This window comes from Pollicipes pollicipes, unplaced genomic scaffold (genome assembly GCF_011947565.3).
Source record: "Pollicipes pollicipes isolate AB1234 unplaced genomic scaffold, Ppol_2.1 Scaffold_4740;HRSCAF=5597_pilon_pilon_pilon, whole genome shotgun sequence".
NCBI classification, from domain to species: Eukaryota; Metazoa; Arthropoda; class Thecostraca; order Pollicipedomorpha; family Pollicipedidae; genus Pollicipes; species Pollicipes pollicipes.
In genome coordinates, this window is record NW_023596545.1 from 5,219,712 (window position 1) to 5,277,422 (window position 57,711).

Sequence of the window (57,711 nt, forward strand, 5' to 3'; positions counted from 1 at the left end):
GACGACGTGGTGTCCCCGCTGGTGGCAGCTACGGCGTCGCTGACGGCGGCCGCCGGCCGGTGAGGAGGCCGGCGACTCGCTCGAGCCGCTCGCCGAGGCAGGACCGCGGTGAGTCCGTGGGCGAGCCGGCGGCAGCAGGTGGCCGCTGCGGCAACGCCCCCGGTGGGGACCCGGCTGGCGGCAGCCCGAGGTCGACGGTCGAAGGTCGCCGACGATTTGCGCCCATGGAGCGGTCGCCGGTGACCCGGCGCACGTGGCCAGGCGCGTGCACGTCGGCCTTCAAGAGCGACAGCGGCCGGCACTACACAAATGCGCCTGTTTCAGTTGCATCTGCATCGCTTCTCGGCATTTTGTCTCAGATCAAAGTGTAGTACTGCCGCCCCTCCCCTTGTCCTAGTGTTTTATTTGATCCGTGTATTAGTGTAATCACCGCATCACGAGATGTCCCTCCCCCTTAGGGTTGTATGCCCACTGTGTGGGTGCAATTGATCCTTATTTGTTCCGTATATTGGTGCAATCGAATGACAATCACAACGAGACAATGCCCCATTGCCTGAATTATGTTCTACTTATTCTCATCGAATCGGTGTGTTGGTGTATTTACGTGACAATGATCAAGACATCTCCCCCTTCTTTTTCTGCTAGCGGCGCGTGTGCACGTGCTGTACTGATTGTTATTTGATCTGTGCATTAGTGTAATCATATGGAATCAACACGAGATGCCTCCCGTGACCCCGGACTGTGTAGCGTTCCGGTGTGTAGCCCCCGCCCGTTACCTGGGCTGGCCGGCCGGCTGTGGGTTTGCCACTTCCCTGCAATGTCCGTAGGCGTTGGGCAACTGCGGCCTTATCGTATGGTCGCAGTTTTGCCACCGGCGTTCCTCGCCTGGCGTCACGCCTCGGGCCGGCGCAGTCTTGTGTCGTCGCCGCGCACGTGCCGTCTGGCCGCGGTGACGTCGCCGACGTCCTAAGGCCTGCAATCCATGCAGCATTGACGGGGTGGGATGCGGCTTCCGCCGACGGCCCGCCCCCCCCCCCCCCCCCTGCCTCACCATGGGGAGGAGGGTGAGGCAGTGCCTCACCCCATTGGCGGCACGCTGCACCGTGCCATGGGATCATGGAAGTATGACTTTTTCGTAAAACACTGTAGCGTGTAAATGCGTTGCAGAGACTGAGCGCATCCGTTGGTCTTTTTACCATTTCCTATAATGAAACATGGCCTTTTATTAATACAAATCTGTTCTGATCAGCATCATATCTAATACGTCCCCTACATGGGGACCAGAATATTGAGCTCATTTTTGAACATTGGCGGGGTTACTGGAGCTTGCTCTCGCCCTGCCGCGGGTTAGCCTGAATGGCCGGCCGATGCCATGTCACCAACAGCGCGTGCCGTAAGGCCGGCAACATGCAACGCAGACGCATCACATGGTTGTACAAGCGAACGCCATACAGACCAAACGCCTTACAATGGCCATGGCCGCCGGCTGTGCATATCAGTGTTGCACGCCCTGCGGCCAGATGTCTCTGCCGGCAGGGTGGCATTCACACATCGCCTGCGGGCCGTCCAATGGTCGGCTGTGTTGCCTGCTCCAGCGCACGGGCACCGCAGCCTGAGGCCGTGCGGCCTTGCCGACCTGGCGCCTTTCCTCAGCTGCATGGGCGTCTTCGCTTGCGATGCGCGGCCGCGCTCTGCCACGTGACGCGGCGCGACGCCGCACTCAACTTGAAAGAAGTCGGCAACACAACTCTCCAGCTGCGTTAGTACGTACACGTCCACCGCGGTGGGTGGACAGCAGACTCCGTCTCCGTCCAACGCCCCCGGTTCCGACCCTCGCTCGTCTTTGAACACTCCGGTGCCTGCTCGCCCTGATGGTGACCCTCTCTCGACAATGACCAGTGTTCGCCAGCCCTCTGAGTCAATTCTGGACCCTCTCGGGTCGTACGTTGTAGTCCAACCTTGTGATGAAAATGTGTCGTTTCGAAAGATCAACGTTTTTCGGCCATCAAAGCAAATCAAGGCTATCTGCGGTCCGTGCGAACTCAAAATTGAAGCACCAGCAAACGGATCACTCATCATTAAAACAACCACCCGCGCATAAACCCAGGCCCCTCTGAAAACAGCTGAATTTTGCGGCAAACAAGTAAAAGTCTCCCTGCACCATGCCAGAAACACCAGTAAGGGCACCATCTTTGCGCCTGAACTCCGCTTCATGACGGAGGACGAGATCCTGGCGGGGCTCAGAGATGAGCAAGTTTGCCATGTCCGTCGGCTGACGACTTTCAGAGATGGTCAGCGTCGCGACACCAGCCTGCTCGTTATCACCTTTGGTACCACCCGACTTCCAGATTCGCCCACCGCTGGTTACCTTCGTTATAAAGTAAGAGTATTCATTCCAAATCAGCTCAGGTGTTTTAAATGTCAACGGTTCGGACACGGCAGCAAGTACTGCAAACAGAGTGCCAGGTGCTTGAAGTGCGGCCAGACTCCTCACGAGGGATCTGCCTGCACATCATCCCAGAAATGCCCGAACTGTGGAAGTGCTGATCACGCCGCCATCTCTTCTCAGTGTCCCACGTGGAAAAAAGAAAAATAAATTTGCTCTGAAAAGGCAAATACAGGTGTGTCGTACCCCGAAGCAAGGCGCAGCGTTGAATCCAAAATGTCGTCGCAGCCCAGCAAAACATATGCACAAGTAGCAAAAGCCACGATGGCCACATGTGCAACACATACCGACCCTATTACCCACCTGCCTCCCCTGAAACTTCTCAACCCTCGCCCCTCGGTTTCAGCTGAGTCAACTACACAGACCCAGACGAAAAATGCCGTTGAGTCGCCCCTGGCTGGACGCTCGGATGCCCAGGCGCCCGTCACCCCCGTACCCAGGTTGGCCGGCGTCCCAGCCCGCCGGCTGTGCGTGATTCACGTGCGGGTCAGGCCGTCCGGCGTTCTAGCCCCCAGGCTATGAACAGTCGGCGGACCGGACCCTCTGGCCACCATACGAACATTACCTCCCCTCCCCCCACCACAAAACCTGTCGAAACACGCCCGAACGAAGTCCGCCGGTCCCGTCCATCGGTGAGGGTGGCGGTGGGACGGCCTCGGTCTGTTTCGTTCGGGCGATTCCCATCAACCGGTGGGAATGGATCCTTTCATCACTAAATGTCTTTCATCTTACAGTGGAATTGTCGCGGCCTCATTTCAAAATGGTTCGAAATGAAAGCACTTTTTGCCGTATTAGCTCCAATCATCATTGCCGTACAGGAAACATGGTTTCGTCCCACCGACACGTATAACTTTAAAATGCCAAATTACTCTTTATATCGCTGTGACACCACGGACGGTGAGCGTCGCCAAGGTGGGGTGGCGCTGTACATCAGTCGAGAATTAAGACACACGCCACTCACTCTTAACACACCTCTTCAGGCTGTTGCATGTTCAGTTCGACTGCATGGCCGTACCATCGATATATACTCAATATACATTACACCAAATTATAATAATACGGAGCTCTTACGGCAACTTGACCAACTCGTTGCTCAATTTCAAAACCATTTTCTCATCCTCGGCGATATCAACGCTCACAGTCCAGCTTAGAGTAACGGCACCCAAGCCGTTGATCGCCGAGGACATTTGGTTGAAGATTTTATTGATGCACACAACTTAGTCCTGCTAAACAAAGGCAACAATACTCATCACCACTTACCCACTGGTACAGAAACAGCCATCGACCTGTCGCTGTGCTCTCCCTCAATAGCGACATATTTTGATTGGACTGTTGAGGGAGATATACACGACAGCGACCATTTTCCACTTAAATTTTACACCACTTTTGACGCAACCGCTGAAGAAGTTTTGCGATCCATACCCCGCTGGAATTTACGAAAAGCAGACTGGGCCAAATTTCAAGAACTGTGTTATGTGAACCGAAACTGTTATGAATCACCAGAGCAGGGTGTTGGCCTTATTACACATATTATTCATGCTGTAGCAACCGCGACAATTCCACTGACTAAAACCCCATCACGCCGCATCCCAGTACCATGGTGGACGACCGAAGTTAAGAACGCTATTGCGCGTCGGAAACGTGCTTTCCGCTGCTTTCGTCGCCACCATGATGTACCTCGTCTTCTTGCCCGAAATTATGAGCGTGCTCGAACCAGACGAATTATAAGGTGCCAAACGTCATTCTTGGCAAGTATATATCCAGCAGTTCACTGTTGCTACTCCTCTAAGCCAGCTATGGGGACTGGTTCGAGCACTGTCCGGAAAACGCACCTCTATTTCAATGCCTACTTTACGCATTAATAACCAAATCATTTCGGCAACACCTCTTATCACCAATGCTCTTGCTGACAGTCTTTCTCAGTGTAGCTCATCCGGAAATTACCAACCAGGATTTGTGGAAGGTTAGCTTAGGTTAGGTTAGGTTAGGTCAGGTTAGGTTAGGTTAGGTTAGGTTAGGTTAGGTTAGGTTAGGTTAGGTTAGGTTAGGTTAGGTTAGGTTAGGATAGGTTAGGTTGGGTTGGGTTGGGTTGGGTTGGGTTGGGTTGGGTTGGGTTGGGTTGGGTTGGGTTGGGTTGGGTTGGGTTGGGTTGGGTTGGGTTAGGCTAGGTTAGGTTAGGCTAGTTTAGGTTAGGTTCTGGTATATTCTGGCTCGTCTGTTTCATAAACTTACCTACACGCGATAAGAAAGATATTTCATTGCATTATTGTTGTTTCCTTGACCCCGTACATTTTTTGTGGTTCTTGGTGTGCAGCAATGTTGTGACCATGCACCGATAGCGTAGCAATGACGATGGGGAGTCGAGAGTGTCGCGTGTGTGCTGCACTCGGGAGATCGTTTTTGTAATTACTGAAATTCGAAGATAGGAACATAAATCTATGATATGTTCTTCCTTAAACACGACGAATGATGTCCAACGTTCCTTTTTAACATAAGGTACCAATGTATACGTACACTGCACTACCCGGAAGACGATATGCCCTAAGGCCTTTAGGATATATCAATGTCATACCCATCCGGCAGAAAATTCTGTTCTGTAAATAAGTATCAAGTGTTTTTCCGGGCACGTTTCCTAACCGCCTGCCCACGCTCCTTGCCGATCACCAACCGACTGCCCGCGTCCTAGAAGCAGCTCGCAACCAACTAAGAATTGGAATGCCAGAATGGCTAAGGTTTTTCACTCCAACACGTCCTCGAACAACAGATCCTCGAGAAGATTTAGTACGAATTCTTGCTAAGAGGGGGACGGTGTTTAGTACCCATTTGTGCTAAAAGTGGCGGAGTTTAATACATATAGATACTAAACGGAGCAGCCCGGTAATCCAAGACTGACCAGAGGAAATGAGGCTGTGTAGAGATGAGCGTCATGAACTTCTTTTCTTTCGATGGGAGTAGAAAACCTTAACCATTTTGGGATATCAATTCCCAGTTGAATGCGAGTTGCTCCTAGTGCGCGGCGAGATCGGTCGGTTGGTGGTCAGTGGGGAACCTGGTGGAAGTGGTTGGGAAACGTGTCTAGGGAAGCTCTGGCGCGTAATGTACTGAAGAATGTTATCTACCGGCTGAGTGTGATAATGACATATCCTGGACTACAGGGCATTGGGAAAGATATTGCCATCCGGGTAGTGCAAGGGATGGGATGCTAACCTCGAGATGTGGCTAGCATCAGACTTGGGTATGACTGAAATGTCTGGAACCAGGTCCGGACTGGCTCACAGAGTGTGGAATCTGACTCAGGTCGTGACTCACCTGTTTCATTTTTCATTTGACTGAGTTCAGACTATTTACATTGGAGCACTGAGAGACTCGTGCCTCATGCAGATTGCAAAATCAAATATTAAGCTCTGGCTCATGTTGATGTCTATGTATGCATAAAAATGTATATATATATATATATATATATACATACTCTCATTTCTGGCTGAGATTTGGCAACCTTCATTATGAAGAACATGGGCTTTTCTGTTTAGAAGATGTGATAACAATTCTGTGCTGATGCCGTAAAAAGTTTATACCTTATGTCGCACGGTGTTAATTTTGACACCGAGATGAGACGTGAATTTGCCTAGAGCGCACCATATTTTCTTGTGCTGCCAATTTGGCCTCAGCCATATGGTTCACTCACACAGCCTTTTGGGAAATAATTGGCTCATGACTCAGCTCATGGAATGTTTGATAAATGGATTCATGTCATGACCCAAGCTAGATGACCAGATGCAGCCTATAACTCACCTCAACATGATTGACTCATGAAAAGATTCTCAATGCAGCCTGAGTTGAGCATAGTTCTGGCTAGCATGTTTATACATGTGGGGGATTTTGCATTTTAGTGGATGGTTACCGGTCACGGTGATCATGTCAGGCACCTGGCATTATTTTGGCATGTTAGTTGTGTTGTTGAATTTTTTGGTATATCATATTTGACATTACCACTACAAGCCTACATCCTCAGTTTCTGGCTGAAATTTTGCAAATGCATGTTGTGTTTCCAGATATCGCCATGTCAATTTCAGCCATCAATATATTTCCGGATATTGCCGCTTCAGTTTCAGCCCCTAACGCAACATTGGTAGAAGTGATTAGTGCATGATTAAGCACACAACATTTGTCAAGAATGTCGATTATCCTGTAACACAAAGTAGCATTTTTCCAATGGCCTGACTCAGGTTACAACTCACCCTAAGATCTTTGACTCTTGAGTGCCTTGGTTGAGTACAACTCATGGTTCAGTTTGAATCAAATACAAGTCTGGTTACCGTACCATGTGTCCTGGTTTTATAACTTGCTTGCAACTTGCTTTGAGTTGAGTCACAAGTATGAGTCCTAGATGTGAACTCAACCCTTAGGTGTGCACTTAAGCTGAAGATACCTGATGAAGCAAAAGCTAATATGCAATATATATGTTATTGCATGGATTAAGTTCTTGAACTTTAAGCATGCAAAGATAATTGGGGATTTAGCTGAATACAGCAGTCCTCAGTTTGGAAGACCTGCCTGCCATCAATATTAAGTGATGATGACTGTGTGTGTGTGTGTGTGTGTGTGTGTGTGTGTGTGTGTGTGTGTGTGTGTGTGTGTGTGTGTGTGTGTGTGTGTGTGTGTGTGTGTGTGTGTGTGTGTGTGTGTGTGTGTGTGTGTGTGTGTGTCTGTGTGTGTCTGTGTGTGTGTATGTGTGTGTGTTTGTAAACCCTCCTAAGTGGGGACCGAAGTCCGCTACACTCACGCAGGGTGAGGACCGTTTTCAAGGTGGGGGCCGAAAATCGGTCCTCATTTTGCAAACCATTGGAAAACACTAATTTCGTCCAGATATTGGTCTGTTATCAATCCCTTAGAGGTCCCGACATGGTAGGTTTTGTCCGCCAAGTGTATGTTTCATAGTCACGTGACTTAGGTTGACTTACACAAATCCGCCGGAGAAGTTTCTCGCCTTTCGACTGAAATGTGTGACGTCGTCTTTGAATAGAGATGTGCTAATCTTGTTGTCACCTTGAATGCACCATGTAGTGTTGATTTCACAAGACAGAATTGACTGAAGTAACTAAATGATAAACAATAGTTATTTTTATATGCCTTAAGACGTTTAATAATGACCAAACATTAACAATCATATAGTTTGGCGGGGCACATGCGTAGTACCCATCACTACTGATTGTTATGGCAGACCTTGGCCGCGAGTTGGAATGCCGTGGTGTCGCGTCGCTCGGTTGGCGTCTTGTCACGCGATCAAGGGACGTGAGATATTACTGCGTGGTACTTAGTGGTGTTCCTGTGGGCTGTCAAGATATGGTAAGTACTGATAACTGCATGATGTTCTGTACTGGAAGCTCTGTTTTTTAAGTGCATGAAGTTTCTCGTACTCGGGTGCACCGCAGTATCAGGGACAAGGGAAATTCTTCCAACTTGATGGCGGTGCGGCAGTTTTCTGTTGAAACCTCTGTAGATATGAAGGAGGAAGGGGGCAAGCATTAGGTGCGCAGCGTTATGTGGGGCAATGCAAATTCTTCCAACTTGGTGGTTGTGTGGCCGTCTTAGCGTTGCATCCCATGTAATTGTCGACGGGAAGAGGGGGGGGGGGGGGGGCATCAGCGTGCTTTTCACGGTATTCTTCAAGTACTTCACCTTTTTTAGAAGAAGAAAAATCTCCACCGCGAGCGTTTTACGCGCAGTGCGGCACGGGCTCAACCAGCTCGCGTTAGCAGGATTGCCCAACTTTGAAATCACACAATCCAAACGACATCTTTAGCACCAAAAATAAAGAGCAGGCAATTAACATTATACACTACGTCGTTTCGACCACTGCTACTCACAATGCTCGCATGATTGCCTATCATCTTCAAGAAATAACCATCTGATAATATAATAATTTCGGTCACAAACAGGTGATATGATTTTTAACACGCAGCCGACGACTTATAGCATGTACTAAAAGGGCAACATAAGCACCAAATTATGTACATTCAAGCAATCAAGAAAAGTATCCCAGTTCTTCACATTCGTGTCTCGAATTGATGTTTCCAAACAGACAGCACAGAAAAAAACCAACAATGTCGGCGGAACTGAAGCATTTCCAGCAGTCTTAAAAAACGGACCAAGCCACGGGAACCAAACACCGAAGCCAAGCCAACGTTTTCGGTGCGGTACATTGACGTATATTAGCGCAGTGCATCTCATACACGAGTCCGGATAATGTGATTCACACTTATTAGGACCAAACACATCGTGACGACATTGTCGCTTAAACTACAACACTTGGATTCAATTAATATGACTATTCCGTTTGCCGTGACATGCTGCCATCATGCCGTGCAGAGGGACTATCGTAGTACCCTCTTAAAGTAGTGCACCTCTTGTACAGTTCCAACGAGCAATGCTTGAAATCGCTCTGACATCCAGAGACATACTCTGCCGAGATAATATGCCAACAGCCACCCTAAGGAAACGGATCAAGCCTCGGGAAACGAAGACTGAAGCAAGGCCAGCGTTTTCGGTACGGTACATATACGTCTGTTAGCGTAGTGCACCTCACACACGAGTCCGGATAATGCAATTCACACCCTTAGAACTGAACACGTCGTGCTGACAATGTCGATGGAACTGCAAGACTTCGGTCCGATGAATAAGACTCATGCATTGCCGTGAGATGCTGCAATCATGTCGTGTAGCACCCCCTTAAAGTAGTGCACCTCTTGTACAATTCCAACGAGCAAGGCTTGAAATCGCTCTGACATCCAGAGACGTACTCTGCCGAGATATTATGCCAACAGCCACCCTAAGGAAACGGATCAAGCCCCAGGAAACGAAGACTGAAGCAATGCCAGCGTTTCGGTACGGTACATATACGTCTATTAGCGTAGTGCGCCTTACACACGAGTCCGGATCATGCGATTCACACTTATTAGGACCAAACACATCTTGCTGACGATGTCGGTGGATATGCCAGACCACGGTCCGATGAACAAGACTCATGCATTGCCGTCAGATGTTGCCATCATTGGCGAACGGACTGCAGTAGCACCCTCTTCAAGTAGTACACCTCTGGTATAATTCCAATTGGCGGGACCTAAAAACCGCTCTGACATCCAAAGACATACTCTACCGAGATAATATGCCAATAAAAATCCTAAGGATACGGACCAAGCCTTGGAACCGAAGACTGAAGCTAGGCCAGCGTTTTCGGTACGGCACATATGCGTCTATTAGCGCAGTGCACCTCATGCACGAGTCCGGATCAGGCGATTCACACTTATGGAAATTAAACACATCGTGCTGACAATGACGGTGGAACTGCGAAACTTCGGTCCGATGAATAAGACTGATGCATTGCCGTGAGATGCTGCCGTCATGTGCGGACAGGCTGTAGTAGCACCCTCTTAAAGTAGTACACCTCTTGTATAATTCCGATTGGCGAGACCTAAAAACCACTCTGAAAGGCAAAGACACACCCCGCCGAGATAACATCCCGACACGAACCCTGAGGAACAAAGCCAAGCCCCGGGAACCGAGGACCGAAACAAAGGCAACGGTTTAGGTACGGTATATATATATATACGTTTAGTCGTGCGGTGCACCTGAAACAAGAGCCCTTACAACGCGATTCACACTAAGTAGAAATAAACACATTGTGCCGACAATGTCGGTTGAGCTGCAATGGTTTGATTCAATGAATAAGACTCATGCACTGTCGTGGGATGTCACCATCATGTGCGGACAGACTGTAGTAGCATCTTCTTAAAGTAGTGCGCGTCTTGCATAATTCGTTGGCGAGACCTAAAAACGGCTTTGTCATCCAAGGACACACTGTACCGAAATAACGTGTCAACAGCAATTCTAAGGGAACGGACCAAGCCCCGGAAACCGAAGACCGAAGCGAGGCCAACGTTTTCGGTACGGCACGTATATATTTGTAAGCGCAGCGTACCTTATACCATCGTCAGCAAGATGTGTTTAGTCCTAATACGTGTGAATCGCATGATCCGGACTCGTGTGTGGGGTGCACTACGCCAACAGACGTATATGTACCGTACCGAAAACGCTGGCCTTGCTTCAGTCTTCGTTTCCCGGGGCTTGGTCCGTTTGCTTAGCGTGGCTGTTGGCATATTATCTCGGCAGAGTACGTCGTTGGATGTCAGAGCGGTTTCTAGGTCTCGCCAATTGGAATTATACAAGAGGTGTACTACTTGAAGAATGTGCTACTGCGGTCCGTCCGCCAATGACGGCAACATCTGACGACAATGCATGAGTCTTATTCATCGGACCGAAGTCTTGCATATCCACCGACATCGTCAGCAAGATGTGTTTAGTCCTAATAAGTGTGAATCGCATGATCCGGACTCGCGTGTGAGGTGCACTGCGCTAACAGACGTATATGTACCGTACCGAAAACGCTGGCCTTGCTTCAGTCTTCGTTTCCCGGGGCTTGGTCCGTTTGCTTAGCGTGGCTGTTGGCATATTATCTCGGCAGAGAACGTCTTTGGATGTCAGAGTGGTTTCTAGGTCTCGCCAATTGGAATTATACAAGAGGTGTACTACTTGAAGAGGGTGCTACTGCAGTCCGTCCGCCAATGATGGCAACATCTGACGGCAATGCATGAGTCTTGTTCATCGGACCGTGGTCTGGCATATCCACCGACATCGTCAGCAAGATGTGTTTGGTCCTAATAAGTGTGAATCGCATGATCCGGACTCGCGTGTGAGGTGCACTACGCTAACAGACGTATATGTACCGTACCGAAAACGCTGGCCTTGCTTCAGTCCTCGTTTCCCGGGGCGTGATCCGTTTCCTTAGGGTGGCTGTTGGCATAATATCTCGGCAGAGTATGTCTCTTGATGTCAGAGCGATTTCAAGCCTTGCTCGTTGGAATTGTGCAAGAGGTGCACTACTTTAAGACGGTGCTACGACAGTCCCTCTGCACGACATGATTGCAGCATCTCACGGCAATGCATGAGTCTTATTCATCGGACCGAAGTCTTGCAGTCCCATCGACATTGTCAGCACGACGTGTTCAGTTCTAAAGGTGTGAATTGCATTATCCGGACTCGTGTGTGAGGTGCACTACGCTAACAGACGTATATGTACCGTACCGAAAACGCTGGCCTTGCTTCAGTCTTCGTTTCCCGAGGCTTGATCCGTTTCCTTAGGGTGGCTGTTGGCATATTATCTCGGCAGAGTATGTCTCTAGATGTCAGAGCGATTTCAAGCCTTGCTCGTTGGAATTGTACAGGAGGTGCACTACTTTAAGAGGGTACTACGACAGTCCCTCTGCACATGATTGCAGCATGTCACGGCAAACGGAGTAGTCATATTAATTGAACCCAAGTGTTGTAGTTTAAGCGACAATGCCGGCACGATGTGTTTGGTCCTAATAAGTGTGAATCACATTATACGGACTCGTGTATGAGAAGCACTGCGCTAATAGACGTCAATGTACCGCACCGAAAACGTTGGCTTGGCTTCGGTGTTTGGTTCCCGTGGCTTGGTCCGTTTTTTAAGACTGCTGGAAATGCTTCAGTTCTGCCGACATTGTTGGGTTTTTTTTCTGTGCTGTCTGTTTGGAAACATCAATTCGAGGCACGAATGTGAAGAACTGGGATACTTTTCTTGATTGCTCGAATGTACATAATTTGGTGCTTATGTTGCCCTTTTAGTACATGCTATAAGTCGTCGGCTGTCCGCGTGTTAAAAATCATATGACCTGTTTGTGGCCGAAATTATTATATTATCAGATGGTTATTTCTTGAAGATGATAGGCAATCATGCGAGCATTGTGAGTAGCAGTGGTCGAAACGACGTAGTGAATGAGGTTAATTGCCTGCTCATTACTTTTGGTGCTAAAGATGTCATTTGGATTGTATGATTTCAAAGTCGGGCAATCCTGCTAACGCGAGCTGGTTGAGCCCGTGCCGCACTGCGCGTAAAACGCTCGCGGTGGAGATTTTTCTTCTTCTAAAAAAGGTGAAGTACTTGAAGAAAACCCTTTTCACCTCATGTTCCCATTTACCCCTCAATGGGGTGCACCATTCTCACCTTACCCGCATGCACTGAGTGGGGGCGTAGGTACATAAAGTGAGTAGGGGGGGGGGGCATTGGGGGGGGGGGGGGGGTGGGGGTTGCCAGACTTGTGAAATGATGAAGCCTAACCCAAAGATCATCAACAAACCAATTTCTCTCTGAATTTGGCGCCATTTCATTTCTTAGTTGACAGCTGTAGCTTGATTTCGGAGGGGGGGGGGCCTAGAACCCCCCTTCCCTAACGGAATAGGAAACGTGAACCCTGATATCGAGTAGTGATGGCAGGAAACCTTAAAGCCTTTCAACCAGCAGATCAACACACGAGATGTGAACAGCCATGCTTTTTGGAAACTGCAATTAATGCGTGCTTGATCACTTCAGAATGAATGCAACTTTGACCAGCATGGCCCTAAAAGCATAGTGATCTGCAGACTAATCTGCTTGTGGCCTTCCACGTCATGGGGAGCAAATAGCTTTTCCTGCCTGCTCACACCACGTCATGTCAGAATGATATGCCAGTTAATAAAACATCAAAACTCAACTTTTCGACCAATGCAGTCCTTGGACCCTTCCACAGCTGCTTGATGTAGCAGTCTTTTGTAACCTGGAGGTGCAATTCTTTTGTTTTTATTTCAGTTTCCATGAGATAACACAGAATACACTAGGTACCTGGCCCAACTCATTAATCTATTGAAAATGTGCATATTGCATATGCTTTCCACCCTCTATGTTCTCAATTTCAGGCAAAACATAGTTTGACCTACCATAATGTGTGGACTGTAGTGATTTATGGTAGTGCTGGAAAGCAGCTAATTCAAGGGCGTAGCCTGCAAAGGAAGTAGCAAAATCAGACGAAAATATGTCCACTCTGTTAGATAAATCACAAACTAAAAGCTTAACGTGTACCTTTTGACCAATAGAGAGCAGCAGGGGGCGCAGCCAGAGGTTTCGTAAGGGGAGGGGGGGGGCACAGGATTGACAGAGGACACCCTGATAGTAAAATCCCCCCCCCAAATCACCTCATATGACCCATTTGTTATCGAAGATATGTTTTTTCGTATTAAGCTCAGACCAACACGGAACTGACAGTTCGTTGTTTGCGATCTCTGACCGAAATAGAGGAGTTTTCTGTCTCAGGGGTCTCCATCGGTGCCAAAGATCATTTTACTGACATTTGAGATCACGGCCCTACGAGCGGGGGTCCTTAATGTGACCTACAGCCAGCCCTTCGGACTCTTCTAATCTTATATTAGTATTTGGTCTGTTATATTAGTCTTTGGTCCATATTTGGTGTCGAGAGACCCTTCGGCCCCTCTTTGGGCCCCCTCAAAATCGCTCTGACTCGGGGCCACTTGCCGCCACAGTTCGAGACGGTGGCCCCTAACCGGCACAGAAGCCCTTCATTGTACCAGGGACCCCGAACATTACAAATCGCGAGCCCCGGCCTTGTTTCTGCTTGGGAAATGGGTCTCAAGGGCTCAGGCGGACATGGAGCCGACTGTTCGGTGTTCGTGGTCTCGGACCGATTGTCTCAGGGGGGGGGGGGGGGGGGGGTGATCCTAAAACGATGCAAGGGGACCTCTGAGTAGTATTTTAAGTCACGACCCTCCGGGCCGCGATTCTTTACGTGACCTACAGTCAGTTCTTTAGACCTTTACACCCCCCCAAACAGGCCTTTGATCGTCGGTTCCGGTGTGCTGTTCAAAAGTGCTGTTCAAAAGTTGAAGAATGATGTACATTTAATCTTGGGTGTTTTTGGTTCATCTTTAGCACGCATTAGCAGTTATGAAATGTCGACAGCCAGATGCAAGTATTTCACCACCTTGCCAATATTTATTGATGCTTTGAATGGTCATTCTTTCCGCATGTCAATTTACAAAATTGTAAGATAAACGGCCTAGACTGCTTAGCAAGCGCGCGGGCTGAACGAGTAAAACGTTTTAAAACGCCTTCTGTTTCATACGCAAGCGCGCGGGTTTATCGAGTGAAACATTTTAAAACGCCTTCTGTTTCATACTTTGTAAGCCTTTGGCTTTCGTTCGGGCTGGTCAGGTGTTGCCGATATGACATAACCGGTGTACTGGCTCTAAACACTAGGGTCAGTGGGTCTGATTGGCATGAAAACAAACATGACGCTATTTTGGTGGTGGGTTCAGGGTATACGCGACACACAATACTTAGCAAGTACAAGCAATGTGGGATTCGTCTCATCATTTTATTACCGCCTCCTACCCATCTTTAAGAAAGCCATTCATTTGCCATTCCTCTTAAATCTGTATTATTTGCCCTTGCGATTTGGAGACCTGCGATGAATAAAGTGTTCGCTTCTAACAACGTCCCTTGACCAAGTGATGTAATGCTGGCTTGTGATGGAAAGTGACATTCACTTCATGGAAGAAAGCATGGCGGCCAAAAAGGTGGCACTCCAGGAACTGATAGATTTTTGGTACATAGACTTGATGACATCGTATGCATGCATTTTATGTGTGAACAGACATGTGAACAGGTTTGACGGGTTTTGCGTGATTGATCTTTGGTAATCTTGACGCGCGTCTCGCATATGTCTGGATTACGTGTTTTTGCAGGGGGTTGGTTTCCTTTACCGGTGGACGACTTTAACTCCCCACCGACTTGTGATGCAGGCAATCCCAATTCAGTGGTCAGCCCTCTCTTCCCAGTTTATGGCGTCTGCCCTGGCAGGAAGGCTGGACCAGGCAGCAAATCGAACCCCGTACGTCTGGTTTCCTATACGCGCGGCTTAACGTATGTTTCTCTACTTGTTTGGTACAGTCAAAAGGCAACGAACATGTGTTGTGTTTTAAAAATGCTCGTGCTCACTGTTACAGGCACCAATCACACCGTTTGAAGTTATTCAGCATGCCACTAGCAAAGATGGCATGTTTATACTGGTGAAGTTTAGTGGCTTCAGGTAAGAGCATACAGTGTCCCGATCTCATCGAGCTAACAAGTGATCCTTGTTGGTAGGACCCCAGTGAATGACACTCGTGCATTGCGTTTCGTTTGAACAGCCGTGAGCCGATTTTCAAGACATTCGATGAAAGACTGAATGACTTGAGGGCTTCGTCTGTGCGTTTCTTGGCATAGCTGTTCAGGGCATGAATAAACCGATATATACATTGTTATACTTACCTGAAAATGAGCATGGGCGGTGCCGAGATGGGAGGCAAACGGGCTGTCCGATCCCCTTTTCTCCAAAGACCTCGACAAAACCCATGACCAACGTGCGTGCCGTGGAAAACCCTACGACCCATGCGCCCAGCGGCCCATTACCCAACCAAGCAAAAGATGGTAGTCAATGGACTATTTTTGCAGTGAACGCGCAAAGGACCAATGCTAAATTTTCAGAAACATGCAGGTTTTAGCCCCTGCCCCTATTCATCCCCGGGTCCCTTACCCATGTCTTGCAGTGGTGCAACCAAAGACACGTGGGCTGTCTATACCTATGAGCGTGCCCTGGGAAAGCGTGGCTTTTCGGCGATGCTAGCAACCAGCCCTGACGTCTTCCATGCTGATGTGTTATGATCGTTAGGCGAGGGTATGATTGTACGATAAAAGTAGCGTCATGAAATGTAATGAAACGGGTCTCCAGGGTGACTCCAGGGTCTCCTAAATGCTTTCTTTCCTCGCGCATGAGAAAATGGTCGTATAGAATAACAGCCAACGTTTCTTTGCTTGATTTTACAAATACAGAATTATCTGACCATTCTTAAGGCCCGTTCTGGCCACTCCAGGGCCCCTCAAGTTTTTCCGTGTGCCACTCCTGGTCACTAGTTGTCTTCTGCTTGCCTAATTGGCGTGCATTCTCACGTTTTTCTACTTATTTCAGAGTTCCTACATGGGTTTCGAGAGAAAGAGTGCCTCTGAGCGTAATCCGGTCATATTTTGAGAAAGGTTGGTGCATGGTTAAAAAAATGTTTCTTAAAGCATTGAGTGAAGCGTGAGCAGCAGCATAAGCTGAGAGCATCAGATCGCACAGTGCCCTTTGAAAGTAGGTGTGGCAACCAAGGGTGATTGTGCTCTGTTTTGGGTTTAAAACTGATCAGTGGTAGATACCACCTAACAAAATAATGTGTCATGGCGTAGACTGTCTGTCATTGCTGCAAATCCCAACTGCTCTGCGCGGGAAATTTGCTCATTGCTTTGTTTCGTAACGTTTTGCAGCTTGTGTGTCTTCATTGTTTTTTGCTTGCTTTTAGTTGGATATAAAGTGGTTCTTTTGTACTTGCCAAGATACCAGTCATCACGAACATTTTTGTTCCGTCCATGAAGGAAACTGTTCATAGAATTTGAACATACGCATGGACACACGCACCAACGTGATCCCATGTAGTAGGCATCACAGAGTAACTGTGGCCAACCATGCACTTGCCCGTACCCTGGCACCGAGCGGGGTCAGTAGACCGACGCCCCATAAATCGATGTCCCCTTGGTTAAACAGCCGCTTGGCCATGTGGCTTAGTTGGCTAAGGCGTTGGCTTCGGAGCCCAAAGTACCCTAGTTCGCCTCTGACCACCGGCGCATTGTGTCTCGGTCCCCTCGGCATAAGAATCGCAACTCCGGTAGGTCTGGCACTGTAGCGCATCGTTGAGTAACTCGAACGATCCTGCTTCCGACGTTCTGGTTTTTTGTTTTCGTTTTTGCTTAATACTCGTCATTAGGTAACCAATGGCGATCGGTCTGTCCGCAGATCATGATAATTATGCTTCTGGCCTCATTCCTGATGACGATGAAGATGAAGATCGTACGTACCTCCCCGACCCACGGCCAGCAGCGGACACGGACGAGGACGAGGACCAGGACATGGACGAGGACATGGACGAGGACGAGGACAAGGGCAAGTCCAAGGATATGGACGAGAACCAGGATATGGAGGAAGTCAAAGACGAGAACGAGGGCGAGGACCAGGATGAGGCCCAGGTAGTGGCCAAGAACAGCAGTAGGGCTTCCGGCGAACACAGTGTCTCTGTTGAAAAATCTCCTAAAGCAAGAAAGCCATCCCTAAAGCGGAACGTTTGCCCCTATTGTGATACCCTGCACAAAAAATTTGCACGCCATCTTTTCCGGAAGCATAAACGAGAACCCGACGTACTTGACGCGCTCGCCTTTCCAAAAGGATCAAGGGAGAGGAGAATCACTCTGGAAGGTATCATTCATAAAGGCAACTTCAAACATAACTGCTGTTTTCCGAGATGGGCGAGGAACGATCGTCCCCAGGAGGCGTCCACCCCAAGATATGAATGTCAACGTGAAAGATATGCTGCCATGTGGGAAATTTCACGGTGTCTTTTCCAGACGCGGCCTCTTTCGGCATCGGTGCCACGCCCATGGGAAAACTGCCTCTGGGGGCCGAGTCCAGTCCCAGGGAAGATCCTTGCTGTCGTGCCACAGAGATGCCGCGGCTGGTTTAGAAAACCTGATGGCGAAGATGCGAGACGATAGTATTTCGTCCACTTGCAGGCATGATGCCTTTATCATGGAGTTCGGGGCCCGTCTATACACAAGATTGGGCCACGAGCGCCACTAACATGCACACATCAGAGCAAAAATGCGGCAGCTAGGACGACTGCTGCTGGAGCTGAATGCATCAAGCCCAGGATCAGGTCTAGATATGTTTATTCACCCCGCGAAGTTCATGGAAGTGGTAGGCGCGGTCAAGAACATGGCCGGTGTGAAGGAGGGCAAATATCATAGCCTATCGCTTGCTCTCAAGCTTGGTTATGGCCTCAGCGAATGCGCGCGCATACTGAAAACGCGCGGGATCACCAACGAAGACGCCACCCCGAGGACGGCTGCGGACGATTTCCTCCTGCTCTACCAACGAGATTGGAAGCTACACGTGTCTTCTCGTGCGCTTACCACTCTCTAGGAAAGGAAGTGGAATAAGCCCGTCGGCCTTCCCCTCAATGCGGATGTTCAGAGTGTAACGAAGGAGGTGCGGGATGAGTTGGTGCAGGCTCAGCGGCTGTTGGAAGAGGAACGCTCTATCAAGAACTATGTTAAATTGTCGGAGACTGCGTTGGCATCCATCATTTTGTTTAACCGGCGAAGGCCGGGAGAAGCGTCAAGGCCTACGGTCAGATCATACACTGAAAGGGACCAAACTCTCAATGAAGATGTCCTGCAGCACCTGTCTCCCTTAGAGCGAGAGCTATGCCATTCGCTGGGAGATGTAGTGGTTCGGAGTAAAAAAGGAGGCGATGTGCCCATCATGCTGACAGCCACAATGCGAGGGGCGCTTGATCAGCTGATCGCAGCGAGGAAAGACGTTGGGATCCCTCTCGACTGTCCACACATTTTCTTCAACAGCGCAGCCCCAGTTGCGAGCATGCTCAGAGGCAGCGACTGCGCGCGGACATTCGCGCGGAGGTCAACAACATCACAGTCACGAAGTACAGAAAGCATGTGGCTACTATGCTGCAGCTGCTGCAACTGAGCGAGATTGAAATGGATATCGTGGCCCGCTTTATGGGCCATGACATACGGGTCCACAGGCAGTTCTATAGACTTCCCGAAAAGACGGTGCATGCTGCCAAAGTGAGTAAAATACTACTCGCGATGGCCAAAGGGATCGGCGGATTCGCAGGGAAGACCCTGGATGACCTGACCCCAGCAGTTACGATGTCGTCGAAGGTGGTTCCGCTCCCAGTGTCGACATAAACGACAGCGCTAGCATTATTGCCCCTGACGACATGGGAGTGGAGATGGGGGTGAAGAACGCTAAAGGGATGGCTTCCGATCCCCAAGCTGAAGCAGAAAATGGACCACCCAGGGGGCCAAGGATTAATGAAAGAAGGCCCAAAGCCAAAAGGAGGGGCGTGCTGTGGACTGAAAGAGAAAAGGAGGCTATACAGAGGCGCATGGAGCCATTTATCGGTTCTCTGAAGTGCCCAGGAATGGCAGACTGCCTAGCGGCACTGAAGGAGAAGTCTGCACTGTGCCGGCGTTCCTGGAAGGATGTTAAGTTCTGTGCATACAATGTGATCCAGAAGCACAAGTGTACCATGGAAATGTAGTTTCAGCTGAAAGCTTGGAATGCTCCATATCTAGATCCCCTGCTGCGTTGTGTGCAATCGCTGCCTTGCGGTGGCAATGCTCTTTTACCTGCAAGCTCGAGAGGCTCCGGACGTTAGATCCTCTGTTGTGTTATGTTGCGACCCCTGCTTTGCGGTGTGGTTGTTTGACCCGTTTGCAAACAAAAGAAACCTTTTGCACAAGAGTGTGTTTGTGGTGGACTGTGATCGGAACTGATGGATTTGCTGTCTCATGCTGCCCTCCCCACATGGAAATAACACAAAAACTTAAAACGAATAGCAGAAAGCCCACGTCGGGAGACCTCAACATTGCCTCACAGATTGCAGTAGTGACCTATGTCAAGAAGTTTGAAACCGATTTTGTGACCTGCATAGCTGACTGACCTGACCTGCCCCAGATCGTCGTCGATCTGGACTCGTCGATCATCGTCGATCAGGACTATCGATTGATCGTGGTTGTCGTCGTCATCATTGGGGCTTTACGACGCACTCACCTGCTGAGGGCATATGGCGTCGCCTGACTAACCAAGGCAGTGATTTGTTATTGTGATTGTTCTTCATCTATGCCGTGGGCTGGTCAGACAGGTACCGGCCAGGTACCCAAGACAGGGATAATGAAAAGACAGCGGAAGAACTCGGAATGTTGAAAAATTCATGGAGGTTCAGATTTTTGTACTGTTCTCATTTTACGCATTATTCACGCTTTGAAATCAACCGCCTTAATGTGATGTAATACCACATAGTTTGGCAACTTTTAATTCGCACACAATGTTGCGCGTCCTGTCTTGACAAAGTTTTGGCGTCCACTTGTTGGAAAAAGTTTCGAACGCAGACGAAGAGACATAATTTTGGACTGTAATGAACAAGGCGTAACATGTAGCATAAAAGTAGGCATAAGAAGTGAAAATCATCTGTTGCAAACCAAAAAATTGCGTGTAGCTCTTGCCATGCGTCAAATATAACATAATATAATACAATATAATCAAATATAACAATATAATGCAACATAATGGGAACATCACATAACATTACAATAAGCTACAAATATAGCAGTGTATACTGCAATATAATGCAGATATAACAATATAATACAATATAATACAAATATGACATGATATAGCACAGATCAACAAATATCACGGCTCCTTCCAAAACAAAGGATGTGCAGGCAAGGCATCAGCAACCAAGTTCCATTTCCCTGTCAGTTGGTTCGCCAACGTGACCGAAGCGACGTTATCACCCAAATTCCCTTTCTTTCCATGCCATAAATGAGGGCAATTCAGATACACATTACAATGCGGAGACCGGTCCCTAGCTTGATAAGTGTAAGGCGTATGACGCACCTTTGACGTCATATTAGCTGGTCCCCGCTTCGCAGCATCCTACGGATATTGATCCCTTATCGCTAGACCTACGAAATGCTTACCATCGCACTCTTCGGGTTTTCAGCAGCACTAAGATGTTAATTTCGTAACGCTAGCTCATGTTTAAAGAGGTGTGTAAGTGGTCCCCACTCTGAAGTAGTCTAGCGCGGTCCCCACTTGGGAGGGATTACAAACAGGGGTGTGTGTGTGTGTGTGTGTGTGGGAGCGCGCGCGCGCAGTGCCATAGACTTGCCGCCTTCGGGTGTAAAGCAAAACGCTATGAGGAGGAATTTTTCCCTCTTTTTCCCATATTTTATGCGAATTTTTCACTTCTGTCTGAAATCGTCTAATCGCACGTGCCACACCCCTATTTCCCTTTCTGAGGTTTTACAGATGTCATCAAAAACCAAGCTCACTTGAAACCACCAAGCACAAATGAGGCTCCGCAGAACCTGGACGCCTATGGCCATGAACTGCCTCATCTACATCTGAATCATGTCTATGTATGCACAGAGCAATGGCGCCAGGTACCTCCAAGCCCCAGAACCCCAGCGACCCCAGCCGCCACACCACGAAAGCAGAGCCTGGTGCAAACACCAGCAAGGCCGGGTAGATAATTTTACTCCACGCGCTTCATTTTTCCCGAGCAAACTTGAACACTAAACTGCATCACTCCCGAAATGCATGAGTGAAAAGTTCAGGAAATGTCTTTTAAATCAAACTTGCAAGATGAAAATCACCATTTCAGCACTTATATTAACAGATTTTAAGCCAAATAGGCTGATTGCAAAATTTTGCGAGAAAAGTACCCGTCTTTATATTTAGTTAGCTACTTCTGTTTTTCTTGGTATCATATCAGTGTGATAACACTTAATTCTTCCTTTCTTTTCGATTGCCTTTAGAGGTACCATCTGTTGCTTAAGATGTTGACCAATTTCTCTGCAAGATGCTCCAACTGCAGACTTGTACGCATTTCATACTTAAATCGGATTAATTCGCCAGCCGCCCAAACATGTTTGACATGCACCCAAGCGTGAAGAATTCAGAGGGAATGAAGGAGACAATTTGAAGCACGGAACTTATTTTTAACACCATTTTTGCCCTCTTAAACCTTCGGTTAACTGTTTTCTTGGTTCATGGCGGCGCTCAATAAGGGTAAATCCAAGCCTTTCGAGTGTCTGACTTACCAGGCTACCTGGCAAAGCTATTATAATGCTGGCATACAGAGCCTTGGGATAGACCTGACGCAGCTAATACAGAAGTGCTTGATGACGAAATTCTGCCTTCTGGAGATGTTTATCATGCGGACCTCTTACTTGTTTCGCATTTTAATCTCGAAGGTTGGTGGGCATGATTGATATTTATGTTTGGGGGGGGGGGTCGGATGACTGCCAGCAGACCATGCAGAAGGTACTGATTTTTTTGTGTTTGGGTGAGGAGGAAGAAGCCGGTAAGTCTCCTGTGGACCAAGTAATTGCTTACCTTAGCTGCTTTCAACACATGATTGGTAACCAGAGTTAGCCATTTTCTTTTTTAATACATCGAGTTTTGCCTTAAGACAAATCATGATGCCGCAAGGCACGCAATGGGCTTATTTTGTTACATGTTCTTGGTTTTTTCCCCACATTTCTTAAAGTGGTCCCTCATGGCTGCTCCGCCAGATGTTTTCTATAGTTGCCATGGTTTGCTGACCGACAAATGACTGTATTGTATATATGCACTGTATTTTTAACACAGGAATACTCTAAGCTGCATAGCAATTATAATATGGGTTAAATATTGGTATATAACAAATAGTGAGACCGCCCTACTTAAAATGTGAAGCCAACATCTCAAACTTTGTCGTTAGATATGAATATTCTATGAATATGAAATACATTTGCTGCATCTGAAAAGGCAAGCAGCAGTACTGGCATGGTCATCTAAAAGTTATGCTATTTTTTGAGAAGAGAGATTGTTTTGTGGAGCATACCCATTATTGCCCTTGATATAGGCTAACCACGACAATCAAAATAAGTTGTTCAAAAGTGATTTTAAGTGTTTTGATTTGCGTGTTGTCAACTTTGTCTGACGTCAACAAGCAAGCACAAATGAACTGAATGAAAATGCATGTTGAAACCAGCCAAAAACTAGCTTTAAATATCATGTTCTTATCACAAGTGCTGCTGTCATCAGATAGGTGAGTTGAGATGATGTTCATCCTATGGGCTACTCTGAGTTGGGTTAAGTTGGTCAAGTGCATGGCAAGTGGCAATGGGATTTGTGCCAGAATCAGTAACTGACAACTGCTGCTCTGATACAAACAGGTTATACAGGATGAGATAATGTAAGGCCTCTTTCGGTTAGGCATAGGTCACTTTCATGGAAATAAGCGTTGGTATTTTGTAAGAAACAGTGACAAAATATTCGTTTTCCCTGACCCCACCTTAACAGAAGCCAGAAGTATGTCTATTGTGCTTGACTTGGTGATGGGCTGATGTGTAGGGGCCTAATGATGTTTTGTTCGAGTGTTTTATGCTTGTTGAATTTTATGTCGTTATATTTTTACTGAATTCCTTTGCTTTGTTTGTTTTAAAAGTGATGTGGAAGGGAACTGAAAAGAACAGCATCAAGTTATTGGTGTTAATAATTCGTTATGCTCATAATACTGTCATGAAATTAATATGCTTTAAAACGCTTCCGGTTGGCCGGCTAGACACCCTTCGCTCGGTTGTGGGGGTTCAATTCGAACCCCCCCCCCCCTCCCTTTCAGATCTCGGGAACTAAGAAATCTAGGGACACCAAATTTGCATGGTGTCTTGACCTATACGTGAACTCACTTAGGTTAAGGTTTCAGGTTCCTAGGTCATGACCTTCAGGTCAAATAAGGTCAAACAAGGTAAAATTGCAGGTTGGTCTCCAAAGCGCCCCCAGAACCTAGGCAACTGTCTTTAACAAAAGGTCACAAGCCCATTTGACGTTATTGACCTTGTTTGACCCTTTGAAAGTCATGGTTGCCAAAATGATACAAGACTGCCCTGCGTTTTCATTTGACTAAGCGACAAAGATTACGCTAGGCAGTATGTTCCTGAAACAAAACGTTCGACCCGGGGTCGTCTTAGGTCAATGGCCTGTTCTGGTCTCTAAGGAGTCGATTGGAAATGTATAATGCAGTTCCTGCTATCAATACATTTGAAATGAGCACCAGAAGCTATCCCATACAGCAAGCCCTAGAGTAATAAATCAGGCTGGTTTTGACCTTGGTCTGACCATCACACCTGACCTAAGGTCAACGTAATTTGCTCATTCAATATTTGTGGTGCCTAAGAAAGCATCTCAGATGTATATATCTTCGTCAAACGCATTCCTTAGAAATTGCTGTCGCTGAAACCGTGGGCTGACTTTGACCTGTCAAAGGTCAGCGACCTTACAAGGCACATCTAAAATTTGCATGTCAAACGATCCGCTATGCAATTTTCTACAGCTATGGAAAATGTGGCGCCGCTACGCCGCGCCGTTCAAAAACCATTCGGGAAAAGCCCTCGGGGGGGGGGGTCAATTTGCCCCCCACCCGAGAGCGTGTTAATGTATTCTGTTTCACTTAAATGACCTAAGATGTTAAAAAACGAAATAGTTTTGTCGGGTTTCTGATATTACGTCCATACCAACTTGAAATAGATGTCTTTGTTCGCTGAAGCATCCGTCACGAGCTCATAACTTCCGTCTTTTGTGAATTGATTTTTTCACTCCCGCACGGTCTTTTTGCGATGAAATTGGTCACTCCCACCCTAGTTCAAAAGTGATTCTAGCTCCCTGTGTGTGTGTGTGTGTGTGTGTGTGTGTGTGTGTGTGTGTGTGTGTGTGTGGTGTGTGTGTGTGTGGTGTGTGTGTGTGTGGTGTGCGTGTGCGTGTGCGTGTGCGTGTGGGTGTGTGCTGTGTGTGTGTTGTGTGTGGTGTGTGTGTGGTGTGGTGTGTGTGTGTGTGTGTGTGTGGTGTGGTGCTGTGTGTGTGTGTGTGTGTGTGTGCTGTGTGGTGTGTAGTGTGGTGTGCGTGTGTGTGTGTAGTGTGGTGTGTGTGTGGTGTGTGTGTGTGTGTGGTGTGTCGTGTGGTGTGTGTGTGTGGTGTGTGTGTGTGTGTGTGTGTGTGTGTGTGTGTGTGTGTGTGTGCGCGCGCGCGCGCGCGCGCGCTTGTAAACCCTCCTAAATGGGGACCGAAGTCCGCTACACTCTCGCAATGTGAGGACCGTTTCAAGGTGGGGACCAAAAATAGGTCCCCATTTTGCAAACCAATTGGAAAACGCTAATTTCGTCCAGATATTGGTCTGGTATCAATCCCTTACACGTTCAAACATGGTAGGCTTTGTCCGTCAAGTGTATGTTTCGTGATCACCTGACTTAGGTCGATTTAGACAAAACCGCCGGAGAAGTTTCTCGCCTTTCGACTCAGATGTGTGACGTCATCTTTGAATAGATGTGTCCTGATCATGTTGTCACCTTAAATGGAACGTGCAGTGTTGATTTCACACGACAGAATCAGTTCAATTAACTAAATGATTACACGTGTTTATTTTTATTTGCCTTAAAGCGTTTCATAATGATAAAACGTTAAAAATCATGTAGTTTGGCAGGGCACATGTGTAGTAGCCATCACCACTGACTGTTATGGCAGACCTTGGCCGCGAGTTAGAACGCCGTTGGAGTGTCGCGTCGCGCGGTTACTGGATGTGGGGACGTCGGATATTACTGTGTGTTGTTCCTGTTGGCTGTCACGATATCGTAAGTACTGATTACTGCATATTGTTTTGTACTGGACGCACTGTTTTTTAAGTGCACGAAGTTATTCGTACTCAGGTGTGCAGCAGTATGAGAGACAATGCAACTGATTTCAACTTGATGGCGGTGCGGCAATTTTAGCGTTAAAACTTCTGTAGATATGAAGGATATTGTTACTGTATCTGTTCTCACGCACCCCTGAGTGGGAGTACAACTTTTTTATTTTATCTGCTCTGTTTTTAGGTGCATAAGGCTGCTTGTATTTAGGTGCGCAGCGTTATCAGGGGCAAAGCAAATTCTTCCAACTGGGTGGGTGCGTGACAGTCTTAGCGTTGTAACCTCTGTAATTGACGAAGGGAAGGGGGGGGGGGGGGCAACGCGCTTTTCACCTCATGTTCCCATTTACTCCTCAATTGGGGTACACCATTCTCACCTTACCTGCATGCACTGAGTAGTAGGTACGCAAAATGAGTAAGGGGAGGCTGTGGGAGGGGCTGCTAAAACTTGTGAAATGATGAAACCTGACCCAAAGTTCATCAACAAACAGGTTTCTCTCCTAATTTGGCACACTTTTCTTAGTTGAGAGCTGTAGCCACATTTCGGGGTGGCCAGAACCCCCTCCCTTCCCTAGCGGAACAGGAAACGTGAACCTTGATATCGAGTGGTGATGGCAGCAAACCTTAAAGCATTTAAACCAGCAGATCAACACCAGGGAGGTGAACAGCCATGCTTTCTGGAAACTGCAATTACTGCGCTCCTGATCACTTCAGAATGAATGCAATTTTGAGCATCATGACCATGAAGGCATAGTGATCTGCAGGCTGATCTGTTTGTGGCCCTTCACGTCATGGAAAGCAAATGGCTTTTCCTGCCTGCTCACACCACCTTATGTCAGAATGATTCGTCAGTTAATAAAACATCAAAACTCAACTTTTCAACCAATGCATTCCTTGGACCCTTCCACAGCTGCGTCAGGTAGTATTAGCGTCAGGTAGCGTCAGGTAGTAGTCTTTTGTGCCCTGGAGGTGCTATTTTTTATTTATGTTTCCATGGGATAACACAGTGTATGCTAGCTACCTGGCCCACCTCATTAATCTTTTAAAAATGTGTATATTGCATATGCTTTCCTCCCTCTATCATCTCGTTTTCAGCCAAAAAGTTATCTAGCTTATCATGATTTGTGCGCTGTAGTGATTTGTGGTAGTGCTGAGGAAAAGCTAGATCAAAGGCACAGCCTGCGAAAGAAGTTGCAAAATAAGATGAAAATTTGTACACGGTGTTCAATGAATACCGTTGTCCGTCCCGGTGGCTCAGTTGGTTAGAGCGGCTGCGTTCCGATCCACCCACCCGTGGCGGGGTGGGTTCGGGTCGCTTTAGGGCGCTCGCTATTTGCCCTTGACAGGTATGGCCTGCGGCCGGTGGCAGCGGTCGCGTTAAAGGTCAGTTGACGTCAGAGGGCAGGACGGACCGTGCCGGGCATTGCGGCACGTTAAGCTTTCGCCACCAAATTCTGCCGTTGACATGGGATTGCGCGATCGGATGGTAGTGGTCAGGGCTCACACAACAAGCACTGCTTAGCGTGAGCTCTGATCCCGGAAATCCATCCATTCAAAAGGTTCGGATCAAATCTTTAAAAAAAAATAACTACCGAACTAAAAGCTTGAAGTGCACCTTTTGAACAATAGAGATGAGCAGAGGCGCAGCCAGAGGTTTCGTAAGGGGGGGGGGGCACAGGGTTGACATAGGACACCCTGGTAGTAAAATCCCGCCCCCAAAAAACATCACATACGACCCATTTGCTATTGAGAACATGTCTTTCTTTAAGAGCTCAGACCAACACGGAGCTGACTGTTCGTTGTTCGCGATATCTGACCGAAATAGAGGAGCGTTGTGTCTCAGAGGTCCCTATCGGTGCAAAAGATTATCTTAATGTCGCTTGAGATCATGACCCTACGGGCGGGGGTCCTTAACGTGACCTACAGCCAGCCCTTCGGACTCTTCAACCATCCCGTCGGGCCCTTGATATTTGGTCTCGAGAGACCCTTCGGCCCCTCTTTAGGCGCCCTCAAACATCGCTCTGACTCGGGACCGCTTGCCGCCACAGGAACCCTGTTCGACACTGTGGCCCCTAACCGACACAGAAGCCCCTCATTGTGCCAGGGACCCCGAACATTACAAATCGCGAGCCCCGGCCTTGTTCCTGCTTGGGAAATGGGTCTCAAGGGCCCAGACGGACATGGAGCCGACTGTTCGGTGTTCATGGTCTCGGATCGGCTTAAGCACCCGCATTGTCCCAGGGGGAGGGGGTCCTAAAACGGTGCAAGAGGATCTCTGAATAGTATTTCAGGTCACGACTCTGTGGGGCGCGAGCGACCTACAGTTACGCGACCTACACTCAGTCCTTCGGACCCTAATGCCCTCCAAACGGGCCTTTGATTGTCAGTTCCGGTGTGTCGCTCTGGATCCTCTTCGGGCCTTATCGAACACTTCCCTTGGTTGGCTCAGAGCCAGTGCGAGCACAGGACCTCCTGCTAGACGCTGTGGGCCCCTGACAGATACAAGGCCCTTGGCCAGTGTAAGCCACTGGCCCCGACTTTGTAGCTAATTGGAAAGTGGGACTCAGGCCCATACAGGCACGGATCCGACTGTGCGGTACGAGTGGTACCTGACCGACACGTAGGCCTATATCGACTCAGGGGTCCCCGATTCACGCAAAGGGCCTTCTGACCATTATTTGAAGATCCGCCTTCGCGGTTCTGGACCACTGAATAAGGCTCCGACCACTCCTTTATGCCCTTAGACCCTCCATTCGAGCCCTGGATCGTCCGACCCGGTGGGCCCTCTAGGCTCTTCGGGCCTTTTCAAACACTGTCTCTGGCTGGCGCAAGGTCCCTTGGCAATACAGGGCCCCTGGTAGGCGCTGTGGAAAGTGGGACTTTGGGCCCCTGGTAGGCGCTGTGGAGCCCCGATAAATGTAAATAGTTGGTCCTGGGTTTGTCCCTGCCTGGAAACTGGGCCTTCAGGTTCACGCCGCCACGCAGTGAACTGTACGTTACTGGTGGTGTCTGACCGAAATATAGGCCCTCATCGACCCAGTGGGCCCCTGATCAGTGCGCAGAGCCCTCTGGCTGGCATTTGAGTGCCTGGTCCTGCAGGCCGGGGCCCCTGGATGAAACCTCTGGGTGGCTTTTCGGGCCCTTAATCGTAGGTTCCGAGGGGCCCAAAGGGCCTCTCGGAACCTAAGGGGGCATGTGCCCCTGTGCCCCCCTTGCCTGCGCTACTGTAGATGAGTCAGTATTGGCACTCACTGTCAAGAAGAAGAAAAACTTATCAAATTAATGTTAAGCTCACATTGAACTGCAATTCAATCTCCAAAGTGTGCGAAGTTACAACATACAGATAATAGTACTGCCTACAGTGGGAAGCGTTCTACCATATCCAGTAAGGAAACAACCTACTCTTGTCAACCAGGGGCATTCCACGCATTCATTTCATTCGCCCCTTCGGCTCTATATGCTATAGCCGGGGGCCCCACTTGTTACCCCGCCGGGATATTCTTGGTTGCTTAGGGGCCATTCACGATGGCTTTGGTTATCCTTCTGACACACTCGCGAAATGTATACGCTCATGGGCCCTCTAAAATGGTCTAGCGCCCATCCAATTCTCTATCACTTGCTTAGGGCCCCGCGCTCTTGTCGGGACCCCATTTGTTGACCTGCTTTCGCACACTTGGTCGTTCGGAGCCCTCCAAATTGGGTCCTGGGTATTTTCTATTTGACCGGAGGGCCCCATGCACTTCTCGGGGGCCCGGTCTGTTGCCCTGCCCAGGCACACTGGATTGTTCGGGAGCCTCCGCGTTGAGTGTTGAATTTGCGACACATATTATGCCTGTGCATCACGTTCTTGATACATTTCAAATGCTGGGACATCTTATACTCCTTCACAATACGTAACACAAAAAGCCTTCAGCCATCAGCAAATCACATCGACCAGCCGGCTAGCCGTAAATAAGCAAAGAATCAAGTTCGTGCTTGCTTTTAATGAAAACATTACCTGTATCATCTCGTCTGTCGCATAATTTCCTGGCGGCATATGACATATGACCACAGAGTTATCCTAACTGTGGGTAACCTCTGGGTTGAATGTCTATTCGCTCCGCACCACAACTATGTCCCTATCTGTAATTTCGTTTGAGAAAACAGAGATCAGATGCTGGGGGTTTTGACAGGGTGTGTGATGTGTTATGCGCTGTTTCAGGTGGGCTGTGGGCTGCTCTTCGAGGTACCGTCCGGACAAAGCTACCAGGCGCTCTAGTGCAGACCCTCTACATCCTACGAACTGCTGGACAAAACAGAAAACTGCTGCAGAAACAAACACGCGACGCAGAGCCTTAAGTCCTTGGTACATGTGGAAACTGAGGATGACATTCAAAGCGAAGGGACTGGCACCTCTGCCAGACAGCAGAATGGGAAGCCAAGGGCGTCGTCACCTGTCGTACTGCAGGAACTTAGCCCGTTCTGACGTGCGACGAGCCATCTGTGCAAGTCCACACGGCCGCTAGCGAGGCGGCGCAGATCATGGCCTCTCTGGGCACGCACTAAGAAGCAGGTCCAGCTGACACTGTGAATACGACTTTGGGCAAACAACAGACTTGTCCCCGCATGTGGCGCCGGTCCGGCGTGACGGGGCGGAGGCAGGCGAAGAGAAATGCCCTTATGGTGGTGTGATGTGCGAAGACCAGGATATGACTGCGGTATTGGGCGATGGCTATGGTACGTGACCATTGGTCATACTTTGATAATTGCCGTGGTACGAGCTTGATTGCAGTTGTAGCAGTTAAGAGCAGCGCTTCTACTCTTGCTGTGCCGGCGGTAGCGGCGTTTATTGATGAAAACATTTTGATAAATTGTCCACTATACAAGTGCGACATACCAGCTAATGCCGTTGGTCTGTCTAGATGCCGTGCTCCAGGTTACGCGCTCAGCAGACTGCTTACGTAGCACGATTGGTATATTTATTGGCCCTGCTCTGCCCGCCAGGGCGGTGTTGATTACCGAGAGGTGATATCACAAGTTTGTACATGCATCCTCGCAACTTTTTCGTGTTTCGCGAACGGTAAATGCGGAGAAAATTGAAATAAATTATCCGCATATATGCGTTCAACCGTATTTGTTAAAGCTTGGCAAGGCTAGGTAGTCTTATGGACCCTTACTGTTACTGACATGACTGATATCACCTGCATGTTAAAATAAGTGTTGCCACAGAAACGATTGCTTAGACTATCGTTCTCGTCCAGGGTGTCAGTAAGCGCAGAACGTTTCACAACATTGTGCTCGCTTGAGTCAATGGTGGATTGCTGGTCTCGTAATATCAAGATCCCGGTTCGGGTCCCAGCAATGCGATGGGGAAAGTCGAGATGTCACCTGTAGCCGTTGAGAGGCCGGCGCGGAACGCATTTTGCAACATATTCTCCGAAATGCTCGGAGGTTTTCATGGCCAGCTACCGCATGCCCAAACGAGAGCCCTGCTTCACATCGTCTTTCACCAATGAAACCATATGTGATGAAATTAGCCGGTTCATGCGTTGCGCTCGACAACACGGGGCAACTGAGCGTGCTGACCATATGCTGCCCAGACTGCTGCAGAATAACATTGTGTGCACACATCCTCTTGTGCCTTTGTCGCATCGCTGTTTTGTCCGGCATCGTCATGGTCCAGGCTGCCGAATGGCTACATGCATGTCTAAATGTTTTCCGTGTTGGAGTGTGACATGTGCATTAGGCAATTCAACTGTGCGCACGGAAAGAGATGTAAGCCCTGGTGGAAGTGTTTGCTCTTGTCTCCGCACAATCGTTTTTGCGCTGGTCGACTGGTCCCGCGCCTGCCAAATGCCCATTGATGTGGCTGAATATCTTCTGCGCGGAGGACCGCCGGCAGGAGCTCGTGACTTCCAGGCTAGTACGTACTCCACGGTATGCCGGCTGATGCCGGCAAATGAACGAGGCGAGTTTGCGCCGGTGACGATGGCTGATTGTGTGTGGGGGGGATATTAAGAGTGATTGCGACCAAACTGTGGTACAATGCGGAAATGTTTTGGGTGAATAGAGGTCACCTGTAACCGGGGTTTGCGCCAGTGGCATTTTCGCGGCTTCAGGTCACTGGGTTTAGGCACCAGCGCCTTTCATTCGAGATTAATTTCGAAAAACGCGGCATGGGCCGCTTCCCGGTCGAGTGGTTGCGTCGCCATGGGTCTGACAGTGTTGGACTGACTGGGTGATCGATTGACGGTACACGTGGCTCCTTCACGCGAAAACAGATAATGTGCACCACATACGTGCATAACCAACCAGGCTCCATTTGCCGCCTATTGCTAAAACCAACGACACCGAACCAATATCATCGCTCATCCTCCGTATCAACCTCAATATTTTCATATCAGCTCGCCAAAAATGCAGGTAAATGCGACGGCGCAAGGACCGGTCCCTAGTTCGATGAGTGCAAATCATAATCGGGTGTTGCTGTAGGGGGAAGGCCGGGCCTGAGACTCATTGGTCAGACCCCTACAATAATGCCCCCCCCCCCCCCCCTGTATCGGTCCGAGATCCGCAGTGCCTAGCAGGGTGTCCTGTGTCGACAAGAGAGCCTGGGGCGGTCAGGGAAACCTGTGTAAACCTGTGTGGAAACCTATGTCGTTAATTGTCTTGTGTCAGTCACCGTCCCGTCACTAACGACGGGCCCTCCAGCCCAGTTCTAACCATGGGTCCGTTAAGCTGACCTCGAGTCTTTGTACCAATTTTTAGACCAGCTGAGGGGATCAAGGATCTTGTTGCGATATTGAGGGTTATGGCATCGCTCCAGGGCTGATTACGCGGGTCAGAAGACCTCCACGTCAGAGAGTGGGGCCTGTGCGATATAATGTAAACCTCTAAGGGCCTCCGGATCGACTAGGGGACCTCAGCCCCGTCGTGAAATGATACCTCCAAAAGTTATTTTTGCATTAATTCACACCATTCAAGACTGGACCTGACGCTGCTTTTTCTGTAATCTTGAGGTGGCGTTCTGGACGTATTAACAGTCGCAGCAACACCAAATATGCTTTACACTGATCAAACTAGGGACCGGTCATTGTGTCGTCGCGTTGACCTGCATTTTTGCGAGCTGATGGGAAAAGATGGAGGTGATATGGTATGTATTAAGTATTAGGGTGATGAGCGATGATATTTGTTCGGTCTCGTTGGCTTTTGCAACTGGTAGACAAATGGAGTGTGGCTGTTTTTTCACATTTAGGGTGCGCACTTTCTGTTATGGCATGAAGGAGCCACGTGAACCGCCAACCACTCACCCAGTAAACCAACACCGTCAGGCCCATGGCGACGTTGGCCATCGACCGGGAAGTGGCCCATGCCGCGTTCTTTTAAAACCATCTCGAATACATCACGTTAGCGCCAAACCCGGCGAGCTGGGTCCGCGAAAATGTCACTGGCGCAAATCCCGACTCACGGTCACCAGCATCCGCCAAAAGCTGTTCCACATTTTACGGTGGTTTGGTCGCAATGCTCAAAATGTCCGTCACTGCACAGGTCCCCTTTGGCGTCTATGTAACTTGCCGTGCTAGGTTATCGTCATCTTAACGGCAACGCATTGACCTGTAGGTCACGAGTTTCTGCTGGCAATCCTCCGCTCAGAAGATGTTAAGGCGCATCCACCGACATTCGGCAGACACGAGACGAGCTGAACAGGGCAAAAACAGTCCGGCTGGGAAACAGCGAACATTTTCACCAGGCTTACATCTGTTCTTGTGTGCAGCTGCCGTAATATATTTAAAAGGGTAGTTGGATTGGCTAATGCGCATATCACCTATGTCACACTCGAGCGCGGCGATCATTTTGACATGCGAGTGGCCATTCGGCAGCCTGGAGCATGGCGATGCGGGACAAAACAGCAATGCGACTTTAACATAAGGGTACATGTGTACACACGCTATTCTGCAGCAGTCTCAACAGCGCATGGTGAGCACGTTCAGTTGGCCCGTGCTGTCGAACGCAATGCATGGACCGGCTAATCTCATCACATGTGGTACCATTGGTGAAAGACGGTGTGAGGCAGAGCTCTCAAGTTGTGCATGCGGCAGCTGGTAATGGACGTCTCCGTAAAGCCTTGGGCCAAAAATGCATGTACAGTTTTTTTAAAAGTATTAGGCAATGGAGAGACACAGAACTTTGGTTGGCATTAACCACCACATCTGGCACCGGCCACCTGATATTTCAGCCGAGCCCCTCTCCCATTCAGAGATGTTAGACTCGTAACTCAGCGACACTGGGTGCCAAAGCCAAGGCGGGTGCATTTTTTGACCGAAATGGAATGGAAAGTTCCGATAACAACTGGCCAATAATGGTCAGTCTAAGCCCGGGACGGCCGTGCCGCCCCCGCAGGGGCACCGGCTTCGGTCGGTGTAGGGGACTAGCGCCCCCTCGGGTCCCAGCTCCGGTAACGGGTGGACAGCGCAAGCTGTTCCTCTCAGGGCGTAGCGACCCTGCCGGTACGTGAGCCCCTTCTCCTTGTCCCGCTCGCTCCCTCCCCATTACCCATTTTCCCGCATCCGGCCCACTCATCACTCCTGATCCTCGTTTTATCGGGGTCGCCGTGCCCCCTCGCCCTCGTCCTCTGGTTGATCGGATCCTGGTGGCTGAGGGGCGCGTCGTGCGGGTCAGTCACGGCGCGTCCCAACACTCCACTTTGGCCAGGATATCCGGGGGCGCGGGGGCCCGTGGGGCCCCACACGGGTCTAGCGGCTTGTCGCTCGCGTCGCGGTTGGGTGCTCCTTGCGGGTTCCGCTTGGGGCGCCTGGCCGAGCGCAGCGGCTTAAGGGGTCAAGGGGCGGCGGCGCTGAACCACGGTCAGGACGGGGAGGGGTCTCCCCGGTTACACCCGGCCGTGTGGGAGGCGTCGTCCGCCCCGTATAGCACCGAGGTAGCCCTGGCGGCACCACCACCAACTGGTGAGTGGGCCGTCCCCCAGTTGGGCTCCGAGGTGGGTGGGGAGCCCCGGTGCCGAAATAAAGAACAACCTTGCATGGCATCTACAAACCCAAAAAACTCCCGCCCCCCGAGAGGGGGACGGACTGCGATGAATTTAGGGTGCAGCGAGGAGTCGGTTCCACCTGCCCCACGCGTTCTTGTCTTCCGGAGTGATGTGAAGAACCTGGCATCGCTTTCACCGTTTCAGCGCCGAAACGGATGCGACAGGGTGGGAAAAGTCACCCGCTGTGACAAGCTGAGGGACGGCGCGATCGAAGTGGAGTTCGCAAACGGCACCGATGCGACTCGAGCTTTGACTGTAACTGAATTTGTATATGCCGCGAGAACCGAGGGTGCAAAGCGAGACGTGAGCGTGCCGGTCACGGTCACACCGCACCACACCAAAAATTTCTCAAAGGGTATCATAAACTGCTATGACCTTCGTGACGTCAGCGAGGAGGAAATCGTCGAAGAGTTGGGAATTTTCGGGGTCACGGCAGCACGTAGGATCACGACCAGGAGGGGTGATGACCAAATCCCTACGAACAACATTATACTGACGTTCAACCGGCCTGATTTACCGTCTGATATCCGCATTGGCTACGCAGTTGTCAAAGTCAGGATCTTCGTTCCGAATCCGATGCGATGTTTTCAATGCCAGCGCTTTGGTCATGCGAAACCACACTGCCGCAATCGAGCTGTCTGTGGGAAGTGTGCATCTTCCGAGCATTCGGGAGACCAGTGTACCTCTGTGCAGCCCTGGTGCGTGAACTGTGGCACGGGGCAGGTACCGCACACAGCTTTCGATCGAAGTTGTCCAGCCTTCATGAAGGAGAAGGAAATTATATCACTCAAAACTTCAAAGAACATTTCTTTCCGCGAGGCGCGTGAACAGTATGAGGCTAATCACCCCAGGGTATCTTATGCCGAAAAATCCAAAACCTCTGTACCACAGTCCACCAGCATCAGTCACATGTCAGCGGTCCAACTCATCACGCTCCTGCGATCCTTCGGTTTGTCTGTGGTGCCGGCGGGGCGGGCGACCCCCGCCCAGTCGGATCCTCCTGGTCCTTCAGTTGCGTCCTGCTCTACCAACGCTGTGCCGCCGGACCTTCATGTGTCGTCGGGGTCGCAGGCGGGGGAGGAGGAGGGATGGACGGTGGTCAAGCGCGGCCATGGTCCGCGGGCTCGGCCTTCCTCGCCGTCTGTCACTCCGCTGCCCTCGTCGCCTCCGGCGACGCTGGCGAGTGTGTGTGGACGAGCAGCGGAAACGATGGAACGGCATGAGGCGGACAGGCGCGCCCGCGACGCCAAGCGGGCCCGCCTAGCGGAGTTGGAGAGGGCTAAGACGGCCAATCGCTTGTCCGTTTCAAGCAAGGAGCCCACCCCTCGCAGTGGCACACCATCGCCGAGAAGGCCAGTGGAGGCCCCCGCTGACCCCCAGACGCCCGGTAGAGGCCCGCCGATGGGCCCTCCCCCGCCGCCACCCCGGACCGGGTACGCTGGCGTCAAGCGTGCCCCGGCCGGTCCCCCGTCTCCATCTGACGGCGGGAGCCCCAGAACTCGTCCCAGAGTGGGGCACCTCCCTGCAGATTCCAACCGTGGCTCTCAGTCAGAAAAGTCTGCTTCTGCAACTGGCGCAGCCCAGTTCTTTTAGGACGTGCCCGGTTTTAGTATGTGACCTCCAACCGGCTTTTTAACACGCCCCCTTTACAGGCCTTTTTACAGTGGAACTGTAGAGGAATAAGGGCGAATGCCCTCGACCTCCAGGCTGTCGTCAGCAAGCACTGTCCTGCAGCCGTAGCGCTGCAGGAGACCAAGCTTGCTTCTAGTCACCACTGCACGCTGAAGGGATACGCCCTGTTTCGCAATGATGTGTTAACCGACGGTATCGCACATGGCGGTGTCCTTCTTGCAGTCCACCACAGCGTGCCAGCCAGGAGGTTTAACCTGCGGTCTACGCTACAGGCTGTAGCCGCACGCCTACATTTTAATCACCGTCACATCACGGTGTGTTCTTTATATCTTCCACCTGGCGTCGGTTTTCCATTGGAAGACATGAGACGTTTAGTGCATGAGTTGCCTTCACCATGTCTTCTTTTAGGCGACTTCAACGCTCATCACACCGCGTGGGGCTGTGATAGCACGAACACCCGCGGAAGGATGTGCGAACATTTTATCCGTGACTCGTCACTGTGTATTTTAAACACAGGGACTCGTGCTCATTTTACACTGCCGTCTGGTCAGACCTCCGCGCTTGACCTGAGTCTTTCTAGTCCCGAGCTGGTGGAGAGCCTCGAGCGGTCTGTGGCAGATGATCCAATGGGCAGCGATCACTTCCCAGTGTGGCTTCAATTCCAAATAAGAGGAACGTTGGGTGTAAGACCACGACGTTGGAATTTAAAAAAGGCTGACTGGAGAGAGTTTGAGGCTCGACTGGAGACATTATGTCAGACCGGAGGTGTGAGGGTGGCACCCTCTATTGAGGATTTTACTCACAGACTTCTAGATTGCGCTAGCGATTACATCCCGCGCACTTCTGGATTTCCTCGTCGCACTCCTGTGCCGTGGTGGACGGAGAAGTGTCGTGACGCAATTCGCGCACGCAAACGTGCTTTCCGAGCTTTTGACGCCAGAAGTAGCTTGGAGAATTTAGTAGCCTTTAAGAAAGCCAGGGCTTTCGCCCGTCGCACGATAAAACAAGCGAAACGTGAATCCTGGCGTATGTACATAAGCACGCTCAACCGATTCACACCAACTTCGCAGGTGTGGGCTCGGATCAAACGTATCTCCGGGCAGTTTTCATCCGTGCCACTTCCTGTGTTACATGTTAACGGCCAGGTGGTGACTCATCCGTTGGATGTGGCTAACGGGATCGCCCGAGCACTCTCCCACCGTAGCGAAGGTGCAAACATGAGCCCACAGTTTTTACGGCAAAGAGCACAATCCGAAAAAACCGTAGTGAACTTTTCTACAAGGCAACCACAGGCGTACAATGAGCCCTTCACTTTGGTGGAGTTGGAGTCGGCAATCGGAAGACTTCGCAGTGTATCGGAAGGTCCTGATGACATCCACAACGAGATGCTCCGACATCTGCCTCCGTGTGCACGTCGTGCACTATTGGCGGCCTTCAATAGGGTGTGGTCAAGAGGTGAGTTCCCTCCGGCCTGGCGGGAAGCTGTTGTGGTGCCTATCCTAAAACAGGGAAAGAGTGGGCTGGACCCTCTTCATTACCGACCCATTTCACTGACGTCATCACTGTCCAAGCTCATGGAAAAGATGGTAAACGTGCGACTCACTTGGTTTTTAGAGAACAACGATATTTTTAGTAACTCGCAGTGCGGATTTAGGAAAAACCGTAGTACGGTGGACCATCTCTTAACACTGGACACCACGGTTCGCAAGTCTTTTCAAGAAAAAGCGCATATGGGGACAGTATTCTTCGACATTGAAGCCGCCTATGACACCACATGGCGCCATGGTATTGTTCAAAAGCTCTTTAAATATGGTATACGTGGCCATATGGGTGCTTTTCTCCAAAGGTTTTTAGCCAAACGATACTTCCGTGTTCGGGTCGGCAACGTCCTCTCCGACAGGTACGAACAAATAAACGGCGTGCCCCAGGGCGGCGTGTTAAGTGTTGCACTGTTCGCAGTTATGATAAATGATATTTGTGATGTGCTCCCACAGTCGGTCGGACGTGCCCTTTTTGTTGACGATTTTACTATTTGGACCAGTGCAGCGAGAGCACCAGCGATGGAGCGGCGTCTCCAGCTGGCTGTGGACCGCGTTGAAAGATGGGGTGACATGAACGGGTTTCGTTTTTTAGGCGACAAGACCGTTGCGATGCATTTTTGTCGTCGCCAGCGATGTGATGATCTGAGCATCCGTCTATATGGTCGCTCTATTCCAAATAAGGCCGTGGCCAGGTATCTTGGGATACACTTTGACCGCCGCCTTACATATAACGCACATCTTAAAATGTTACGCGATCGATGCTTTAAATCTCTCAACATACTAAAGTGTGTCTCTCGCACATCGTATGGGGCAGACAGAAGCACGCTTATGCTTTTATATCGTTCCCTCGTCCGCTCCAAACTGGATTATGCATACTTTGTTTATGATGGCGCGTCTGAATCCAGCAAGCGGGTTCTTGATACCGTCCACCATACTGCCATTCGCATTGCTACTGGGGCGTTTCGCACATCACCTTCCGTCAGCCTTTTAACGGAGGCACACGAACCACCACTTTCGACGAGGAGGAAAATGCTTGGCATGCGTTATGCCTTGAAGCTGCGGCAGTTCCCACTTCACCCGACATATTCTGCAATATTTTCGCGGTTTGCAGTAAGTTCTCTTCGTCATGGGCCGCAGCAGCACGCTTTAACTTTTGGTTCCCGAATGAGAGCGTTATTGCTTGAGAGCGGAATTCCTGTTCGGGGTGTAAGGCAAGTAAGCCGCCTGGCTTCTCCTCCTTGGCAAATGACCACACCCTTCATTGACACCTCGCTTACGGAGATTAGGAAAAAAGACGTCACACCACACCTATTGAGATCCAGGGCAGTTGAGCTTTTGGCGTGTTATGAAGGATATACCCTGACATACACAGACGGATCCAAAACCTCGGATGGCGTGGGTTGTGCTTTCGTTAGCGGGTCCGTCACTCGATCGTTCTCGTTACCGGCCCACTCGTCAGTTTTTACGGCGGAATTAGTTGCAATCACCAAGGCGATATGTTTCATAGAAGTGGGTGAAGAATCTTCACACGCTATTTTTACAGATTCACTGAGCAGTCTCTCTGCACTGAAGTCTTTTTATCCATCATGTCCCCTTTTACAGGACATTTTATCACGCCTGACACAATTGAATCGGGTTGGAAAGAGAGTTGCACTATGCTGGATCCCTAGTCACGTCGGTATCGTGGGCAACGAACTGGCTGATGCCGCTGCTAAGCGAGCAGCGGTAGCACCATATACCCGGTTTTTGCCTATCCCTGCCAGAGATTTTTACCCGGCAGTCAAGACCTTCCTGAGAAGCAGATTGCAGCGCTGTTGGGACCAGATGGGGGGCAATAAGCTCAGGGCAATAAATACAGAGTTGGGCTTGTGGTCGTCATGCTCTCGCAGTGTGCGGTGGGAAGAGGTGGTTTTATGCAGGCTGCGCGTTGGGCATACTTATGCCACCCATGGCCATGTGTTACATGGAGCCGACAGACCCCTATGCCAGCGGTGTGGTGCCGTCCTGACTGTCCATCATGTCATTATATCATGTCCATGCCTCTTCGAAGAACGACGACGTCACTTTGGTTCACAGGCTTCGACCCTGACGATAAACGATGTGCTTGGTGACAGTTCCTCCTTTCTTGGTCCCAAACAGCTCTTTTCGTTTTTAAAAGATATTGATTTTCAAGTCATTTTCACACCGTACTAATTAAGTAACAGCATAGTTATGGGCGCAAAATGACCACTGCAGTCGACGCGCCCGAAAACTCCAATGAACAACAACAACAACGGCCGTGCCGCAGCTTTGCGAGACACATAAAACTCTCCACATTTATCTGTATAGAAGGGCAGAGTCCAAATTATCCGCTGAACTGGACGACACGACTTTGTTGGTGGCAGCCTAAATGAAGCAAGACGGGATCGTGATAATGGCCTTGGCACAAAGCCGGGTTCACCGTAACTTATATCCACCCAAAATATTTCCGCATTTCGCAACGGTTTAATCGCAATTCCCCAAAACGTTTGACACTGCACATGCCGTCGTTATCGTCGGCGCAAATTGCCGGCTCATTTACCGGCGCATCTGCAGCTACAGAGTAGCCGTGAAGCATGAGTGCCCGCCGGCGGTCTTCTGCGCAGAAGGTATTCAGGTGCAACAATGGACATGCCGCGGTCGTAACTAAACGCGGCGAAAATAATTCTGCTACAACAGTAAGCAAATGCCGCAGCACTAATGTCGGTTGCTGAAGGCAAATGGTCTTATACCCCCAAATGACCTTCTTTGCTTGGCCTTTTTACATATCGTCCATGTCCGGCGAGTATTTCAGGGGCGGTTCGGCATCCCGGGCCATAGCAATACGGAACGAGAACAATATGGTTGAGCAACAAGGGCACGTCGGCACCCACTGGTGTTCTACAACAGCCTCGACAGCGCATGGGTAGCCCGCACAGACGGCCACGTGCTGTCAATCGCAATGCATGCATCGCTAATTTTCTCACGTGTCATTCCCAGAGGTCCCGAGCTTTCCAATCAGTTTTTGATCCTTAAATCCGTGGCCCCTGATGCCCGGGGCCCTGAATAAGACTCCGACCAGCCCTCCGTGTCCTAAGACCCCCAAATCGACCCGTCGATCGTTGGTCCCGGTGGGCCCTCCAGGCTCCCTTCGGCCCCTCTTCTCTTCCTCAGCCTCTCCTCAAGAAATATTATCCTAATAGTCCTATTAGGATATTTTGATACGATTTACTAGCAAGTTATCTCGATTTGTACGTGAAAGCAAGGAAGTGCGCCCCCGGTCTAAAATTTCAAGAAGCGCGCCTTCACCCTCCCCGTATTTTCATTTTACAAGTGTCATAAAATGTGCTGTTGCAAGTTGAGGAATTGCGTGGAGCTATTGTTATGCGTAAACATAAGTATCACGGCTTCTTTTCTCAAAAACAGGGAATGTGCACGCAAAGCGTACCTCAGCAACCAAGTTCCATTGATTCGCCAGGTGGTTACAGCCGGCCTGACCAAACAAACGCCAACACTCAAGATCCTTTCCTTCTCACACCATCCTTTTAGGCAATTCAGATACACACTACGATTTTGGGACCGGTCCCTAGTTTGATAAGTGTAAAGTATATGACGCATCTATTACGTCATACCAGCTGGTACACACTTAGCAGCATCCTATGGATATTTATTCCTTGTCGCCAGACCGGGGGGCGTTCATATTGTCCAAGGTACAGAATGTCCAAAGTACAGAATGTCTAAGGTACAGAACGTCCAAAGTTCATAATGTCTAAGGTACACAATGTCCAAGATGAGAAATAACTTCCAAAATGGCGCAGAGTGGAAGGGGCCCGTTTCACAATGCCAATGTGCAGACTGTCCAAGGAACAGAATGTCCAAAGTACAGAATGTCCAACGTACGTATTGTCCAAGGTACACAATGTCCAAGAACCAGAACTTCCAAAATAGCTCTTGGAGCGGCCGCCAGGGTGTGAATAATCGCCCTTATTGGTAGGCAGCGTTGCTCAGCTCAGCGTCGGCCGCGCGCATACCGTCGACGCCAGTGCGAACGCTACGAGCATGCGGTCGGGGGGTCGCATAACAACCGATTCCTTTCCTACGCCGGCGCAGAGATGGTGTCGGATGCTGTTGGTCGGCGAGGCCGCGCTCGACTTGCAAGGGATCGTTGAGTACGAGACGAGCACCGTGAAGTGGGGCGTTGGACACGCGCGGCGCTGCTGTGAAAGCGTCGCAGCGTTGCCCTTAGCCGGCGTGGAACTTGTTCTGTGTCTGACCGGGGCGTGTTCGCTATTTGGCCATAGCTTTATGCAACTAGAACCTCTTGTTGCAATTGCTGTTTGTTTTAAGCGATCGCTGTCACGTTTTTACCACATTTAGCATACAGCGTCCAAGGGAGTAAACCGTGTAAGAAATGGGAAAGTATGGGTATCAATAATTTATGCTTCCTATCGGGTTCATAGCCTGTTTCTGAGCATTTATCACTGGGATCTAGGTCAAAGGTGTTACATATTTCAAAGCAGCCTACATTTCAAATCAAAGGATATGGTTCAATGAATAGCCATTTGTGGTCAAGATACTGCACATGATACCATTTAGAGCAATTAGCTGGTACATCAACGGATTGGTGGAGACTTTTCATTGATGTGGATCCCCACATCAATTTATTGGGTCTGTCAGGGGCGGCGCCAGGAGATATAAGTTGAGGAAAGGCTTTTCCAGAGGACTTCCTGAACAACATGGGGTCTCCTCTCAGAGGGGGGTGGGGGCGGGGCGCTTCCAGTCCTGGTCCTTTTGAAGCGGGCACCAAGGCATGTGAAATGTGAGTCCTCATTGAACCTGACCGAGCATTAATATTCATGTAAATCAATGTCGACAAGAAAAATCCAGAATGGTTGAGTGCGTAAATGGTGAACTGTGTTAAAGTCTAGTTTCAGTGCGTAAACATAACACCGATCAAGTCGTGAACAAGTAGCCCTGAATGGGGGGGGGGGGGGGGCAAACGCATAAAACACGTCCAATTTGTCTAAACATGGCCGCTGTCCTCTACGGTTGTCCATTCACTCCCCCAGCCAGTAACTCATAAATCAACGAAACAATTTCGCCGTTGACGAAGCAGCAACGGTGAGCTTGTCCCCCGAGCTGGGAAGGATGAGGGTCAGAAAAACTATGTTCAGAAGGCTCAATGCCCGGAAGATCTATGCGTGGAATACCCACACTCGGATTGCTCACGCTCAGGAGACTTCGGAAGAACCATATACTCCCCCAGATGAAACCCTAAAAGGAAATGGGGCAAATAGCGAGTGTGGAGCGCTGAGAGCGAATAACAGGGGGACTCAAACCTACCCACACCGTCACATGTGGGCTGGGCAGCACGCACTAACTCATTGAGCTATGGCGGCGTTTCTGCTACTTAAAGTCCCACCAGTCCAATAGGACGCACTGATTAACAAGTCATGAGATCCCGCCGGGCTGAGAGGTGGCTGTGCTTAGTTCCATGTATCTAGGAAGTTAATCTGTAAAATGGGCGAAATCTGAAGACAATTTCGTTTTTTTAGATATGCTCGCCCTACAAGGGAATTCGGTGACACTGCCTCTGTTCATCGCATAAAAGCAAACCCAAAAATCTATCACCCGTTGAAAGAAAAAGGCAACGCTTACACGTGTGCTAACCGTTAATGTTTCAAACAGTACCGTAACACACACACACACACACACGCGCGCACACACACGCACGCACGCACGCACGATTTTTTCTCACAATTATGAAATCTATGCCAAAAGCACAGGTACGTCAGTATACCGGGAAACCCGTGGCTGCGCCAAGATTCTATGGAAATATTTCCAAAATATTATGACAAATCAACAGTTCCAGGTGGTACACGTGGATACCTGTGAATAAGTTAACGCATAACGCGCAACGCAAAAGGCCTGTGAATGATAGTAACTATTGCAAATCTGTGCAGATCCTGACGAGAAAAAGTATTAAAATAATCAAGCATGCAAGCTTCTATATCCTAATGTAAAACAAACTGCACTATGATAAGGCTTGCATGAGAAATCGACGGCTAGGCTGGAATGTTTCGATGGACTGTATCACATATCAGAAAGCAATTCGCTGCAGGAAATCAGTGTCAAAATCAACCAGCAGACAAGTATTGCTGAATGTACCTTACCTGCACAACAGCGCTAACAATCAGTATAAAAAGTTAGTTACATAAGTTTCACTGCTTTTCGTTTTCCCACTAGAATGTCAAAAATCGGCCTGTTTGTGGCACCCTGCTAGTTCGACCCCACCTAGCTTCTTCCGTTGACGTGCCAATTACTTTTCACCGCCGGCTTCTTGCAGCCCGTCAAATTTGTGGCAAATATTTGACGGCAGGTGTAAATCAACACATTTTTAGAGTTGCATGGTCTATTTTGACATCAAATGATAAGGTATGATTAAGCTCATAACTCGACTTCCTGATACGATGGAATAACGCAAAAGGCTTCAATCAGAAGACAATACAAAGCGTTATCTTTTGTAAGAAACATGAATAGAAATGTTAGATGACTCGCTTCTTATCGTTCAAACAACATATAACACACGTTGAAAATGCCTCCAAAAGTTTTCACTAATGTCAGAATGTGAAATCCACCACAACAGAGCATGTGAGTGCACTGTCGTGCTTTACGTCATGCCATACGACGCCATATCCGTAACATACTGAGTCAAATTCCAGAAATATGGATCTGATCGCCTCTTTCTATTTTCATGCAGCACTGGGGTAAAGATTGTTGCTTGCTCAATGAGCCAGAAGGCCAATTTCCCAGCTCATTTTTCGCGGGGAAATTGCGCAAGGAAAGGCACATCATTTCACACTGGACGTCCATGAGCGACCGGGATTCGTGAAATGATTATTTTAGAATGACTGCAACAGAAAGCCATTGTACGCCAATGCTGTGTTTTGCAGGTGTCTGATTTTGAGAACTAACACAAAGGTGGTGATTTTATCCCTGTCGGCAGTGAATTTATTCTCGCTCGGAAAGTCGATGCAGTAGATTCATCCTCAATTCCAAGTGCCCCTTCCTGTCACTTCTGGTTAGGCTGTGGTCATGGTTCTGGTTCGATCCAAAATGAACACAAAGTTGTGGGGACCGAAATCAACACACCGATATAATGCTTTTTCTCCTCACATGCGTATATAGGCTACTGTTTAAACTCAGCGTCGAACCCTACTTTAAGTTAGCGAGGGAGGAAAGCTGGTCAACGGATCTTCTCGTGGTAAAACGTAGATAATGCGATGCGTCAAAAGGAGCCTAAGCTTTTTAAACTTTTAAATAGCTTAAATTTGGACAGAACCACAGTTAAAAACTGGCTTTTGTGTAGTGCTATGGAAACCTTTTTTCGTATTATACGTACATAACAAAGCCTGGAGGCTTGCAACCGGTGCTCCGATATGCCCATTACTGGTTGAAATGTGCTCGGCCCAGTGTAACGAGAGCGGCGTTTCATGTTGAAACATCATCTTGGAGACGGGTGACCGATCCTAGATAATTACAAACGCCAGACATGCGCTGCGATCTAGTTGCTTGAAGCTAGGACCCCGCAGCGTAATAAAGCTAGTTTGTTTTGAACATAATGAATCTTATAGGTACTTTGAGTGGTACTCATTTGCCACCATTGTTGATGCGATGCCATCTCACGTACGGGCGCAGGCAAGGGAGGAGGAAGGGGGAGCAGGCACAAGGGACACGTGGGCCCTTCGGTAACTCTGGATCCAGAGGGTCCCTCGGGATCGGCAATCAACGGCCCGATTACGGGGATCGAGGGACGGAAGGGCTGGTCGGGGGTCTCCAGTCCGAAGGACCAGGGCCCTCTGACCTCAATCAGAGACCTTCTGGCGATGAAATGGGCCCTCGAGAAAAACCCTCACTTCGGTCGAAATCACCAACAATCGGCCCTTTGTCGTACCGAGGCCCATTTTCCAAGCATGAACAATGTCTGGGCCCGAGAATGACGCTCCGCAGACCTCGCAAGTCGCATTGGTCGGGGTTCCCTTGTCGGTCAGGATGTTCTCTGATAAATGTGTATGCATAATTGAAAATTATGTACTGCTCGAGTCAGCCAGAGGCTCATTCGGTACCCATCACGGCCCACCACAGGCCTTCTCCGTTGGTTCGGACCCTCTGAGAATGACAGAACATTGATAGCAGTAGAGGGGCACACGGGTCATTGAGACAGTAGAAAGGCTTTGACTATCACAGGAGGCCTCAGCAACAAACGGGATCCCTCCACCCCTCTTCATCCAGTTGCTCGTTAAGTGGAGCTGGGTCCCCTGTAAAGGTATTGGACCCTTGTTGCCCGTCAGTGATCTTTTGGCGTCAGTGCGGCCACTGCGTCGATCCAGCCGCAGCTGCTCCGGTCAGAAGACAGCCTGTGTCGGAGAGGGGACCGATTTACTATATATTCCCTAAGCTCCTCTGAACGGACCAAGGGGCCCATTCTCCATGTCGCGAGATGGCAACTGGTGAATACCTTGGGCTGAGATGGAAAGGTTTTTTAGCCACTAACTGGGAAAAGTATTGCCCCCCCCCCCCCCCTGGCGTGCTGCTACCTACTAGCGTAGTAGTGTGCTATGCATCAGTATATCTACCATCCTAGTGTACTACTCACATCCTCCCCCGCCCCGCATATCCGACGGTCTCCTAAAGTTTGTGAAATCCATTGATGATCTCTAAAAGTGCGAACCCTGACAACTGGATTATAAGATGAAGAAAATTAGGTAAAGTCCGGTAAACTTTTAAGGGCTTCCATCAGGAGCCTTGTGCTGTGCCCTTCCTTTTGAACTTACCAAGACTCTCCTCTCAGCCATGTTACTCTCCAATGCTTCTCTTTTTCTTCTCGACTTTTCTTCAAAACATTCTTTTTTCTTTATAGCTCCACACAGCCCCAAACTTCGTTGTGCTCTCTAAAATTTCCCCAAAACTCGACATCTGTTTCCATGGTGTAGGCTTCGATGCTATCTTTTCAGACATAACGTAGATGTACATCAAAGCACAAAGCACCATGCGCCACGGCATTTATTAGTAATTCAATGTCTCACATGTAATGTCACATAGCCCGTGCCGACGATAATGTACACTTAAACGACCACACACGGACTGCATTTCTGAGCTGACTGTGCACAGTCCACCACATTTCTCTGAACAGGAACCCTGCCAAAAAACTTGACCTGGCGGAGGAGATCGCTATACTATGCCAAACCTCCCAGCATCGCACCTGAAACAAATGGGCGGTCCATAGCACAGCTGATGCTCTGCGACGATTTTGATGCACAGCAACGGAGCCAGTGCCGTCACAATGATCTGGCTGCAGACCATCAACGCTGGTTACCAAGCAGAGTGTCTCACTTTAAGGCCAGGTAGTTTTCTGAAAGGGGCGGCTACTGCTATATCTCGTCCCACTACGTATGTGAGCTGCCCGAACCAGACTTTGGAATTTACAGGCAATATGAATTATAAGATTTGTCGAGTAGTGATTTGGAAGAATTTACGCAGTTCTTAATGGTGATACCACGAAGGTGACGATGATGCGCCGAAGACGGTGAAATTGTGTCGGACTGTTGACATGGTGCTGTCACTTGCGAAACCGCGCCGGATCTGTAGGCACGACGACATAGCCGGCCACGACGGAACCCATAAAAGGAGGGGCCTGTAACATTGTCAAGCATGTGACACATGTCGCATCAGTGCCTGGGTTAAGTTGCCTGGGATAACCACCGTTTGAATTCTTTATTAGACTATTAGATCCTCAGGGATCATAGACACAACGGACTCTTGTCACTGGAAGGTTAGGGGCTCCGTATTTCGAAGATAACTTTCGAACGAACCATTTGGTATGAATGCACTTTTTCCCAGTGTGCGTTTCAGCCCATGCGACTTTTTTGGAAACCTTTCTTGACATCAAGCAAAACTTAGTGAAACGCTCCTTTCACTCATCATGCTAGCAACAGCGCTGAAAAATCGATTGTAGGTTAAAGCCACGGTGAGGTACGCTCTGACGTCAGAGATATAGCAACGACGCTCTCCTGGCGCCAAAGCCACGGTGAGGTACGCTCTGACGTCAGAGATATAGCAACGGCGCTCTCCTGGCGCCAAAGCTAGATACCGGAAGCAACGGGACAGGGTGGTACAAATAAAACAGGAGAACCAATGGTAGTGCACGACAGATGGCAGGGCAGGACAGGCGACAGAGGACTTGGGCGGGGGGTAAAGATCCCAGGATTGAGTACAGAGGACAGAAAGCGGAGAACACCAGACAAGACGGCCTGAATAAAAAACAGAAAACAGATAACACAAAACCCGCCCTGTCCTGGCCAGCGCACGCTTATATCTTCTGTTCAAGACGGGACAGGACAGGAAAGGACAGACCCAGCCATGACAAGCTCGTCCTTATGCGAATTTTTCACCTTCGCCAACAATGGGGGACTCAGAGCCTCCCGAAAGATGTTGGGAACTAGCAGGATATGGCCACGGCAAACAGGGCATCGGAAGCCTCAAGTCACGCCGCATTAGATGGGTGTGGTTGAATATGGGTGAACGTAATGTTGGGCAGGCCAATCGGGTCATATGAATATAATTAGAACCCCTAGCTGCCTACTGTTATGTCAAAAACGAAGATTGCTAAGACAAGGCGGAGAATGGTGCTGTATGGGTTCGGGACGATTTACCAGAGGAGTGAAAATAGTGAAAATCGACCTATGTGACCTGTGATGTAGTTCTCGTCACATAGTGTTTACAGCGCACTCAGATGCTGAGGCTATATAGCGTAGCCTGCCTCCCATCCTGGCAGGAAGAGTGGGCACCGCGAAGAATCAACCCCGCACCTCTGGTTTCCTAGATGCGCAGCCCTACACTATCGGTACCCATGCGATATGGCATGCCGGGTCAAAGCGGGAAGATCTGTTGTTCCACTGACCCATCCAGCGATATGGGAAAAGTTTCAATGCTTTAAGACCATTCAACGTCACGTAGGAACACCTTCAAAAAGCAAATCTGTTTACAAAGGTCACAATTCAACCTAGCTTGACCTTAAGTGAACAAACGCAGTACAATAAATCAGAACGATACCAATGCACAACAGTCATATCGATATGCGATTCAAGGGTCAAAGGACAGTGCAATAATCACTAGCTGGATACCTGCACCAGGACACAAACGCTGCCATCTGGTTCGTTGGCTATCCATCCCCTCAAAAATTCCCGTGTACATGGATGGCCGAAGGTAGTTCCAATCTAGACTAGAAGCATAATCCGATCAAGGACCTCTCATCTGCGTCAACATAGGCAAAATCGGCCTTACGTCTGTTTGATAGCCGGTAGTCTGAGCCTAGGGATTTCAAATAGAGGTGTAGTATATGGATGAAGTGCGTTTTTGAGACAAATGGTCACAGTGGTGCAGTTACTGAGCAGAAGATAGCTGGAGAGCGTCAGGGTTTGTGCGGAGATAATGTCTGATGAACACGTGAGAAGATAGACCTGACCAGATTATCCACCAAGCGGCACTGAATGGTACAGATTTCAGTAGGTAGATGTTTTTTGCCTATCACACTCATAAGCTCGTAGCGTGGGGTTGCCTCCAAACTAACTTGAGAGATTTTGAGCATTTTTTGCGACATTTGCTCTGACTCCAGGTCTTCATTTTCTGGAAAGGGTAGACTTTCGGCGAAACTTAACTACAAACTGACCTTTTGGTAGGTTTGGGGATTTTGGTGACTTTTGACCTAACCCAAAGACATTACCTTCTGAATACAATGACTATCGATCATGACGCATCATTTGATAAAGGTTTCGTGCCGATCGGTCACATAGGCTCGGAACATGGCGGTGTCTACAGCCAATATTGGAGATGTCCTGAAGAAAAATAAGCCATTAATCAAGCGGCATCAAATGGTGCAGGTTTCGCATTGATCGGTATCATAGGCTTAGAGTATCAGAGTTGTCAACATATTTTTGGGGGGACTTAAATCTCTCCCGCTCTTGGAGACTTACGCAAATAAATTTGAAGCGCTGACCGCAAAAAAAGAATGGCAATTAGTGATACTGAAATACATATATATATATATATATATATATATATATATATATATATATATATATATATGAATGTATATCTCTCTTCTCTCTCTCTCTCTCTCTCTCTCTCTCCCTCTATTCTCTCTCTCTTCTCTTCTCTCTCCCTCTCTCTCTCTCTCTCTCTCTCTCTCTCTCTCTCTCTCTTCTCTCTCTCCTCTCTTCCTCTCTCCTCTCTCTCTCTCTCTCTCTCTTCTCTCTCTCCTCTCTCTTCTCTCTCTCTCTCTCTCTCTCTCTCTCTCTCTCTCTCTCTCTCTCTCTTTCGAGCCTATCTGCTTGCCTGACTTTGCCTGCGTGACTGCTTTACCGCCTAGTCATGCCTGACTGTCTGGCTGCTTTACTGCCTAGCCATGCCTGCCTGCCTGCCTTTGCCTGTCCGTCTGAATCTGCTCGCCTGCCTGAGTCTGTCTAACTCTGCCTGACTGCCTGGCTCTGCCCGACTTCCTGGCTCTACCCGCCTGCCCAATTCTGCCTACCTGACTGCCTGACTCGGCTTGCTTGACTGTATAGCTCTGCCTGTCTGACTGCCTGCCTGACTGTATGGCCGTGCCCGTCGGTCTGGCTCTGTCTGCCTGACTGTCTGACTACCTGGCTCTGCCCGCCTGAATGCCTGACTCTGCCTGCCTGTCTTGCTCGGCTTGACTGCCTGGGTCTGCCTGCCTGACTGTCTGACTCTGCCTGCCTGACTACCTGGTTCTGCCTGCCTGGCTGCCTGGCTCTGCCTGCCAGACTGCCTGGCTCTACCTGCCTCATTGCCTTACTTTACCCGACTAACTGCCTGCCTCTACCTGACTGACCACCTGGCTCTGGTTGACTGACTGTGCTTGACTGCCTGCTTGACGCTCACTACCACACACTACTACTGCTACTATTAATAGTAGTAGAAGTAGTATTAGTATTAAAAGTAGCAGTAGTAGTATTAGTGGTAGTGGTAGTAATACTTATATATATATATATATATATATATATATATATATATATATATATATATATATACGTATATTCTCACATAAAAACATAATAAACACGCCAAGATAATGCCAGTTTGCCTGATGTCATCACCATGTCCAGGTAACCATCTACTAAAATGCAGGATTTCACACACATACATAGGCTTGTTTCCCAGACATGTGTTCAACTCAAGCCAAATTGTGAATCCGCTGATGAGTCCAACATTCTTAGGTGAGTAATAGGCTGCATCTGCTCATTAGGAAAAATGCCGGTTCGGGTCATGACCTGAATCACAATTGCCATGCATTTCATGACCTGAGTCATGGGCCAATTATTTCCAACAAAGTTTTATCAGTGAGTCATATGGATGAATTCAAATTGGCAGCACGTAGAAATAGTGTGCCCTAAGCAAATTTGCATCTTATTTCAGTCAAAATGAAAAACATGCAGCGTAAGTTATAAAACTTTTTGCACCATTAACGCAGAATTCTGACGCGAATTTTTAAACAGAAGAGCCAACGCTGTTCATTCTGAAGTTTGCCAAATCTCAGCCCGGAACTAGAGGATATACATATATATATATATATATATATATATATATATATATATATATATATATGTATATATAAGCCAGAGCTTATATATTTCATTTTGCAACCTGTATGGGTCAAGAGTCAAGCAATTTAATATAAGCATAGTCAGAACTGAGTCAAATGAAAAACGGAACAGCTGAGTCACGAGCTGAAGCAGATTCCACAATCTCTGACCCAGTCCGGCGCTGACTCAAGACATTTGGGTCCAACCCAAGTCTGATGGTAACCACTACATCTCGAGGCTGGCATCCCATTCTCCGCGCCACCCGGATACCAGTCTTTCCCAAGGTTATATCAATACCATACTTAGCCGATAGATAACACTTTTCTGTAAGTTACGTGCAAGAGTTTCTCCAGGTACGCTTGCTAACCGCTCCCCATGCTCCCCACTGACCACCAACCGACTCTGCTCTGGGGCCTTGCAACCGACGGACCTTGCCACGTCCTAGGAGCAACTCACATTCAAATGGGACTGGGGATCCCAAATTAGTGAAGGTTTTCTACTCGCACGAGAGGAAAAGAAATTCACGACGTTCACCTCTAAACCACCTCATTTCCTCTGTTAAGCCTTCGGTTACCGGGTGCGCTGCGTTCCGGGTGCGTACCGGGTGCGTTAGTATCTATGCGTATTAACTCTGCCGATTTTAGTACAGATCGGTACTAAACACGGGCACCCGCCTAGCAAGAATTTGTACTAAATATTCTTGAAAATGTGTTGACTTAACAGGTTTACGCGTCGGGTTGCGGCAGGGACTAAAAGACCGCCATATGGAGAAGGCACGCGTGTTCTCCGACACATATCGTCTGATCACCATGAAACATTCCCCAATCAATTCAGTGCAGTACGGTAAGTAAGGGGTGACAATATCGAGATCTGACCTTGCGGAAAACAGCTGAAGAATGCGAAGAAGAAATTTGCATGCAAGAGCAGACAACTCAGATCTTAGAACCTGCCGCACCGATCGCTACAAAACCTTTACCATTAGATGCGCCATATATGACTCCCCACTGTAATTAAAAACACGGGTGTCGACCGGGTAGGCCACTGCCCCCTCCCCCCTATCCCCATGTCCAATATGCCCGTTCCCCAACGGTGAGTTCCCCCAATCTTCCTCAGGGTCAGTACAAGCAGAACGTCATCAAAAATGGCAACTAAAGATATCCTAATATTAAAGAAAGATTCTTCTAATGGTTTCACAGGTAAAATGGACAAGGAAAGTGCGGTTTGTGACTTCATTTTCCGTTAAGAGAAGATGACTCAGCTAATGACGCTTTGGAGCTCCACGTTCGCACCCTCTTTATTTCAATATTTTCTGCGTTCTCTGCGTGCTGATGTCTTAAATTCCACTATTAGTATGTCTTATTGACTCTGGCCCGTTTTTGCGCTATTGTTTGAGTGTTTTGGCATTTTTCTAGCAATGGTTCACTTTCTACAGACAGCAGCAAGTCACATTGATGTGATGCGACTTCTTATCGGAACTTTAGTTATTAGCCGTCTGCGCTGGGAATAAAACTTGACATGCACCGACCATTATCAGCACAATTTTGATATTGTTCTCTGAACAGACAGGCAGCGGCCGCAAAACAAAAAAGAGACTTTACTTTTATCTTTCTATTTCTCCCATCAAAGTCAGGCCGGTTCGCGATGCTGTGAATGCTTTTCCGTTTATGCTGTAAATATTTGCAAATTGTACAGGTGAAGCATACTCCTTCGAGGTATGCTTAGACTTTCTTCTAAAACTACGAATAGTCAACCTAAAACGTATACGTTTTAGGCACACGTTTCGTTTGCCTTTATACATGAACGTATTTCTTCCAGAGACGTTATCATTTTTCCCGCTCGCTTACCACCCTGCGGTGATAGCCGCAGACCAAGGCCACGCGACTTACGGAGACTGCAACGTCGGGCGTCGAGGTTTTTTTTCCAATACTCTTATGCCCACATAGTCAAAATTTTTAGGTAATATTTCTGTTGCTCAATTCTGGACAATGCTTGAGCATTTCCAGACGAACATAGGCTGACAATTTCTATGTAACATTATGATTTCATTTCGACTTACAATCTGCGTTCCCTATCATGGGCGCCGATTTCTGAAAAGGATTGGGGGGAAGGGAGGGGCATAGTCTTGGAAGTCGCCATAAGAAAACAGGTACGAAAAACTTCTCGGATTTAGTCCATTTTTGTTGCAGTTTTTGAGGATGACATATTGAATACTGGCAGGCTGCATCAGCTTTGTACAAGTGTGCTTGTTTTGTGAACCTAAGGGGGCACAATTGCATCTCTCTGTCTCTCTTTCTCCCTCTCCCTCTCTCTCTCTCTCTCTCTCTCTCTCTCTCTCTCTCTCTCTCTCTCTCTCTCTCTCTCTCTCTCTCTCTCTCTCCTCTCTCTCTCTCTCTCTCTCTCTCTCTCTCTCTCTCTCTCTCTCTCTCTCTCTCCTCTCTCTCTCTCTCTCTCTCTCTCTCTCTCTCTCTCTCTCTCTCTCTCTCTCTCTCTCTCTCTCTCTCTCTCTCTCTCTCTCTCTCTCTCTCTCTCTTTCTGCCCTGCAAACTGAAAAGTGAAATATTTGCACAATTTATCATGCTGTGCTGCTGTTTGGTGTATGTATGGTGTTGTTTGGTGTATATATTTATGTCTTCTCAAGAGTAGTGCCCCCAATATGCCTGGCGTTCTATCGCGTGCATATGAAGCTTCCCGACATTCCGAAATTGTCATCGATAAACTATATGCATTTCAGTTAATGTAAAACAGAACATAAGCACTTCTTCACGCATCATTTCAGAAAATGGATTTCCACTTTTCTCCAATACGCCCGGGCACATTGCCTGGCCTTGATAATATATTTCCCGCTCACTTCATCAAACACGCATTCCGAGACAACTGCAATGCGGGGAGACATTCAGGGAGCGCCTGGGTGGCCGGCTAGATACCCTTCACTCGGGTGGGGGTCAATTTGACACCGCTAAGATCTCGGGAACAAAGAAAGCTAAAGACACCAAAATTACAGGGCGTCTTAAACAGTATGTGGACTCACTTAGGTCAAAGCTTAAATTTCCTATGTCGGGGCCTTCAGATCAAAAAAGGTCAAACAAGGTCGAATTCCGGGTTGGTCTCCAAAGTGCCCACCGAAACCTAGGCAACTGTTTCTAAGCAAGAGGTCACAAGTCCATTTGAGGTCAGTAACCTTGTTTGACCTTTTGAAGGTCATGGTGACCAAAATCATACAGGACTGCTCCGAGGTCTGCATTTGAATAAGCGACAAAGATTACGCTAGACATTATGTTCCTAAAACAAAATGTCGTCCCGGGTCATCTTAGGTCAATGACCTGTTATGACCTCTAAGAGGTGAATGGAAGATGTATCATGCGGCTCCTACTGTCACTAAATTCGAAATGAGCACCAGAATGCATCCCATACAGCAAACCCTAGAGCAATAAATCAGGTTGGTTTTGACCCTCCTCTGTCCTTCATACCTGACCTTACGCCAGCGTTATTTGCTCCTTCAACATGTGTGGTGTCTAAGAAGGCATCTCAGAGATGTATGGTTTCGTCAAACACTCCGTTGTTGTATCAGATTGAGCGGTTCCCTAGAAATTGCCTTCGCTGAAACCATGGCCTGACTTTGACCTACCATAGGTCAGCGACCTAACGAGGTACATCTATTTTTTGTGTCAAACGATCTGCTATTTAATTTCTACAGCTATGCAAAATTTAGCGCGCCTTCGCTGCGCAGTTCGGAAACCCTTCTGAAAAACCTTCGGAGGGGGGGGGGGTCAATTTGAACCCCACCCGAGCGCGTGTTAAGTTTCCGTAGGGCGCGTGGCGTCGGTCCCCTTGTAAATTTTAGGCGGTGGCCGGTAAGAGGATGAAAACGGCAACGTTTCTGAAAGAAGCATCCTTCAAGGCTATAAGATGTCAATTTGTACGTGAAGAACGTAGTTAATCAGCATGTTTCCCCGCGAAATTCATTTATCTATAATATGATCGGATTAGGATTAACAGCACCGCGAACCGGTGCCAGAATTTTGTTTTGGAACTTGACAAGCAAACATAAATCCCTTTTCTCTTGTTGCTGGGCCTTTTTATCTGTTCAGAGACTTTTTCGAAATTGAATGTGTGAATCCTTTTTCCCAAGTCTAACTTTGTAGCCGAACCAATTCATTTTAAAAGACTTTCGAAGGCATAATTTCACACTGGCTCCTCTCGGGCGCCTGGCTTCCACACTGATGATAATATTTAAACGGGGCAAAAACGTAACCGGACGCACTGATAATACGCCCATCTGGCAATGGTCCCACGCAGCTGGCGAATTACATTGGCAGGGGCCCTATGGATAGTAACCCTGGGGCTCCCCCCCCCCCCCTCGGCCTTAGCCAACCCACGCAGACTCCGCGCACTGGGCGCCCCGTCACACTCTCCAAGCATTTTCATACCCTGGCGCGCACGTCACCCCACTCATTCTTGTCTCGCACACGGATGGGACCCCTCCCCCTTTATCCAGCGCCTTGGCATTATAATTGACTCGTCTGCGTGAGTCCTCGTTAAGCTAAGTGAAAGTTATTTATCACATTTCAAACATCCAATAAAGTCACGCTTAACACGCGCCTGGGTGGCCGGCTAGATATCCTTCGCTCAGGTGCAAGGGGGGGGGGCAATTTTCCCGCTGAGATCTCAGGTTTTTAGAAGCTAGAAACACCAAATTTGCAAGGTATGTTGATCTGTACGTGAACTCACTTAGGTCAAACTTTAAGGTTCTTAGATCATGTCCTTCAGGTCACATAAGGTCAGACAAGGTCACATTCTAGGTTGGTCTTCAAAGTGCACCCAAAACCTAGATAACTGTCTCCAAGCAAAAGGTCACAAACTCACTTAAGGTCAGTGACCTTATTTGACCTTTTGAAGGCTATGACGACAAAATTAATACAAGACTGCTCTGAGTTTTGCATTTCAATAAGGGACAAAGATTACGCTAGGCAATATGCTCCTAAAAACAAAATGTCGACCCGGGTCATCTCAGGCGAATGACCTATTCTTACCTCTTACAGGTCAACGGAAAATGTATAATGCGGTTCCTACCATCAATAAATACGAAATAAGCACCAGAAACTATCCCATGCAGCAAGCCCTAGAGTAATAAAACAGGTTGGTTTTGACCTTGGTCTGACGTCAATGCATGTAATAACGCAATCACATTTCTTTTCGGTCTTGCGGTTTCTTGCGTCTATGGGATAGAGGGAAGAGCACTCCTGGTTACCTGTCCTTGGGTACCAGTAAAGAGAGAAGGAGAAGAAGCTACGTCAAACAGTTTTGAGTATGCGCGCCTGCAAACGCGCCTGCAAACTTACTATTAGGAAGAAGGACCTTTATGCTCAGCGATGCAGCCTGCGCAAACCAAGCGACGTCTGTCGTTGTAGCCAACATCAGGCGGCGTGCGCCGTGCCCGCGAACAAGGGGTCCATAGCCGGCCAAATGGCATTGGACGTCTTTTGGCCTCAAGGCGACGAACAAACAGTCGCAAGCGGCGGTGGAGGACCGACGGGCAGACAGAAGTAATTATTTGCTGACTGAGAGGGTGTTATTGACGAAAGTTCAGGGCTCATTAAGCTATCTAGAAGCCCTACGCTGTTGCCAGCGATCTACATGTCCACTTGCGGGGTCAGCGCGATTGCTAAAGAGCCTTCCACATTACCCTTGATCGATTTCCTTTTACTTGGAGGGCCCTACGCTGCTGTCGAGGCCCTATCTGGTAGCATGCGGGGCACTCTTGTCGATCAGGTGTCCCCATGGATTTTTCATATTTCCCCGAAATATTCTATACGCTAGAGCCGGTGTCCATATGCTCGCCTGCCGGGACACTCTCGGCTCAGGGGCACTTTATATTGGTCTCGGGATTTTTTCCGCTTGCTCGGAGGGCTATGCACTGTTGCGGGACCCATATAGTTAACGCACTGAGGCAATGGATGCTCGGAGGTGCCTCTGCACTGATCTCAATCTAGGGGTTCCTGTGATCTCATTTGCGGGGGATTCTTTATTTTTTCAAGGTCCTTTCTGCACAGGAAGATGGGTTGTCATATACAGATAGCATACACAAGAATCTTAAAATTTTGTGGCCCAAGTGGGGGG

At 48.8% G+C, this 57,711-nt stretch overlaps 1 protein-coding gene and 1 pseudogene across 1 annotated transcript; both read left to right on the forward strand.

Annotated features, from left to right (window-relative positions):
- Positions 1-1,214: 1,214 nt before the first annotated feature.
- On the forward strand, positions 1,215-1,374 carry LOC119099532 (uncharacterized; annotated as a pseudogene).
- A 6,325-nt stretch (positions 1,375-7,699) lies between these two features.
- On the forward strand, positions 7,700-29,996 carry LOC119098925 (serine/threonine-protein phosphatase 4 regulatory subunit 2). The gene is made up of 5 exons (XM_037221970.1): positions 7,700-7,792; positions 15,362-15,444; positions 16,363-16,427; positions 17,224-17,582; positions 29,940-29,996. Exons 1-5 carry the CDS (start codon positions 7,790-7,792, stop codon positions 29,994-29,996), a joined length of 567 nt encoding a protein of 188 aa, XP_037077865.1. The 5' UTR covers positions 7,700-7,789.
- Positions 29,997-57,711: the final 27,715 nt, after the last annotated feature.

Coding starts and splice junctions, on each gene's coding strand:
- LOC119098925 (XM_037221970.1), top strand. Junction 16,428..17,223: donor CCGGTCATATTTTGAGAAAG/GTTGGTGCATGG, acceptor GTCTGTCCGCAG/ATCATGATAATTATGCTTCT. Junction 17,583..29,939: donor ATACCCTGCACAAAAAATTT/GCACGCCATCTT, acceptor GCGCTGTTTCAG/GTGGGCTGTGGGCTGCTCTT.